Genomic DNA, 72,089 nt, shown 5'->3' with positions numbered 1-72,089 from the left:
CCTAGGCGTTACAACTAAGGCACTCATCACATTCAAGGCATTAGTAGTTAAGGAAAATTGCTTCCAACTAGCAAAATGACCCATAAATAATTTTATTCCTATAAAAAAATACTAACTACACCTGGTTCAAGTAAAACCCTTGAAAAAGAACCGCGGCACAAAGAAACATCAAGAGAAAACTATTACACTATCTAAGAAACAAAAATAGAAATAAAAGATATATTTTTGGATTTTTTAATTTTTTTCTCGTTCGACTTCAAATCCCTCAAGAAGCAAGTCGACGAAATCTATTGTCAAAACTAAATAATTAAAATTACTAACTATTACATGCCAAATGGAATTTAGATTTACAATTACAGACCAAATTGTCCAACAAAGCAAGAAATAAAGCCAAATGAAAAATAAGACAAATAGGAGTACCCCACACTTAAGAGATTGCATTATCCCCAATACAAAAACTGCAGAAACAAGAGTGAAAAAGGTGAGTGCCTAAGGCCCTTGGCCTAATCATCAGCACCCTGGAAGGTATGCAAGTACTCCTCATCATTAGAAGAGACGGAGGTCACGTCCTCATCATGTGAAAATTGTCCTCCCACAGCCAGACACAATCATTGCTGAATAACAGCACAACGGGGATGATCCTGCTGCAACTCAGCCAAGTCCATCTCCCCTCTATCAGAGTGAAGGCGTATATCAGGAAACATTAGCTGCAATGTCTCCTCGACATGCAGCAACCTCTGGTCCATAGTAACAATAACAGTAGTAGGAGGTTCTATCACAACCGTGACATCAAATGCCTTAATAGGCCGCGAGATCGGGATTGTCCGATCATAATGAAACTCCTCTTTCACGTGATGTGTCTGTAGTAGCCGGGTGATCATACTCGGGTAATATAATCATTGGGGCCCAAATGAGTGCACTCGAGCTATGCTCCGGCATGATCTTGCCAAGATCGAACCTCATCCTAGTTAAGAAGGCATATATCAGACACACCTTCATCCTTGAGATATCAGTGTCACTCTGGGTAGGCATAATTTTGGCATTGATCAGCCACAGAAGAACCCTGGTTGGACGCTATAATGTGCTCTTCTTCATATCCTTGTGGTACTCATTGGCATCTCACGTCCATGTGGCAGAAAATTCAGCTCCATATAGCTATCACCGGATATCAGGATAGCCCTACGATGAAGGAACCAATGAAACAACTTGTGGGAGTGCTCTGTGAACCCCATAATCTGATTGATCACCTGGTAAGAGAAGGGGATAACTTTACCTTTCACCCCCACCTCATATAAACAGACTGACTGGCATTAGGATGCCAGTTAGCATAAAACTTCTTCACTGAGTTCACGTTCATCGTATCACCGGGATGGAACAAACTCTCAAAGCCTAGTGCCTGAATGTTATAGATCTCATTGTATTTTTTAGACAACTTTCCATCATCTATAGAAACCTCGGACTCCGGGTTCATAGCAGGGACGAACGCCTTGAACCAATGTCTAGCATGAGATGGGACAACCCGAATACCAAACATGCACTCTAGGACCTCGTCAACATCCGGGTCAATGTGCTCTATATTCTTCTCCACTGGGGCAGCGGGTGGTGCTTGCCTACCTCCTCTCCGACTACTATATGCAACCCTAGAGGAATAAGTGTTAGCACATTTACTGAGATGGCGAGACATTGTATCAGCACAAGACAAAAAAATGACAGTCTTTCTTATTTCTCCGGCCTTTTTTCCCTTATTCTCGTACACTTTCTTTTTCCATTCTTTTCTAACTCCTCTCAAAACTCACCCAAAATCCTCTCTTCTTCTTTAACTTCTTCCCCACTAAATTCCCATTGCCCCCATCCCCCCTCAAGGTAAGTTATTCTTCTTCTCTTTCTCTTTCTGTTATTAGTTAGTGGTAATATGTAGGTTGTTTGTAGTATAATTTCCCTTAACCCTAGGTAATTTTGTTTATGACCATCCTATAGTTATATTTTTCATACGTTGGCCGAATTGATACTTGTTTATGGTGGGATTTAGTTAGCCCTTGTGAATTTGGATAATTTTACTAGGTATTGGTACTTATTGCATAATATTGTGATGAACTATAGTGGGTATTACATTATGGCCAAAGATTTATGGCCGTTTTGGGTGAAATTGGAACACTTTATGCTAGTGTTAAGATTTGGTGATGTTTTGATTGGTATTGGTGTTTGGTTGGTATATTTGTGTAGTGGTTTTAGGCCAAAACTTCTTGCTTTTCTTTTCTTAGTTACTAGGTTAGCTTCTTGGTTTTGTGATTTACAATAGTGTAATGTAACATTTGGTTGTATTATTGTAATGTTATGATGGTGGTTGGGCAGGTTGGTGATGACTTGTGAAGTGCTTTTAGTGGGGTAGTATGAATCCCCGGTATATATTGTACGTTTGAACATGCCAATGACATAAGTGTGGGGTGGTCATCCAATTTGGTCTTACTTGTCGTTTTCCATGTTGTGGCTAATTGTGTTCGTCTTGTGCAGGTGCAATGTCTCATCGTCTCAGTAAATATGCTAACACTCGTTCCTCTAGGGTTCCATATAGTAGTCAGAGAGGAGGTAGGCGGGTACCACCCGCTGCCCCAGTAGAGGAGAAGATAGAGCACATTGACCCGAATGTTGACGAGGTCCTAGAGTGCAGGTTTGGTATTCAGCATGTCCCAGCTCACGCTAGACACGTTTGTCCCTTCTATGAACCTGGATCCCAAGTTGCTATAGATTATGGAACGTTTTCAAGGAAATAGAATGAGATTTACAACATTCGGGCGCTGGGCTTTGAGAGTTTGTTCCGTCCCGGTGATGCATTGAACGTGAACTTAGTGAAGGAGTTTTATGCTAACTGGCAGCCTGAGCCAGTCTGGATGTTGTATACGAGTTGCGGGTGCGAGGTAAAGTGATTCATTTCTCCTCCCAAGTGATCAATTAGATTATGGGATTCATGGAGCACTCTCACAAGATGTTTCAGAGGTTCCTTCATCGCCCGTACTATCCTGATATCCGACGACAACTATATGGAGCTGACTCTTCTGACACATGGACGCAGGATGCTAATGAGTACCACAAAGATATGAAGAAGAGCACATTCCAGCGTCCAGCCAGGGTTCTTCTGTGGCTGATCAATGCCAAAATAATGCCTACCCAGAGTGACACTAATGTCTCAAGGATGAAGGTGTGTCTTATCTATGCCTTCTTGACCAGGATGAGGTTCGATCTTGGCAAGATCATGCTGTAGAACATGACTCGAGTGCACTCATTTGGGGCTCGCCGCTTATATTACCCGAGTATGATCACTCGGATGCTATGGATGCACCACGTGGACGTCCTTTCATCATGATTGGATGATTCTGATGCCATGTCCTATTAAGGCATTTGATGTCACGACTGTAATAGACCCTCATGTTGTTGTTGTTGTTACTACGGACTAGAGATTGCTTTATATCAAGGAGACACTGCAGCTAATGTTTGCTGATATACGTCTTCGTGCTGATAGAGGGGAGACAGACTTGGCTGAGCTGCAGTAGAATCATCCCCTCTCTACTTTTACTCAACAATGATTGGGTCTAGCTGCGGGAGGATAGTTTTCACATGATAAGGACATAAACTTCGTCCCTTCTGAAGATGAGGAGTACTTATGCACTATGTGGCACGCCGGTGGGAATTATTAGAAAGCTCACTTTTCTGTCAGAGCAGGCACATTGCATGACGCGTCGTGCCTCGCATTGCCCCACGTGGAGCGGTGGTGCAAATTTCTCAAAGTAATTATTTTCGTGCACCTTTTGATATCCAAACTTGGTCCTCGACACCCGAATGTGATCCTAGTTTAATTCCTTAGGCTTTTACTCAGACTTCAAAGCTCGAATTTGTCTTTTTAACCCGGAATCACTTCCTTCAAGGTATAAAACACATAATAAGTGCAATTCACCATCATTTAAGCCCAAACACAAGTTAAATACAGTAATTAGAATGCAAACTACGACTAAAATATGAGTTTCTAGCCTATTATAACACACTCCAGTTGTCTCATGTCACATCATAAAATAAGTTTCTACAACACTTGAAAATACTGTAGTTTTATTATCAATACCATGTCATGTCCAAATAATTTATGTAGCACTTGCAAATACTGTAGATCTATTATCGCATATCAACAATGCAAATGTCTGAGAAAGCATTACCATGTCAAAGTGTTCAAACACCATATGACAGAACATACAAGCATACCGTTGCCTCAGAAACTGTAGCATCAAAAAATGAGGCATCGATCTTAAGGTCTTGCATTAAAGCCTTTACATATTCAACTTGTAACTCCAAAGCATTCCCTCTTCTATTCAATAACTCAATTGTTTGCTTGGCTGCCCTTTGAGCATAATAACTCTCTCCTAGAAGAACATGCATGTAAGACAGAAGTGGAAAACTATATTCAAAAAGTTGTAACTGGAAAAGGATTTTAAGAACAAAATTTCAGGGACATGTCAGTAAAAGGGGGGGAAAGGATGAAGCTTATATTCATAATTAACCAAACATCACTTGCAAATTAGACAGACAAATAGCAAATTAAATAGTAGGTTTTTAACTTGGAAATGACCATGTAAACAACACAGACTTAAAGCAAAGCTCCCTAAGCATTCCTATATTCTTGTCCTAAAGCAAGGACTTATCAGATAGATTTAAAAAAAACTATTGTGGAATTCAGGAAAGAGAAAATGAGGCATATTCCATGATTTGGCAAAGAAGATTTTACCACCGTCAGATTCCTCATTGGAGAACAATAACCTATTCAGTCTTAAGAGTTCAACACAAGGAATGGTTCATTTTGATCTAGGAAAAGAGTCGACTAATCGATCAACAACATGTCAATCCCAAAGTAGTTGGGGTCGACTATATGAATATGCTCCATCCATTCTCCTCTAGTCATTCATCATAGTTGTATACTATTTTTATAGACTATCAACATACCACAATCCTCCTTCTTTATGCCCCAGAGAGCTAATGGCGCATAGTACAAAACTTGGTGGATAATGTGTCCACCTCTCTACCCTTCTCCACTTAAATACCAGACTGTTGTAAGGTTCCAACCCGTAGAGTGCACCTAACCCACTCTATGCGTTGCGTTCTTATCACTAGGCCAAAAATCTGGGGCTAATACTCCTTTATTTGGGCTAAGAACAAGAAATACTTTGCACATAACAAGAGTTCGATCAAAGAAGAGTTTCTTAACACAACAAAATAAAAAATGCCTTTTAATCCAGAAAGAAAGGTGAAAACTTTATGCATTAAGCATCATGTACAATCAAAAGATAAGTCCTGCACTTATAGCTCAATCAAACTAATATTTCCAAGTAACTGAAAGGAGCATAAGCAAAAGGCGCAAACTAATTGAAATCGCGTAGTGAATAAATTATCAAAAATTCATTAGTGTGAATTAAACGACCAGGAAAAAATACAACTTTACCAAGTGGAACCTGAAAAAGGAAAAGCACATTAATCTCTTAGACAAAAAAGCATAACACTCTATTATCCAGTCAAAAGTAAAACGTTCAGTAAATAAAAATTAACCATGATATCGTGGTGTAGCTGGTCGGGAAGCTAGTGAACAAGGTTAACAAGGCTATTGTTGTCGACCACAAAATCTCGGAGCTGGTCCAATTGCTTCTGCTGCTCCGAGATAGTTTCCTCCATGCGCTTTGATGCTTTATGTGCTTCTTGCACCGGAAACAGTGAGGATAGTGACGTCACTGTGCCCTTTACAAGTTCTTCCACAACTTCACTTTCGACAATTTCCTCTTTTTGTTCTCTGTTTCTAACGGGAAAACAAAACACTAGGGTACCTTTAAAATATAGTTATGGACTAATGGCTTAGGTTTGAGAAAAATAATTTAACTTATATGTACTAACCGATAAAATTTAGGAATTTCGACAAAAATATGTATTTTTTGGCTTCAAAATTCTACGGATGTGTAGTTTTTATTTCTTAGGATTATATTTGCAAAAACTTGATCACAATATTGTTTTACCAAAAATGGGAATCTCAGTTCAAATAATTAAATTTCTATAAATAAAGGTTAATCCTAGTTAATAATAATATCCTTAGATCTTGATATTAGAAAAAGCAATTAATAAGCGTTCATGCAGGCAGTAAAGGCACTCCGTGATAAATGCTCCGAAAAAAAATAAGAATAGTGGTGTAGCATATAATATTCGATAGGCAATAATAAATGGCATGTAAGTAGTTAAAGGGAATGATTCAATCAATAAAATATGGAATAAATGAACCTTCCGTCTGACAGTGATTGAAAGATAAATCCTTGAATAATCGAGGATTTCTCATATCTGATGGTCAAGTGTAGATAAGAATTTCAGTGAAAAGTAGATCATTGTATCGAGTGAAGACCGAATCTATTTGTTATTCTTACAAATGAATTTCATATGTCCCTATCATTGTCTTTTCTTCTATTTATATGGGACATGCTTCTAAGAAATCCTAAAAGTGCAAGTACAGAGAATATCTAATAGAATATTCTTCCTAGTGCCCTATCTTGAAAACTAGTCATTACAGCTCTACCGAACGTATTCGACCTCGACCTCGTCTCTTGTTGACACATTGACTACAAGCTTGTTGACTCTTCGACCACAGACTTCGCTGCTTCTTTGGGCCATTTCGACGAACGACAACTTGGGAACTCTTTACTTAGTATTATCTTGACGTGGATATTCTAACGTCAGTTTTGACCCATACAGTTAGTCCCTTCACTTATTAAGGCCAGTCTCAGGCGGGCTGCATGAGCGGATTCTTTTCATTGTGGTCGAAACGGTTGGGCGAGTTGAGCTGGTCGTGATGATTGTGCGAACTGGCAATATGGCCCTTCGTGAGCCGCAAACCTCGAACGCTTCATTTCACAGTCGATTTGTTAGAGTTTGTGATGTCCACGAATCAGGTTGATGTCACAATGGCATGCATCATCGTGACACGTATTCCTGATGTGCTGCTTCATTTTGCGTGCGACTCCTGATTGGACTTGACGCTTCGGTTCTGGTGCCAGGTAATAATGAGCCAATTTCTCAATTTTGAAACATGAATCCTTATAAATAGGGATGTGAGGGTGTAATTTCAAAGTTTACAGATTTCCTGTATCGAAACCATATATCTTCTTCCTCTTCTTCCATTGTTGTGCATCTTTCCCCTCTGTTCCAGCGATTGTTGTGCATCTCTCTCTTTCGTTGAAACATGTCTAACGTACCCTCTGAGTCCATCGAGGGAAGTGATGCGGTCCCTCTAGCGATAGTGTTTCCCCCTCATACGGAGAATATTCCCGCTGTCGTCGAGGACGGAAGCTTCCCCACAGTGGAGGAGATAGTTCCTCGTAACCCCGATACCAGGTCTGATTTCTCGAAATTGCCTGAAGCCGAGCCTGGAACCTTTAAATCGGTGATGAAAGAGGTTGATTTATTGGAGCTTAAGGCTAAATACGGCCTTCCCAATCACGTCAAATTGATCCTTGCCAGGTGGGATACGGTGCAGGTCCACCATCATGGGTACTGCACCTTCTACGCCTACCTCTTTCACGTCGGCTACACTCTTTCTCTCCTTCCGCTGGCGGAGGAATTTCGTCGCTTCTATGGCGTTTTCCTGGCTCAGATTGCATTGTATGTCTACAAACTTATAAGGATGCTCACCAAATTTGCGGAGTTGGCCGGGGTCAAGCTCACACTTCGACACTTGACGCACCTATTCGCCCCCAGCTTTTATAGGGGGACGATGCTGAATCTTCGCCATCAAGGAGGTAAATACTTGGTGGTGAAGATGGACGAAAAAGCTAACCGCCAATTCTGGCTCAACTTTTTCTTTGTTAGAACTGAGAATGTGGTGGCCAACGTTGATGGTTTCCCTGAGGTTTGGAATTGTACTCGTAAGTACACGCCTCTTTGTTTGTAGGTATCCAATTTTTCCTTCGTGTTTGGTCGTGGTTCTAATCTCCTATCCCTTCTTGTGCAGCTACGTGTTCGCCTCCGTCTTTGGTCGACAATATTTTCGACTGGGTGGGTCGGCTCCTTCCTCACATCATGGGGATACACGAGTGGTTGGGCTTCTTCAAAAAGTTTGGGCCACATCTCCCTTCGACTGGTAAGTTGTTCTCGTCTTTGGCCTCTTAGTTGTTTCTCTTTTGTGGTTTACTTTGGTTGACTTTTTTTTCCCTTTATACTTCCCTTAACTTCACCTAGGGGGTCCTCGAAGAGGTCGAGATCTCCCGCACTTACGTTCTGAAAGAGGAAAAAAGCTATCGTTTTTGGGATATAATTGAACAGGGTCGAGATCTTCTATGGTCGATCTTGCAACTTCGACTATGTCGGGGTCTCTTATGCCTTCCCCGATCTCGTCATGCACCGACCTCGACCCTGCTGATTGCTACGTCTCTTTTTCTTTGTCCTTCCTTTGTTGGGTGGTCGTGCTGTCTAAAAGAATGCGATAGCATTCCCAGGACATACGTTGCTCTCCTCGTATGCTGAATATTCCCCATGGAGTTGGGAATTTGACGACTTGGTATAAGCTGGAGGGGACAGCCTTCATGGGGTGTATCCATGGTCGTCCCACTATGGCGTTGTATGCAGTGTCTTGGTCCATGATGTGGAATGTTGTTTCCATAGTCACGTCGCCTGCCAAAATAGGGAGTGTAATTTCCCCAGACATTCGTTCAACTGCATTGTTAAAACCAGTTAGTGTGACACAGCGCGGTACTATCTTCTCCTCGAGTTTTATTTGGGTAAGTACTCGGGGATGGATAATGCACGTGTCGCTCTGTCACGACCCGAAATTTCGCACCAACGGGACCATGATGGCACTTAACATTTCACTTGCTAGGCAAGCCAACGTTAGAGAATCATTAAACCAATTTCTTATTTCCATTCAGTAAATAATAATAATTAACTAAGATGAAATATAATAAGTGCGGAATATTATAAAACAGTATTAATTACTACCACCCGGATCTGGAGTCATAATTCACGAGCATTCTAGAATTTACTACAAGTAATAGTCTGAAAGAAATACAATTGTCTGAATAAAAGAAAACAGTAGGACATAAAAGGTAGACGGGGACTTCAAGGTCTGTGAACGCCGACAGATCTACCTTGAGTCTCCGGATAGCGGACCAATAGCAAAATCTCGATCAACCTGAGCCGGTACCAAAATCTGCACATAAAGTGCAGAGTGCAGCATCAGTACAACCGGCCCCATGTACTGGTAAGTGTCGAGCCTAACCTCAGCGAAGTAGTGACGAGGCTAGGACAAGACACCCACATATAACCTGAACAGTATAATCATGCTAGTGGCAACAACAGTGAAAAAAGAAATAACGTAGAAATAATGGGAAGGAGACATACAGTGGGGGAATACAATATAAAGAGTGAGAATAATGAAAAGATAGAATTAAACCGAAAATCCTTAAACGAATTGAGCAAATAAAATAGCAAAGGAAAACTGCACGGCATCACCCTTCGTTCTTTTACTCTCAGCCTCACCAAATAAATAAATAGAACGGCACGGCATTACCCTTCGTGCTTTTACACTCAACCTTGCCAAATAAATAAATAAATAAAATAGCACGGCATCACCCTTCGTACTTTTGAACCTCTCATAATATACACGGCATCACCCTTCGTGCATTACACTCTTCCTCATAATATAAATAATGCATGCACGGTATCACCCTTCGTGCTTTACACTCCTCCTCACAAATCAGTGAATCAATAACAACGGATAGATAGGAGTATCACAAAGAAACCAGTATTTTACCCATAATCAATAGCACAATGTAACCTCAGCCTTGAATCAATATTCGAAAGTTACCAAATCTCAGTGAAACTAGATATAAGTCACCCTACATTTCAAATAACCCGCTAAGAATGGATAGTAGAATTTAAGGCTACAAAATAGACAAGAATAGAATTTCACTCGCATGCTATGACTCGACAACGACGCATAGATGCTCGTCGCCTCACCTATACATTGTATTTAACAACCAAACACGTACAAATGAATACATAATACTTATTCCCTCAAGCCAAAGTTAGACACGACATTTACCTCGCTCTGAAGGCCACTTAATTCTCAATCACAGCTTTTTCTTTGGAATTCACCTCCCAACCACTCGTATCTATTCAAAAATAACTCAATAATATCAAATATTGCTAAAGGAATCAACTTTAATGAATAATTACAGATTTCCCAAATTTTTCTCCAAAAAGTCGAAAAATCGACCCCGGGCCCGCTTGGTCAAAACTCGAGGTTCGGACCAAAATCCATTACCCATTCATCCCCGAGCCTGAATATATAATTGGTTTTGGAATCCGACCTCAAATTGAGGTCTAAATCCACAAATTTCTGAAATCTCTAGTTTCTACCCTAACCCCTAATTCTACCATGAAAACTCTAAATTTTAGGTTGATAATTCAAGAAATGTAATGGGTAATTGAAAGAAAATGGTTTAGAATCTCTTACCAATGCTTTGGGGAAGAAAATGACTCTTGAAAATCGCCTCACACCGTTTGGTTTTTGAGAAAAATGAATTTTTGGCTAAATCCCGTGTTTGGATTCTGTTAAGTGTTGGGCGACAGTGTTCATCGCGTTCGCGAGAGCACTGTCGCGTTCGCAAAGAGTATAGGCTGCCAAGCCTTCGCGTTCACGAGACAGTGATCGCGTTCGCGTAGGCTACCATTCTCTGGTCTTCGCGTTCGCGATGAAGAACAGGCTGACTCCCCCCTCCCCAGTGCCTAACACTACACGTTCGCGAAGGGTAACGCCCTCATCGCTTCACATTCGCGACCAAGCCTTCGCGTTCGCAAAGAAGAAATCCCGGCCTCATCAGTTTACTCTTCGTGCTCGCGATAGGACCTTCGCGAACGCGAAGAAGGATATGCCAGACACCAGAATCTGCAGAAAACCAAATTGTTTCCAAGTCCAAAACATCCTGTGGCCTATCCGAAACTCACCTGAGCCCTCGGGGCTCCAAACCAAACATGCACACAAGTTTAACAACATCATACGGACCTGCTCGCGCGATCAAATCGCCAAAATAACACCTAGAACTCTAAATTTAGTACCAAATCAAATGAAATTCTCAAGAATACTTTAAAGTTACTATTTTCTCAACCGAAGGTCCGAATCACGACAAATCAACTCCGTTCCTCACCAAATTTCACAGACAAGTCTTAAATATCATAATGAACCTGTACCAGGCTCCGGAACCAAAATACGGACCCGGTACTCACAAGGCCAAACATCAATCGATTCTTAAAAATAATTAATTTTCAGACTTCTAATTTTCATCAAAAATTCATAACTCAAGCTAGGGACCTCCGAATTTGATTGCGGGCATACGTCTAGGTCCCATAATTCAATACGGACCCACCAGGACTGTCAAAACATGGATACGTGCCCGTTTACCAAAAATGTTAACCGAAGTCAACTAAAATCAATTTTTAATGCAAGAATTCTTATTTTTGTTAGTTTTCAACATAAAAGCTTTCCGAAAATATGCCCGGACTGCGGACGTAAATCGAGGAGGGTAAAAATGAGATTTTTAAGGCTTAAGAGCGCAGATTCGAGTTCTAAAACATAAGATAACCTTTTGGATCATCACATTCTCCACCTCTAAAACAACCGTTCGTCCTCGAACGGACATAGAAAAGTACCTGGGATGGTGAAAAGGTGGGGATATCTACTCCGCATATCAGACTCGGACTCCCAAGTAGCTGCCTCAATAGGCTGACCTCTCCACTGTACTCGAACTGAAGGGTAACTCTTTGATCTCAACTAGCGAACTTGCCGGGCTAGAAGTGCCAACGGCTCCTCCTCGTAAGTCATTGTCCAATTGGACAGAGATGAAATCTAACACATGGGACGGATCACCGTGATACTTTCGAAGCATGGACACATGGAATACCAGATGAATAGCTGCTAAACTAGGTGGCAATGCAAGCCTGTAAGCCACATCTCCCACTCTCTCCAAAATCTCAAAAGGTCTGATATACCTAGGGCTCAACTTGCCCTTCTTTCCGAACCTCATTACACCCTTCATGGGTGATACCCGAAGTAACACTCTCTCTCCAACCATGAATGCAACATCACGAACTCTACGGTCGGCATAACTCTTCTGCCTGGACTGAGCTGTGCGAAGTCGATCCTAAATAATCTTGACCTTATCAAAGGTATCCTGTACTAAGTCTGTGCCCAATAACTAAGCCTCTCCCGGTTCGAACCACTCAACTGGCGACCGGCACCGCCTACCATATAATGCCTCAGAGGTAGCCATCTGAATGCTCAACTGGTAGCTGTTATTATAGGCAAACTCTGCAAGGGCCAAGAACTGATCCCACGATCCCCCGAAGTCTATAACACAAGCGCAGAGCATATCCTCCAAGATCTGAATAGTACGCTCGGATTGCCTGTCCGTCTGAGGATGAAATATTGTGCTCAACTCAAACCGCGTACCCAACTCACGCTGAACTGCCCTCCAAAAGTGCGAGGTAAACTGCGTACCTCGATCAGAAATAATAGACATGGGAACACCATGAAGACGGACGATCTCCCGGATGTAAATCTCTGCCAACCGCTCCGAGGAATAGGTAACTGCCATAGGAATGAAATGCGCTGACTTAGTCAGCCTGTCCACAATGACCCAAACTGCATCGAACTTGATCTGAGTCCATGGGAGTCCAACAACAAAATCCATTGTGATACGCTCCCACTTCCACTTAGGATTCTCTAACCTCTGAAGTAAACCAACAGGTCTTTGATGCTCACACTTTACCTGCTGGCAATTTAGGCACCGAGCTACATAGGCAACTATGTCCTTCTTCATTCGCCTCCACCAATAATGCTGCCTCAAGTCCTGATACATCTTGGCAGCACCCGAATGAATAGAATACCGGGAACTATGGGACTTCTCAAGAATCAACTCACGAAACCCATCCATATTAGGCACATAAATACGACCCTGCATCCTCAAAACTCCGTCATATCCAACAGTAACGTGCCTGGCACCACCGTACCGCACTGTGTCTCTAAGGACAAGTAAATAAGGATCGTCATCCTGCCAATCTCTGATGCGCTCAAACAAAGAAGACCAAGCAACTGTACAAGCTAGGACATGGCTGGGCTCAGAAACATCTAACCTCAGGAACTAGTTGGCCAGGCCTGAACATCCAATGCTAGTGGTCTCTCACCAACTGGAATATAAGCAAGGTTGTCCATACTCACTGCTTTTCTACTCAATGCATCAGCCACCACATTGGCCTTTCCCGGATGGTACAATATAGTGATATCATAGTCTTTCAATAGCTCCAGCCACCTCCTCTACCTCAAATTGAGTTCCTTTTGCTTGAAAAAATACTGCAAGCTCCAATGATCAGTGAATACCTCACATGGCACGCCGTAAAGATAGTGCCTCCAAATCTTCAGCGCGTTAACAATGGCTGCCAGCTCTAGATCATGAACAGGGTAATTTTTCTCGTGAACCTTCAACTGCCGCGAAGCATATGCAATAAACTTTCCACCCTGCATCAACACCATACCCAGACCAATACGAGATGCGTCACAATATACTGTTTAAGATCCTGAACCTGTGGGTAACACCAATACCGATGTCGTAGTCAAAGCTGTCTTGAGCTTCTGAAAGCTCGCTTCACACTCGTCTGACCACCTGAACGGGGCACCCTTCTGGGTCAATCTGGTCAATAGGGCTACTATAGATGAAAACCCCTCCACAAATCGACGGTAATAGCCCGCCAAACCTAGGAAACTATGGATCTCTGTAGCTGATGTGGGTCTAGGCCAGTTCTGAACTGCCTCAATCTTCTTAGGATCCACCTGAATATCCTCTGCTGATACAAAGTGACCCAAGAAAGTAACTAAACTCTACCAAAACTCGCATTTTGAGAACTTAGCATATAACTGGCTGTCTCTCAGAGTCTGAAGAATGATCCGAAGGTTCAGCTCGTGCTCCTCTCGACTGTGAGAGTAGATCAAGATATCATCAATAAACACAACCACAAAGGAATCCAAGTAGGGCTTGAACACATGGTTCATCAGATCCATGAATGCTGTTGGGGCATTTGTCAGCCCAAATGACATCACTAGAAACTCGAAATGCCCGTACCGAGTCCGAAAAGCTGTCTTAGGGACATCGGATGCCTTAATCCACAATTGATGGTAGCCAGATCTCAAATCAATCTTTGAAAACACCTGGGCACCCTGAAGCTGATCAAATAAATCATCAATCCTCGGCAATGGATACATGTTTTTGGTGGTGACTTTCTTCAACTACCGATAATCTATACACATCCTCATCGATCCATCTTTCTTCTTCACAAACAACACAGGTGCACCCCAGGGCGAGACACTAGGTCTAATGAAGCCCTTATCAAGCAAATCTTGCAACTGCTCCTTCAATTCTTTCAACTCTGGCGGGGCCATGCGGTATGGTGGAATGGAAATGGGCTGAGTGCCCGGAGCCAAATCAATAGAAATCAATATCTCTGTCAGGTGGCATACCCGGCAGGTCTGCAGGAAACACCTCTGGAAACTCACGAACAATCGGCACCGAATCCATGGAAGGAACCTCCGCACTAGAATTGCGGACATAAGACAAATAAGCTAGACACCCCTTCTCGACCATATGCCTAGCCTTCACATAAGAGATAACCCTGCTGGAAGAATGGCCAAGATTCCCTCTCCACTCTAATCGAGGCAACCCCTGCAAGGCTAAGGTCACCGTCTTGGCATGACAATTTAATATAGCATGATAAGGTGACAGCCAATCCATACCCAGTATGACATCAAAATCAACCATGTCGAGAAGTAGAAGATCTACACGAGTCTCAAGACTCCCAATGGTGACCACACACGAATGATAAACACGATCTACAATAATAGCATCTCCCACCGGTATGGACACATACACAGGAGCACTCAAAGAATCATGGGGCACAACCAAATAGGAAGAAAAATAAGATGACACATAGGAGTAAGTAGATCCTGGATCAAATAGAACTGAAGCATCTCTACTGCAAACTGAAAAAGTACCTGTGATAACAGTGTCAGATGACTCAACCTCAGGCCTGGCTGGGAAAGCATAACACCGGGACTGGGCCCCACCACCCTAAACTACGTCCCTGGGACGGACTCTAATTGGTTGGTCTCCACCTCTAAAGGCCTAACCTCCACCTCTAGTAGTTTGGCCTCTACCTCTGGTTGCCTGACCCTTGCCTCTGGTTGGCTGAGCAGGTGGTGCAGCAACTGGTACCGGAACCATGGCACGAGAACCCTGATACTGTGAGCTGCCCGTTACCCGAGGGCAAAATCTAGCAACGTGCCTCGGATCACCACAAGTATAACATAACCTCGACTGCTGTGATTGTTGACCCTAAAACTGACCCTGTCAACCTGAATAACCACCCTGATGACTCTAGAGTGAAGGTGCACTAATAGGGCTGGTGGTGCATTGTAGGCTAGCTGGTCGAAATAATGCATCTGAGGGCCACGACCACCTGAGGCACCATGGGATGCCTGGAGCACTGAATGAAACGGCCTAGGAGGATGGCCTCTACCAAAAGTACTCCTGCCTCTAGATGAGGCACCGCTGAACTCACCGGAATGACGAGGTCTCTTGTCAGACCCCTGACCTCACGGAGTAAGAACCATTTCGACTCGTCTGGCGACATTAGAAGCCGCCTGAAAAGAAATCTCACTCCCAGTCTCTTTAGCCATCTGCAATCTGATAGGCTGAGCAAGTCCATCAATAAACCTCCTCACCCTCTCACTCTCTCTCTCTCTCGATGGGAAGCAGAAGAATAACATGACGGGCCAAATCTATAAAATGGGTCTCATATTGAGTAACAGTCATACTGCCCTTCTAGAGACGCTCAAACTGACGCCGACACTCCTCTCTCAATGTGATAGGCAGAAACTTCTCTATGAAGAGCTAAGAGAACTGGTCCCAAGTAAGAGCAGGCGACCCAGCTGGTCTGGTCAACAAGTAATCTCTCCACCATTTCTTGGCGGAACCAGTCATCTGAAATGCAGCAAAATCGACCCCATTAGTCTCCACTATATCCATGTTCCGTAAAACCTCGTGACAACTGTCAAGATACTCCTGGGGATCCTCTGAAGGAGCACCACTGAAGTGAACAGGAAAGAGTTTGATAAACCTGTCCAATCTCAATAAAGCCTCAGAAGACATAGCTGGCCCATCTCTGACCTGTGCTGCAATAACCGGCTAAACTAGTCCTACTGGCTAAGCAGCTGGAGCCTAATACCGGGGAGCTATCTGCTCCAGAGCGGGAGTGGTAGGAGTCTGGGCTCCTCCTCCAGCCTGAGAGACTGCTGGTGCCATGGGAAATGCGCCAGCCTGGGCCACACTCTCCCTAAGGCCCACCAAACAGACCAAAGCGTCCTGAAGTACTGGGGTAGCAATGAACCCCTCCGGAACCTGAGCTGGTCATGCAGGAACAGTCTGGCCTGGAACCTCCTCGTCAAGCTCTATCTGAGGCTCCACTGCTGGGGCTGTTGCTCGGACTCTAGGCTGAGCCCTGCCCCTGCCCCTGCCTCGGCCTCTGGCACGGCCTCGGCCTCGACCTCTGCCCCGCGTAGGAGCTGCCACTGGAGGCTCTGGCTGCTGCTCAGTTGAGGAAGCGGTATGTGTTCTCGCCATCAGCGAGAGAATAAAAGTAGAAGAGTTCAATCAACATTGAGAAAGCAAAATCGCACGACAGAGAAGAATAGAAGTGAAACTTGTTCCTAAACTTCATAGGCTCTAAAAGATAAGCACAGACATCTCCGTACCAATCCTCCAGACTCTACTAAGCTTGCTCGTGAATCGTGAGACCTAGGCAACCTAGTGCTCTGATACCAACTTGTCACGACCCGAAATTTCCTACCAACGGGACTATGATGGCGCCTAACATTTCACTTGCTAGTCAAGCCAATGTTAGAGAATCATTAAACCAATTCCTTATTTCCATTCAGTAAATAACAATAATTAACTAAGATAAAATATAATAAGTGCGAAATATTATAAAACTGTATTAATTACTACCACCCAGATCTGGAGTCACAATTCATGAGCATTCTAGAATTTACAACAAGTAATAGTCTGAAAGAAATACAACTGTCTGAATGAAAGAAAATGGTAAGACATAAAAGGTAGATGGGGACTTCAAGGTCTGTGAACGCCGACAGATCTACCTTGAGTCTCCGGACAGCGGACCAATAGCAAAATCTCGATCAACCTGAGCCGGTACCAAAATCTGCACAGAAAGTGCAGAGTGCAGCATCAGTACAACTGACCCCATGTACTGGTAAGTGTCGAGCCTAACCTCAGCGAAGTAGTGACGAGGCTAGGACAAGACACCCACATATAACCTGAACAGTATAATCATGCTAGTGGCAACAACAGTGAATAAAGAAATAACGTAGAAATCATAGGAAGGGAACATACAGTGGGAGAATACAATATAAAGAGTGAGAATAATGAAAAGACAGAATCAAATCGAAAATCCTTAAACGAATTGAGCAAATAAAACTGCAAAGGAAAACTGCACGGCATCATCGTTCGTACTTTTACTCTCAACCTCACCAAATAAATAAATAGAACGGCACGACACCATCCTTCGTGCTTTTACTCTCAACCTCACCAAATAAATAAATAGAACGGCACGGCATCACCCATCGTGCTTTTACTCTAAACCTCACCAAATAAATAAATAAAACAGCACGGCATCTCTCTTCGTGCTTTTAAACGTCTCATAATATACACGGCATCACCCTTTGTGCATTACACTCTTTCTCACAATATAAATAATGCATGCACGACATCACCCTTCGTGCTTTACACTCATCCTCACAAATCATTGAATCAATAACAACGGATAGATAGGAGTATCACAAAGAAACTAGTATTTTACCTATAATCAATAGCACAATGTAATCTCAACCTTGAATCAATATTCGAAAGTTACCAAATCTCAGTGAAACCAGATATAAATCACCCAACATTTCAAATAACCCGCTAAGCATGGATAGTAGAATTTAAGGCTACAAAATAGACAAGAATAGAATTTCACTCGCATGCTATGACTCGACAATGATGCATAGATGCTCGTCGCCTCACCTATACATCGTATTTAACAACCAAACACGTAGCAAATGAACACATAATACCTATTCCCTCAAGCCAAAGTTAGACACAACATTTACCTCGCTCTGAAGGCCACTTAATTCTCAATCACAGCTTTTCCTTTGGAATTCACCTCCCAACCACTCGTATCTATTCAAAAATGACTCAATAATATCATATATTGCTAAAGGAATCAACTTTAATGAATAATTATAGATTTCCCAAATTTTCCTCCAAAAAGTCAAAAAATCGACCCCGGGCTCGCTTGGTCAAAACCCGAGGTTCGGACCAAAATCCATTACACATTCTTCCCCGAGCCCGAATATATAATTGGTTTTGGAATCCGACCTCAAATTGAGATCTAGATCCACAAATTTCCGAAATCCCTAGTTTCTACCCTAACCCCTAATTCTACCATGAAAACTCTAAATTTTAGGTTGATAATTCAAGAAATGTAATGGGTAATTGAAAGAAAATGGTTTAGAATCACTTACCAACGCTTTGGGGAAGAAAATGACTCTTGAAAATCGCCTCACACCGTTTGGTTTTTGAGAAAAATAAATTTTTGGCTAAATCCCGTGTTTGGATTCTATTAAGTGTTGGGCGACAGTGTTCATCGCGTTCGCAAGAGCACTGTCGCGTTCGCGAAGAGTATAGGCTGCCAAGCCTTCGCGTTCGCGAGACAGTGATCGCGTTCGTGTAGGCTACCCTTCCCTGGTCTTCGCGTTCGCGAGACAGTGTTCGCGTTCACGATGAAGAAAAGGCTGACTCCCCCCTCCCCAGTGCCTTACAATACGCGTTCACGATGAGCTCGTTGCGTTCACGAAGGGTAACGCACCCATCGCTTCGCGTTAGCGACCAAGCCTTCGCGTTCGCGAAGAAGGAATCCCGAACTCATCAGTTTACTCTTCGCATTCACAATAGGACCTTCGCGAACGCAAAGAAGGATATGCCAGACACCAGAATCTGCAGAAAACCAGATTTTTCCCAAGTCCAAAACATCCCGTGGCCTATCCGAAACTCACCCGATTCCTCGGGGCTCCAAACCAAACATGCACACAAGTCTAACAACATCATACGGACCTGCTCGCACGATCAAATCTCCAAAATAACACCTAGAACTCTAAATTTAGCACCAAATCAAATAAAATTCTCGAGAACACTTTAAAGTTACTATTTTCTCAACCGAAGGTCCGAATCACGTCAAATCAACTCCGTTCCTCACCAAATATCACAGACAAGTCTTAAATATGATAATGAACCTGTACCGGACTCCGGAACCAAAATACGGACCCGGTACTCACAAGGCCAAACATTAATCAATTCTTAAAAATAATTAATTTTCAGACTTTTAATTTTCATCAAAAATTCATAACTCAAGCTAGGGACCTCCGAATTCGATTCCGGGCATACGCCCAGGTCCCATAATTCGATACGGACCCACCGAGACCATCAAAACACAGATCCAGAACCGTTTACCAAAAATGTTGACCGAAGTCATCTAAAATTAACTTTTAAGGCAAAAATTCTTATTTTCATTAGTTTTCAACATAAAAACTTTTCGAAAATATGCCCGGATTGCTCACGTAAATCAAGGAGGGTAAAAATAAGATTTTTAAGGCTTAAAAGCGCAGATTCGAGTTCTAAAACATAAGATGACCTTTTGGGTCATCACACGCTCCCATCATCTATCATAATGCATTTAACATCAGTATCTAAAATTCACAGAGTAATAACGAGGGCGTCATTATTAGGAAAATCCAATTGTCGATGTCCAACTTATCGAAGATGATACTTTCTTCGAGTTCATCATATCGTTCGCGAGTGATAGATCGCTTGAGTTTGTGGGTAGTGGTGAACCTTACACTGTTGATAGAGGCATCATCGCTGCCACCGATGATCATGTTGATGGTACGAGTTGGTGAGGGTGGCTTAAGCGGCCCTTGATGTTCGTGTCCTGTAGCCAAATTGGTTCTTTCCCTATTGCTTATCAGCTCTTTAAGGTGTCCTTGTCGTAACATGTTCACGAATTCCTGCCTTATGGCGATGCAATCTGTCCTCGTTTCTGGTGGAACTCATAGAGGGCATCGGATGTTCTGGTGTTAGGGTTCGATCTCATCTTTGGCGGCTATTTCACTTTTGGCTCGAGCTTCTCCAGGGCATAGACTATCTTTGTAGGTGACACACAAAAATTGTGAGCAGATAATAGGGGGCATAGCTTTGTTGCTCCGATGAGTTCCCGCCCTTGGTCTGGATGGACCTTCTTCGTAGCGAGGGAGGGCGTGGTGGCCGCTCTGATATATAGTTGATGTCGTTCCCTGTTAGGTCACGGAATTGGATGATCTCTTCGATCCCTTCTTAATTCGGCTTGTACCGAGGTTAGTCTATGGGTTGGCCCGTTGAGGTCATCCTCATCTGCACGGCTCGGCACAATATGCATTGTGGATTTCATCCGAAGTGGTTGGGGGGGTACTTCATCAGCCAAATCAACAGTTTCCTCATTGCTCTTGAACCATCCCTACTCAGCCCGTTCTGAAAAGCTGCGACCGACATCCCTTCAGATACGTTTGGCAAAGTCATCCTTACTCGGTTGAACCGGAGAAAGTCCCTCTCCCAGAGACTATTTATAAGCAAATATCTCGTTCACTCTCGTATCGGCCTTCTTGGCTCCAGCATGGGCCGTTACGAATTTATCGGCAATTTCTTCAAAGGTTTCTATGGAGCATGTTGGTAGCTGCGAATACCATATTTTGAGGGTTTCGCCAAACTTCTTCAGCAAAATGGAAGATACTTGTTCTTTGATGAGATCATTGCCTTTTACGGCGTGACATAATGAGTCACGTGATCTTCAGGGTCAGTTGTGTTGTCATATATCCTGAGGTAGGGACGGCATTTTAAAGGTTTTTGGTATAGCATGTGGGGTTGCGTCATCACTGTACGGTTGTTCGACGAACCAGCTGGCGTCCCTCTTCGACAATAGCATAGGAGCGCCCGGTATTTTATCAACCCTTTCTTGGTGTTCTTTCATTTGATCTCGGAGCGCCTTGTTTTCATTCTTCATTTCTTCCATCCTTTTTAAAATGGCTGCGAGGGCGTTGTCACATGCACCATCAATGACATTGTGAGTAATACCTGTCGTTAGAGGGAGGAGTTTATTGCATTGCTCGTCCGCTTGTTGTATCGTACAAGTCCTTGTGTTTTCTGTAATCATGTACCAAGTGGTCTTGTTAAGGACGCTAGTTAGCGTGTAAGGTAGCCACGCTTCAAGGAGCTTTTTTTTCAGCTGGGGGCATCTCTTCTTCCACAGACGTGGAGGCTCCCTTACCACGAGATTTTGTTATGCTGCAGTGAGGGGTGGTGACCCATCTCGTCTAGGGATTGGGCGTCACGCCCTCGTCTGTTGTTTCACAGTTTTCGTTGATGGCGTTCATGAGACTGGTTCGGAGGCCACTTGTTATTCTTGTCCTTTCTTCTCGGTTATTAGCCATGTTGGGGTTTGTGTACACAAAGAAATAAGATCTTATTTATTTATTTATTTTTACGTTAGTGACCCGTTCTAGTTATAGATATAGAAGAAACTAAAAGTTTAACTAAGATATCCCCACAAACGACGCCAAATTATTTTATCAAAAATGCGAATCTCGGTTCAAATAATTAAATTTATATAAATAAAGGTTAATCCTAGTTAATAATAATATCCTTAGATCTTAATATTAGAAAAAGCAATTAACAAGTGTTCATGGGGCAGTAAAGGCACCACGTGATAAATGCTCTGAAAAAACCAAGAACAGTGGTGTAGAATATAATATTCGATAGGTAATAATAAATGGCATTTAAGTAGTTAAAGGGGATGATTCAATCAATAAAAGATGGAATAAATGAACCTTCCGTCTGACAATGATTGAAAGACAAATCCTTGAATAATCGAGGATTTTTAGGATCTGATGGTCAAGTGTAGACAAGAATTTCAATGAAAAGTAAATCTTTGTATCGAGTGAAGACCGAATCTTTTTGTTAAAGTGCTTTTCTTACAAATGAATCTCACGTGCCCCTATCATTGTCTTTTCTTCTATTTATATGGGACATGCTTCTAAGAAACCCTAAAAGTAAAGTATAGAGAATATCCTATAGAATAGTCTCTCTAGTATCCTATCTTGAAAACTAGTCGTTATAGCTCTGCCGAACGTATTTGACCTCGACCTCGTCTCTTGTTGACGCATTGACTACGGCCCTTGTTGACTCTTCGATCACGAACTTTACTGCTTCTTTGGGCCAATTCGACGAACGACGACCTGAGAACTATTTCCTTAATATTATCTTGGCGTGGATATTCTAACGCCAAATTTTCACCCATACAAATCTGTCGGTTTTCCATCTTCGCCGTCGACTATGGGGAACTCCGTCAGAAGGGAATGGTTTCAATCGGGAAGAGAAGGGTAGCCAAAGAGGGGGGAATGTTTTTCTGTAGCGAAGCACCTCGCACAAAATTTATGCGACTTGTTTTGTCCATCTATTTTAACGTTCTTAAAAATAAAAAACATTTGGTAAGAAGTAGTTATATTTAGCTAATCTATATTATTATAAAATCATGAATACAATGTCGGTTTACAAAAATAATCTTACAATATTAAGCATAATAACTCATAATAAAAGGACATAACCGAAATTCTAAATATTAGCTTTATAATCCTATTAGTTTTAGGACATAATACTACACGTTAGGAATCATTCATGATTACCTTTAAGAATCCTATTAGTATAATTACTTTCGGTCATAGACATAATACTACAAGTTAGCAATCACGGTAGTGTTAGAATTCAATCTCATTATCTCCAAATTACTTATGTCGATACTATAAACATGTCAAAAAATGATGTGTCTAATTAAAGCAAAAAAACTAAGTGAATATGTATTAATAATTTCATGAATAGTTAGGAAACCAATTTTTAGAAGAAAAGACATACGTTAATAAATAACTCAATACATTATCACTCTATAATATTGCATACCAAGAGAAAATAAAAGTATTAATGTTAAATGGACTGCATAAAGTATTGAAATTGAAAAAAAATTCCTACGATACTATATTATTATATTATATTTGAACTGTTTTCCTACTCAAATAATATTTTTTATTATTAATTTTAGCCCTAAAATATTTTTTAGAAAATAATTCTGTGTTGGATAAAAGTGTAATATTTTAGTTCAACTTAAAATTAGAATCCTTAAACTAACGTACTTGGTTGATATTTTGTAAAATAAATTTTACATGGTCAAGGACTCTGTCTCCTTCTTACTTATTATCGATCAAGTAAGATAAAAAGAATTTCTCTTAGTGCTTTAACCACTCAATTTGATTACAATGAGAATTCAGAATTCAATTGGAGAAGCTTTAATTCGTCTAGCTTTAATGGAGGTCCACAGTGATTTACAATATCAGTATTTTAGGGATTATTGGATTCTTCCAAATATAACTTGCAATGGAACTGGTACTTTCCTTCCATAACTTTGAATCCATTTGGGGAAAAACCAATATCCACTTTGACTCTTGACATGTCGGTGCCTATCTAACCGTTTATGAAATCAAAAAGAGTATTAATATTTTGCAAATTGACTTCTAAAAACTCTTTTTTTTAAGTGAAGCGTAATTATAATACATAATTTTCTTTCCTGATATATTAATTATTTAGAAATTTTAAAGGCCGATAAAGATGATAATAATGACTTATATGGTTGTTGCATATTTTCAGCCAAGAAAAAATAATGTTATCTTATATTTAAGAATTTTAAATCAACTAAGATTATACTGGCAACTTTTAGAAAAGAATGTAGCTGAAGAATTTATGTTGATAATGGAAACGTTTTGTTAAATGAGCTTTAGTTTGAATAGAAATGTAAAATACAATTTATAAAAACGAAGAAACCCCACCACGTGTGAAAGATATGGATAATTGAGAAAAACTAGGCAGAAGAAACGTATGTGAAAAGAATTGATTGATACATAGTTTATTTTGAGGCATAAAACATTTGATACATTGAAGCTTACACTATGTCCTTAAGGTAAATTATGATTAAAGACGTTAAATTTAATATTTGTTAGTTTTTTGTTTGCTTTTTTTTGTTTTTATAATTTCTATTATTTTAATCATATAGTTGTATCAATTATACTTATATGTTCATTTATGAGTTTAGAATCGATAGTTTATTGAAGATCCTTTGCATTTTGACATTTTAGTATCCCAATTTCCAAAAAACAAATCCCAACTATAACGTTGTCCTATGAAACATTATATCCCTTTTTTTTTTTGTTAGTGACTTTTACTTTGCTCCGAAAGGAATTTAAAAAAAAAAAAATAGACAGTATGTGACATTTTTCAAAATACTATTGAAAAGATAATTTTTACAATATTGATTGATGCAGTAAGTTAGAGTATTCAAGAAGAGATTTTGCAATATTTATTCACATATTGGGTTGGATATGGTTTATGAAGATAAACTCACTCAAAGCCACACACTTACATTCTCACAGATATATTGATGAACTTTATACGTAACAAAATATTTTCACAAGGATTCATGTCCTAATTGCGAGTTGTACATTAATAGTCATCCAAGTCACTAATTCTGAGGTTTTACATTCAGTTAAAATTGCGATTATGTATTCTCTCTTGCCGTTACCATGTTTGAATCTTAAGATAAAATCTATAATTTATTTGTGTTAATATTATCCTTTGACAAATTTATTGGTCTTGGAAATACGATTTTAAATGATTTAAACGGGATACTACATGTAAATGCCCTTATATAGAAAAAAATTAGATCACAAAGTAAAAAAGATTAGTATAATATTAAGAAGGTCATACAAGTACTTGACGAAGCACAATCAAAGCTAAATCCTAAACAAGAATGAACTTTCAAGACTATATTATAAAAAGTCAACTCTAGTATAACAGGATTATCCTTTGTAGATGCCTTCAGCGGAATCGAAATAATATTCTTATATCATGTATTACTTGCAAATGTAAGATCAACATGCATGATATTGTTAGCAATAAGAACAAGTGGTGTACCAACAATAATTTTATTATAAGGTCATACAACTCACTTTAGATTTGATATACCTCTTCAAATAACTAAAATAACTATCACAAATATATCAAAGTAGAATAATAGTACAAAATTTATAAGGAAAGCAAAAGTGATAATAAGGGATGAAGCGCTTTTGGCTAAGCGTCAAACGATCGAAACAATCGCCCAGAGTTATAGAGATATATTGGATATTAATGAACTGGTTGGTGGAAAAGTAATAGTTTGGGAGGTGATTTCTGTCAAGTACTATCAGTAGTTCCAAAATCAACGAAAGCAGAAACTGTAAAAACTAGCTTACCAAAATTATATTTATGGCCTCAAATGAAAAGGATTCTGATGACAAGAAATATAAAAGTAAGAACAGATCCAACATTCAGTGATTTCTTGCTTCATATCGGAAACGAAGAAGAGCATCCAATAAAAGATAATTTGATTCTTCTAGAACACTTGGCTATCAACACCAATGGTAATAGTAGTGCATTTAATAAGAAAAATATTTACATCATAATATTAAAATATAATTTGTACAAATTACATGATAGAAATTAAAAAGTTATATTAGCTAGCAGAAATGAATATGTTGATCAACTAAATAAAACGTTGATTGCTAAGTTTTATGGTAAAAACAAAATATTTTTCAGTTTAAACTCAGCAAAAGATGATACTAACAATTACTACCAAGAAGAATGCTTAAATACTTTAATACCAAATAGCCTTCTACCGTACATGTGTCACGACCCCAAATTCCCTCCGTAGGATGTCGTGATGGCACCTAGTCTCTAAGACTAGGTAAGCCTATCAATGCGGAATAATAATAAATATCTGAAATAAATAAACTACAATTCAAATAATTTCAACTCCCAAAACCCGGTAGAAATAAGTTACAAGTTTCTAAGAATTTATTTTCAATGTCTGTATATGTCAAGGTCTAAATAAAATATAAGGAAGCAACATAAAATGATAGAAGGGGACTCCGGAGTCTGCGGATGCTGGCAGATATACCTCGAAGTCTCCGTGCGCAAGTAACTCACTGACGTCTAGGCTGGTAAAATGTACCTGGATCTGCACAAAAAGATGTACAGAAGCGTAGTATGAGTACACCACAGCGGTACCCAGTAAGTGCCAAGCCTAACCTCGGTAGAGTAGTGACGAGATCAGGTGAGGCCCTACTGGAATATAATAATGGCATGGTAAAATATTTATCAATGTTGTAAAATAAAATGACATTGAAAATGAATCAAATAGTATGTCACATTTAATGACACCAAATAATTGCAAATAATATCTCGTGGAAATCAAAACAGAATTTCCTTAAAATTTATGAAAATCGCAATAATAATCAAAGGCAACTACGGCCATAAATCAATATCAACAAGGGCACTCCCGAGATACCGCCTCGTAGTCCCAAATCATAAATACATTTACAATATCTCATTTTCTTATATCACCGCGGGAGCCTTCACAATTTATTTAAAGAAAATATTTTTCCCGAAATAGCATCCCGCGTTTTAGCCACCCTTATCACACCGCATGACTTCTATTAGTTCCCCTACTAGACACGCGTATCAAGCCACCCTTATCTCACCGCATGCGTTTCAACACCCAGACCTTATACCACCGCATGCGTATCAATATCACAATATATCACAATTTGCACCTCAAGTGCTCAAATAATTTAACTTGCCAAAATAATTCAACAACAATATTTTTTCACAATAAAGAGCTCACGGCTCATGCCAAAATAAATCATCAATAATAGTTTGCTACAATAAAGAGCTCACGGCTCATGCCAAAATAAATCATCAATAATAGTTTTCCACAATAAAAAGCTCAAAGCTCATGTCAAAATAATTCATCAATAATATTCTTCCACAATAAAAAGCTCACGGCTCCCTCACAATGAGTATAAAAATATTCAGGAGTAAATAATTTAGGAAAATAATATTTCAAAATCTTTACTACGTTGCTTCAATATCAAGTTTAAAAATGTCAAATACTTCATATTAATAATATTTAATTTAAAGAAAATCAACCTTCAAATAATGTACAGAATAAAAGAAACCAAGTTTCAACTAAACAGGTAAAATAATTAGTAAAAAAAGATCAAACAAATTTGAAGTATATATCTCACATCAATGATGAAGAATATAACAAGATAAAATAATTTAATAAATGCGCAACAGTGATCTACACAATTTAAAAATATAATTTTTCGAAAATTAACCCGTGTACACACTCGTCACCTCGTGCACACGACTTTCAACATATTTTAATAATCACATCAATACCAATCCTAGGGGAAATTTCTCCCACACAAGGTTAGACAAGTCACTTACCTCGACTTGCTCCAATTTAACCAAGTATTATGCTTTTTCCTCGAATTTCTGACTCCGATCGACTCGTATCTAGTCATAATTAATTCGATACAGTCAACAAAAATTATAGTAATCACTTTCATAAGAAAATATTACATTTTCATTAAAATCCGAAATTAGCTCAAAATTTGCCTCGGAATCCGGTGAAACTTATAAAATCCGACAACCCATTCAATTACGAGTTCACCCATACCAATTTTACCAAAATCCGATAACAACTCGACCTCCAAATCTTAAATTTTCGTTTTTGGAAGATTTTGCAAAAATCTTAATTTTTCTTCCATAAATTCACGGATTCATGATGTAAATGAGTATGGAATCATGAAATATAATCAATATAGGATAAGGAACACTAACCCCAATGTTTTCCCGTAAAAATCACCCAAAAATCGCCCAAGAACCGTGCTCCAAAAAATCCAAAACGAAATGAATGAAAAAACCATTTTTGGTCCTTAAGTTTCTGCCAATCCGTCACTAAAAGTCCATTTTTCGTCACTAAAAGTACACCAGAAACAGCTCTACCAGTTTTACTTCAATTGATTATAAGTTTATGTACAAATGTCCAAATGATAAATAGTTTAACTTTCTGGAAACTAGAATCCACCGACTACAACTTTTATGTTTTGCAATTATTCTGATTCCTTATGCATTGCGAGATATATGCTCCCAAAGTCGGCTGTATGCATCAGAATTTCTGGCGAAATTTCTGGCGAAACTGCTCTACCAGCCTTCATTCAATCCATCATAACTTTCTGTACAAATGTCCAAATAATGCATAGTTTAACTTTCTGGAACCTATAATCCAATGACTACAACTTTCATGTTTTGCACATTTTCTGATTCCTTATGCATTGCAAGATATAAGCTTCCAAACTTGGCTCCACGCATTGAATTTCTGCAACAGAAATTTCTGCAAACAGAAATTTCCAGCACTTTGTCCGAAATCCATTCCGTTTACCTTCCGAAATCCACCCGAGACACTCGGGACCTTAACAAATTATTCCAACATGTCCCAAAATACCATACGAACTTAGTCTAGGCTTCAAACTACATCAAACAACATCAAAACGACGAATCGCACCTCAAATCAAAATCAATAAACTTTGAACTTTCACATTCTATATCTTGTGTCGAAACACATCAAATCAATTCGGAATGACTTTAAATTTTGCACACAATTCATAAATGACATAACTGAGCTATAAAAAATTTCAGAATCGGATTTCGACCCCGATATCAAAAAGTCAACCTCTCGGTCAAACTTCCCAAAAATTCAACTTTCGGCATTTCAAGCCTAATTCTACTACGGACTTCCAAATAAAATTTTGATCACGCTCCTAAGTCCAAAATTACCATACGGAGCTGATATAATCTTCAAAATTCTATTCCGGGGTCGTTTGCACATAATTTGACATCCGGTCACTATTTGAACTTAAACTTTTAATTTTTCATCAAAATTCCATATCTCGGGCTAGGGATCTCGGAATTTGATTCCGGGCATACGCCTAAGTCCCAAATCACGATACGGACCTACCAAAATTATCAAAACACTGATCCGAGTCTGTTTGCTCAAAATGTTGACCAAAGTCAACTCAGTTGAGTTTTAAAGCTTTAATTCACATTTTAATTCCTTTTTCACCTAAAAACTTTCCGAAAAATTTTTTACGAACTGCACACGCAAGTCGAGTAATGATAAATAGTGCTTTTCGAGGTCTTAGAACATAGAATTAATCATTAAATTTAAAGATGACATTTTGGGTCATCACATTCTCCACCTCTAAAACAAACGTTCGTCCTCAAACGGAGTTAGAAAAAGTACCTGAGCTGGTGAATAAGTGTGGATAACAGCTGCGTAAATCATTCTCGACCTCCCAAGTCGCCTCCTCGACTGGATGACCCCTCCACTGAACCTTTACGGAAGCAATATTCTTTGACCTCAGCTTTCGAACCTGCCTATCTAAAATAGCCACTGGTTCCTCAACATAAGATAGATCCTTGTCCAACTGAACCGAACTGAAGTCTAACACATGAGACGGATCGCCGTGATATTTCCGGAGCATAGAAACATGAAATACCGGATGAACTGCAGAAAGACTAGGTGGTAGTGCAAGTCTGTAAGCCACCTCTCCAACTCTCTCAAGAATCTCAAAAGGCCCAATATACCTAGGGCTCAACTTGCCCTTCTTCCCGAACCTCATCACACCCTTCATAGGCGAAACCCGTAGGAATACCCGCTCACCAACCATGAATGCAACATCACGAACCTTCCGATCCGCATAACTCTTCTGTCTAGATTGGGCTGTACGAAATCGATCCTGAATCAACTTAACCTTTTCCAAGGCATCCTGAACCAAGTCTGTACCCAAAAGTCTAGCCTCGCCTGGTTCGAACCAACCCACTAGAGACCGGCACCGCCTACCATACAAGGCCTCATACGGAGCCATCTGGATGCTTGACTGGTAACTGTTGTTGTAAGCAAACTCCGCAAGTGGTAAGAACTGATCCCAAGCACCCCCAAAATCTATCACACACCCACGAAGCATATCCTCCAGTATCTGAATAGTGCGTTCGGACTGCCCGTCCGTCTGAGGGTGAAATGTTGTACTCATCTCTACCCAAGTACCCAACTCACGTTGAACTGCCCTCCAAAACCGTGAGGTAAACTGTGTACCCCGGTCAGAGATGATAGATACCGGTTCACCGTGAAGTCTGACAATCTCGTGAATATATACCTGAGCCAGTTGCTCTGAAGAGTAAGTAGTAATCACAGGAATGAAATGAGCTGACTTGGTCAATCTATCCACAATCACCCAACTACATCAAACTTCCTCCGAGTCCGTGGGAGCCCAACAACGAAATCTATAGTGATTTGCTCCCATTTCCATTCTGGAATTTCCAACTTCTGAAGCAATCCACCCGGTCATTGATGCTCATATTTCACCTGCTGACAATATAGGCACCGAGCTACATATTTCATTATGTCTTTCTTCATCTTCCTCTACCAATAATGTTGCCTCAAGTCCTGCTACATCTTCACAGCACCCGGATATATGGAGTACCGCAAATTATGAGCCTCATGGAGAATCAATTCACGAAAACCATCTACATTAGGCACACATAGCCTGCCCTGCATCCGTAATACATCGTCATCTCCAATTGCGACTTCTTTGGCATCACCGTACTAAACTGTATCCTTAAGGACAAGCAAATGGGGGTCATCATACTGACATTCCCTGATACGATCATAAAGAGAAGACTGAGAAACCACACAAGCCAAAACTCGACTCGGCTCAGAAACATCCAAACTGACAAACTGGTTGGCCAAGGCCTGAACATCCAAGGCGAAAGGCCTCTCTGCTACCGGTAAATATGCTAAGCTGCCCAAACTCTCTGCCTTACGACTCAAGGCATCGGCCACTACATTGGCCTTCCCAAGATGATAGAGAATGGTGATATCATAATCCTTAAGCAACTCCAACCATCTCCGCTACCGCAAATTAAGATCCTTCTGTTTAAACAGATGTTGTAGACTTCGGTGATCAATGTAGACCTCACAATGGACACCGTACAAATAATGCCGCCAAATTCTTCAAGGCACGAACAATAACTGCTAACTCAAGGTCGTGGACCAAAATTTTTTTTTTTTTCTTCTTATGTACCTTTAACTGTCCAGACGCGTAGGCAATCACCCTACCGTCTTGCATCAACATCGCGCCGAGACCAATACGTGACACGTCACAATACACAGTATAAGACCTTGAATATGTAAGTAATACCAACGCTTGTGTCGGAGTCAAAGTGATCTTGAGCTTCTGAAAGCTTAACTCACACTCGTCTGACCCTGTAAATGGGGCACCCTCTTGGATCAATTTGGTCTTAATAGTTGTTCATAATCAATTATAGAATCGTCATTTAACCTCATGTTAACAAAAATCTCATTGCAAACCTTCACAATACTGATAACTAGATGTGAGGCATGAAGACTTCATAATTATTTATCCGAATTAATGAGTCACATTTAATGCCACCTAGGCGAGCACCTACCTCGTAGGTTAAAAATTAATAATGATAACACGAATTTGACAACTATGCACAGAGAATTTCATATAAGAATTTTCAAATAAGCCTAACAGGCATGACTCCCTATTAGTACTATAGTACAATTTTAATTTCACAAGGGAGAACTTAAACACAAGAATTTTCCTCACAAGGATCTCGTCCTTATATAACTTCCACCGCAGCTCGTTGCCCGGTTTAAATATATCAATTTATATAAAAATGTGAGGATCTCATCCTCAGTTCCGAATCACAAGTAATATGCACATCGTGCTAATTGAAAATTTTCATTTTCTCCTTTTAAATAATTTCGGTTACACCAAATTACAACACATAATGAACCCCACACCGGTAGGGCATATAATTCACAATTTGCAATTATATATTCGGAATTTGCATCAAAATTTACCGAAATGAGTAACAGAAAGCCACATTTAGCCTCGCAGCTCTTATTAGTGACCAACACGAAATGATAGGCGTAGTTATCTCCATAAAATCTCCCAACAGGGGTAAACACATAAGTAGATTATAGAATTATGAAGCTCACTCATAAGTGAAGCACAATAGGAAGACTCGTTTCGATATTGAGAACCGAATCAACTTAAGGAAATTATTCCTTTATATTAAATCGAGGTCGTACCTGTAACGACACCATCTGATGTAGCGACCTTCGCCATACCGTAAAACAAATATAACAACGGCTGGGTCTCCACCTCTAGGACGCTTTTTACCTGTCTGTCCTTCACCCCTAACTGGTCGTGTGGGTGGTGTAGTAACTGCAATGGGGCTCGTAGCCTGAGTGCTTTGATGAAATAAGTCTCTCCCAAGTTTTTGATAATTTTTCTCATGATGTGCCTAGTATCACCGTATTCATAACGATTCCTTTGCGGGTTAGGCTGCTCATATTGAGTCTGTGCCAGATAACTGGAATAACCATTGTAAGAACTCATGTCGGTGGTGCATTAAAAGAACTTACTGGAGCACCCCGAGTAATTCGATATGCAGACTGGGCTGGATGACTGCCTGAGCCCCCGCCATAATGATTTATACTTGTAGAGTAGAATCTACTGAATCCCCTAGAACCTCGAAACGTCTTGGTCTCCTCAGTTTCCTTTTTCCTTACCCCGAACACGTTCTAATATCTTGGCAATTTGTATAACTAGCAGAAATGAAGTATTAACTTGTAGCTCCCGAGTCGTACAAAATTTTACGATCATAATTGAGTTCTTTAATGAGTTTGTGGACTCGCCCTCTGGCTGTAGGAAGCGAAGTAAGAGTATGACGGGCTAACTTGTTGAACTTGATGGCATATTCTGACACCGTCAATGATGACCTGACGCAACCGTTCATACCCTATGCGCCAAGTATTACGGAGAGTCCAGGAAACAAACTCTTTCAAAAGCGTTTCTGAGAACTGAGCCAAGTGGGCGGTGTTGCATTGGCTGGTCTGCCCTCTTCATAGGCTTTCCACGAACACCGGTGGAGAATTATATCTCCCAAGGCAAATTTCTTCTTTTGTTATGCTGACTCAACACTGTTGAGCGGGCCAATTTCCTTACATACTCTTAGATTCTTCTTTGGGGTAACCCTTACCCCTATTTATACACAACGATCACAAAAGTAGAGCTCCATACAGACAAATCTTATCACGAACCACATAGTCCAGACTCTCGTCAACAAGTGTACTTACTCCGAAGCACCCCAAAATCCGCAACAATGACGTCCACGCTGAGTAGACCTTCTATAAATTTAGAGTTGTTTCTATAACTCCTTTGGTATTAAAGTACATGATTATTAAGGAGGCGGACATACCGCAAGTCCCAACCTTATCCTCTACAAAATCTCAGGTTTTAAACATGTGTAAATTTTAGGGAACCTTTTAGTAACACATATATATATTTCAGGCCAAAACTGATATAATACATGACCCCGCAATCCACCCATTGGTAGTGGACGGCGTGAAGTCATAGGTCACAACGTCCGATGATCCACAATAATAACCTTCACAGCTCGTATAAATCAACCAGACGCCAATGTCCGTTGCACCCCGCACATGATTCACTAGGTGATCTCTCAATACGCCCACATCTTCAGTCGGAACCACACGTTAAGGCAATGTTTGAGCATCTCTGGCTCCCTCGTAGTCCATCTGCGGCATCACGAACCGTCGACGCACAACTGATATTGAGTGCGCAATGTCATACACGAGTGGATACAAAGGAATATAAGATATATGTTTCAAGCTAAATCAATGCCGCACGATAAGGAGTCAAAGAAGTGAATATTTCCTAACAGTTCCATAGCCTCTCGAAGATAAGTACAGACGTCTCCGTACCGATCTGCAAGACTCTACTAAACCTGCTTGTGACTCATGACACCTATGAACCTAGTGCTCTGATACCAACTTGTCACGACCCCAAATTCCCTCCGTAGGATATCGTGATGGCACCTAGTCTCTAAGACTAGGTAAGCCTATTAATGCGGAATAATAATAAATATCTGAAATAAATAAACTACAATTCAAACAATTTCAACTCCCAAAACCCGGTAGAAATAAGTCACAAGCTTCTAAGAATTTATTCTCAATGTCTCTATATGTCAAGGTCTAAATAAAATATAAGGAAGCAACATAAAATGATAGAAGGGGACTCCGGAGTCTGCGGACGCTGGCAGATATACCTCGAAGTCTCCGTGCGCAAGTAAATCACTGACGTCTAGGCTAGTAAAATGTACCTGGATCTGCACAAAAAGATGTGCAGAAGCGTAGTATGAGTACACCACAGCGGTACCCAGTAAGTGTCAAGCCTAACCTCGGTAGAGTAGTGACGAGGTCAGGTGAGGCCCTACTGGAATATAATAATGGCATGGTAAAATATTTATCAATGTAGTAAAATGAAATGACATTGAAAATGAATCAAATAGTATGTCACATTTAATGACACCAAATAATTACAAATAATATCTCGTGAAAATCAAAACAGAATTTTCTTCAACTTTATGAAAATCACAATAATAATCAAAGGCAACTACGGCCATAAATCAATATCAACAAGGGCACTCCCGAGGTACCGTCTCGTAGTCCCAAATCATAAATACATTCACAATATCTCATTTCCTTATATCACCGCGGGAGCCTTCACAATTTATTTAAAGAAAATATTTTTTCCGAAATAGCATCCCGCGTTTTAGCCACCCTTATCACACCGCATGACTTCTAGTAGTTTTTCTACTAGCCACGCGTATCAAGCCACCCTTATCTCACCGCATGCATTTCAACACCCAGACCTTATACCACTGCATGCGTATCAATATCACAATATATCACAATTTGCACCTCAAGTGCTCAAATAATTTAACTTGCCAAAATAATTTAACAACAATATTTTTCCACAATAAAGAGCTCACGGCTCATGCCAAAATAAATCATCAATAATAGTTTGCCACAATAAAGAACTCACGGCTCATGCCAAAATAAATCATCAATAATAGTTTTTCACAATAAAGAGCTCACAGCTCATGTCAAAATAATTCATCAATAATATTCTTCCACAATAAAAAGCTCACGGCTCCCTCACAATGAGTATAAAAATATTCAGGAGTAAATAATTTAGGAAAATAATATTTTAAAATCTTTACTACGTTGCTTCAATATCAAGTTTAAAAATGTCAAATACTTCATATTAATAATATTTAATTTAAAGAAAACCAACCTTCAAATAATGCACAGAATAAAAGAAACCGAGTTTTAACTAAACAGGTAAAACAATTAGTAAGAAAAGATTAAACAAATTTGAAGTATATATCTCACATCAATGATGAAGAATATAACAAGATAAAATAATTTAATAAATGCGCAACAGTGATCTACACAATTTAAAAATATAATTTTTCGCAAATTAACCCGTGTACACACTCGTCACCTCATGCACACGACTTTCAACACATTTCAATAATCACATCAATACCAATCATAGGGAAAATTTCTCCCACACAAGGTTAGACAAGTCACTTACCTCGACTTGCTCCAATTTAACCAAGTATTATGCTTTTTCCTCGAATTTTCGACTCCGATCGACTCATATCTAGTCATAATTAATTCGATACAGTCAACAAAAATTATAGTAATCACTTTCATAAGAAAATATTACATTTTCATTAAAATCCGAAATTAGCTCAAAATTTGCCCGTGGGGCCCACATCTCGGAATTCGGCGAAACTTATAAAATCCGACAACCCATTCAATTACGAGTCCACCCATACCAATTTTACCAAAATCCGATAACAACTCGACCTCCAAATCTTAAAATTTCGTTTTTGGAAGATTTTGCAAAAATCTTGATTTTTCTTCCATAAATTCACGGATTCATGATGTAAATGAGTATGGAATCATGAAATATAATCAATATAGGATAAGGAACACTAATCCCAATGTTTTCCAGTGAAAATCGCCCAAAAATCGCCCAAGAACCGTGCTCCAAAAATCCAAAACGAAATGAATGAAATAACCATTTTTGGTCCTTAAGTTTCTGCCAATCCGTCACTAAAAGTCCATTTTTCGTCACTAAAAGTCCACCAGAAATAGCTCTACCAGTCTTACTTCAATTGATCATAACTTTATGTACAAATATCCAAATGATAAATAGTTTAACTTTCTGGAAACTAGAATCCACCGACTACAACTTTCATGTTTTGCAATTATTCTGATTCCTTATGCATTGCGAGATATAGGATCCCAAAATCGGCTGCATGCATCAGAATTTCTGGCGAAATTTCTGGCGAAACTGCTCTACTAGCCTTCATTCAATCCATCATAACTTTCTGTACAAATGTTCAAATAATGCATAGTTTAACTTTCTGGAACCTATAATCCAACGACTACAACTTTCATGTTTTGCACATTTTCTGATTCCTTATGCATTGCGAGATATAAGCTTCCAAACTTGGCTCCACGCACGGAATTTCTGTAACAGAAATTTCTGCAAACAGAAATGTCCAGCACTTTGTCCGAAATCCATTCCGTTTACCTTCTGAAATTCACCCGAGACCCTCGGGACCTTAACCAATTATTCCAACATGTCCCAAAATACCATACGAACTTAGTCGAGGCTTCAAACTACATCAAACAACATCAAAACGACGAATCACACCTCAAATCAAAATCAATGAACTTTGAACTTTCACATTCTATATCTTGTGTCGAAACACATCAAATCAATTCGGAATGACTTCAAATTTTGCACACAATTCATAAATGACATAACTGAGCTATAAAAATTTTCAGAATCGGATTTCGACCCCGATATCAAAAAGTCAACCTCTCGGTCAAACTTCCCAAAAATTCAACTTTCGGCATTTCAAGCCTAATTCTACTACGGACCTCCAAATAAAATTCCGATCACGCTCCTAAGTCCAAAATCACCATACGGAGCTGTTATAATCTTCAAAATTCTATTTCGGGGTCGTTTGCACATAATTTGACATCCGGTCACTATTTGAACTTAAACTTTTAATTTTTCATCAAAATTCCATATCTCGGGCTAGAGACATCGGAATTTGATTCCGGGCATACGCCTAAGTCCCAAATCACGATACGGACCTACCAAAATTATTAAAATACTGATCCGAGTCCGTTTGCTCAAAATGTTGACCAAAGTCAACTCAGTTGAGTTTTAAAGCTCTAATTTACATTTTAATTTATTTTTCACCTAAAAACTTTCCGAAAATTTTTTTACGGACTGCACACGCAAGTCGAGTAATGATAAATAGTGCTTTTCGAGGTCTTAGAACACAGAATTAATCATTAAATTTAAAGATGATATTTTGGGTCATCACAACATGTTTGTTGTCAAGTTCTTTATTTCTTACGTATGTTAGCGTCACCATATATATAATAGACTAAGTTAAAATTGATCTTCCATTGCATATAAATTGATTTTGAAGAAAAATATGTCAGTCATACTACTGAAAACTTAGATCCGTTGAATAGCTTATGTAATAGTACACAGATGTTATATAGAAATTTTAACGTCATACATGCAGAACTTATGATACTGGTCAATGTGCTTCTAAGTATGTGTTTATTCCCGAATTCAACTTTCGTCTTCCGAAACTAAAGAATATTATTTTAAATTTATGCAAAAATAATTTTCAGTATGTTTATGTTTTGTAATTATAATAAATAAAGCACAAGGACAAACATCTTAAATATTGGACTATATGTTGCACTTTCAAGAGCGATATCAATATCGACAACAAAAGTTCTAGTTATATATAACGACCCGACTTGTCATTTTAAGAATTTACGCCCCGTTTAGTGACTTAAAGTCTCGAGTAGTTTCGCAATATGGACTATGACCCGCGGGTGTGGTCGAGTTTGATTTACTGAAGATTCGAAAATAAATTAAAAGAAACAATCCAAATTTAGAAGCTTAAATGGAAAGAGTTGACCGGAGAGTTGACTTTTGAGTAAACGACTCCGGAATAAAATTTTGATATTGTCAATAGCTCCGTATGGTGATTATAGACTTAGGAGTGTGTCCGAAAAATTATTTGGAGGTCTGTAGTGGAATTAGGCTTGAAATGGCGAAAGATGAATTTTTGAGAAGTTTGACCGGGGGGTTGACTTTTTAATATCGGGGACGGAATCCGATTCTGGAAATTAGAATAGGTCTGCTATGTCATTTATGACTTGTGTGCAAAATTTGAAGTCATTCCGAATTGATTTGTCGTGTTTCGGCACAAGATATAGCATTTGAAAGTTCAAAGTTCATGGATGTTGATTTGAAGTGCATTTCGTCATTTTGATATTGTTCGATATGATTTGAGGCCTCGAGCAAGTTCGTAATGTGTTATGGAACTGGTTGGTATGATTGGTTGAGGTCCCGGTGGCCTCGGGTGTGTTTCGGGGTGGTTTCGGATCATTTGGAGTTGTTCTGGAACTGCTGATTCTGGTGTCTGATTTCCTTCGTCCCGCATTCGCGAAGAAGAAATTTTGGGGGTGCTAGATTTGACCTTCGTGAACGCGAAGGAGAGGACGCGAACGCGAGGTAAGGTCTGGTCAAGCTTACGCGAACGCGACGTAGTGGTCGCGAACGCGAAGAAGGAAGAGGAGTCGGGACCCTGAGCCATTAACCCTTCGCGAACGTAAAGCATGGACTGCGAACACGAAGAAGGAGGGCAGTTGGCTACCGCGAACGCAAGAGAATGAACGCGAACGCGATGATGTGCATGGTCAGGCCTTCGCGAACGCGACACTGGTCACGCGAACGCGAAGAAGAAAAGTCCGGGCAGTGAGTTTAAGTTCAGAAAATGGGACTTCCATTTTTGACGGATTGGAGCTCGAGATGAGACGATTTTTGGGAGATTTTCAGAGGAAACAATGGGGTAAGTATTTTTAACTCAATATTGGTTAAATTACATGAAACTATGGTTGTTTTTAATATTTAATCGGTGAATTAAGTTGGAAAATTTGTGAAAACCCTCTTGATTCAATTTAAGATTTGGAGGTCGAGTTGTTATCGGAATTGAATAATATTGGTATGGTTGAACTCGTATCGGGATGGATGTTCATATTTTATAACTTTTGTCGAGTTCCGAGACGTGGGCCCCACATGCGATTTTAAGGTTAAATTTAGGATTTTTGTAGAAAATTTGTATTTTCATATGGAATTTATTCCTACAATTTGTATTGATTGAATCTAATTATTTATGACTAGATTCGAGCCGATCAAATTCGAAAAATCGAGGAAAGGGCATACTACTTGACTGATTGAGCGCAGTTTGAGGTAAGTGTCTTGCTTAACCTCAAGTGGGGGAATTACCCCTTAGGCATTGAGTCTTATGTGTCATTTGTGAAATGTAAAAAGCCGTGTACGCGAGGTGACAAGTACGTACTCAGGCTTATATGTGTAAATTTTTATTGAATTAAAGTCTTAGGCATTATTGTGTAGTAAATTGGGTAATCGTGGATAAGTATTAAATCATCTGTTTGCTATGCCTAAATCTTTGTTGTTGTTGAATCTGTTGTTATATGACAATTTGATGTGATTGTTACTTGATTATTTATGTAATTCAGTGAATTTGTTGGTTTGATAATTATTGTAATTTAATTTCATTATGGATTTTTCCTCTGCAAATAATTAATTAAATGAGCTTCACAAGAGGTGTTTATATAATTATTGAAAATTTAAATTTAATGAAGACTTTGCTTTATGTTGAGTAATTTCTATCTCTATTTATTATTTTTGGGTGTTGTGCACATTATGGTCGAGCCATGAGCTCTTTATTGTGAAAAATATTGTATTGTTGATTTCTGTGACAAGTTGTAATATTTGGGCGCTTGATGTGCAATTTGTGATATGTTGTAAGATTTGAGCACTTGATGTGCAATCTGTGATATATTGTAAGATTTGAGCACTTGATGTGCAATTTGTGATATGTTGTAAGATTTGAGCACTTGAGGTGCAAGTTGTATTATGCTATAATATTTGGGCACTTGAGATGCGATTTGTGAAATATTGTGATATTGAAACGCATGCGGTGAGATAAGGGTGGCTTGAAACGCGTGGCTAGTAGGGAAACTACTAGAAGTCATGCGGTGATATAAGGTCAGGGTGTTGAAACGCATGCGGTGAGATAAGGGTGGCTTGAAATGCGTGGCTAGTAAAGGAACTACTAGAAGTCATGCGGTGTGATAAGGATGGCTAAAAACGCGGGATGCTATTTTGGAAAAAATAATTTCTTTAAAATTAAATGTGAAGGCTCCCGCGGTGATATAAGAAAATGAGATATTGTGAATTTATTTATGATTTGGGACTACGAGGCGGTACCTCGGGAGTGCCCTTTTGTTGATATTTCTCTATGGCTGCACTTGCCTTTGGTTATTTTATTTTTCTGAAATTTATAAATTCTTGTGTTTTCCGTGATGTATTATTTCACTTAATATTAAGTATTTTGTATTTCTTGATGTATTGTGTTGACCTCGACTTTTTCGTACGAGACTTTGAGGATTTGTATTTTGGGGTTGTACTTGTTTTTTATGATTGAGTTGTTTTAAATAGAAAGAAAATTCTAGTATGCTTTAATTTAATAAATTTTATATCCAAATCAGTAGTTTATCTGATGTTTCATTTTAATTGAAATGTTATTTCTCCATCCAAATGATTCTAAAATAAATTTATTCATTTATTGATTTCTTACTTGATTTAAAGACTTTAACCTTACTTTATTGAAAAATAAATTGATCATGTGGATCTTATATACATTGAGGATATTGGCACGTGAATTGTCCGTGCAGTTGAGATATGAAATGAGGGCACGAGGTGCCAAAAAAATATGATAATTTAATTATGGGAACGAAGTGTCGTAGAGATATGAAAAATGGGCTGAGACTCGTGTTTATGAAAAATATGAAAATAGGCTGAGACCCATATTTTTATGATTATGAAACGAGGTGTCACATGGTGACGTTTTAATTGAAAGAATTATATTCAAAGTATTATATGAAAGAATTGTATTTGAAAGATATTTATTCGAGGAAATTATATTTGAAAAGATTTATTGAAGGAATTATATTTGAAAAATAATTATTTCAGAAAATTATATTTAAAAGAGAGTTATCTGGAAGAATTATATGTGAAAGACATTTATTTAAAAGACTTGATTTAATTGGGTGTAATTGTGTTTATTAATTGTTGAGTGATATTAATGGTATTCTTGTTATTTGTTGTGCATATAACTGGTTGATTTATCCTGCCATTATTTTTTTTTCCTATTATTTTATATATTATATTGCACAGATTATTAGGCTAGTGAGTGTCTTGACTGTACCTCGTCTCTACTCCATTGAGGTTAGTCTTGATACTTACGGGGTACCGACCGTGGTGTACTCATACTACACTTCTGCACATTTTTGTGCAGAGGTATTGGAGATATCAGACTTGAGCAGAGTTAAAGTGAGACCGTAAGGATTCAAGGTAGAGCTGCTTTGTCGTCGCAGTCCCTTGGACTCTTTGCATTTCATTGTACTGTTAAATTTTAATCAAACAGTATTGTATATTCGGTCCTCGTGATCATTCCATGTATTCAGTTAGAGTTTGTGACTCAGTACTACCAGTCTTGGGAGGTTGTATATTGTAATTATTTTTGTTGTTAGTTTCAAAAAAAAAATGGCTTCAAAATGTATTAGAATTCGGCTTACGTAGTCTTAGAGATTAGGTGCCATCATGACACTTGTAGTGGGATTTTGGGTCGTGACATTATGGCAGAGCAACCAAAGCATTAGAAGGAAACATACACAAAAAAACATCGTCTACAAAGAAGTGTTCAGTAAAATACCATCACATTAGATACATTTAAACTAAAATACATAATTATCTAATTAACATAACTAAATTGATCATTTGTGTAAGTTCTAATAATGTCCTTTCATTTTGAATTCTGGTATTATGCTAATGTAATAATATTTTTCGGCATTTAGATGATTGTTGTATTATTATATATAAACTTTCTCTCATTAATTAAATTTTGTTGTTCCTTCGTATAAATAAATGTTTAAATCATCATGTGTTATTATTAACGTGCAACGCACGTTTATAGATACTAGCTATTTTGAAAAGTATTTCTAAACATCAATTAATATTTAGCCAAACTTTTAAAAAGTATTCTAAATTTATTTTTTCAAAAGTAGTTTTCAAAAACGGTTTCTACTTCATCTCAAAATATATATATTTTTTCTTTTAAAACTTGGCCAAACGCCTTATTTTTAGGGAGAAACACTTTTAGTCAAAAAAATATTATTTTTTTTGGCAAAAAAATAAGTTATAATCAAACAATCTATTATTCTGCTCTGCACGTTCTGCTCCCACAGAAAGGTTCTCATATCATACTGCCTTTTTATAAATAAATAAACAGGTCACAGGGGAAAATGAGGTCAATTAATTTTTTGGTTCTTTACAAACTTGTTTTTAGTTTTATGACCTTACCTCTCTTTTTTTTACAAATGGAAGATTTATTTTTATACGTAAGAGATCTGTCTTTTACACATAAGAGATCTAAAAAGATTATTTTTTAAATTCAAAATTATAAAAGGGACATGATGTACAAATAGCACGAGAGGAAAATGTCAGAAGGAAAAATAAAAAATAATTTATGACCATCGACGTGGCTTATTAGCAGTAGTAGTTTGAGGCAGTCCAAATAAAAGGCCTAAATATACAACTAGGTTCATTCGAAAGGTAGAACTGTCAACCTGTCCAGAAGTACAAAAAGAGATATAGAGACAGACTTTAATCATATTCCTTATACGACAGCTCAATTATAATTCATCTAAAGTCAACGTTATCTATTGTCAATGGCAAATTAAATTTAATTACACCAATGTTTGCATCTTACTAGATTAAAACTTAGGTGTTTGGGTAATATTTGATTTACGTTGGAAAAAAATTTTTTAAAAAAAAGACAGCCGGTGCACCAAGTATCATATATTCATGCGTCGGAAAAGTACCGCACCACAAGGAGTACGATATAGATAACTTATTCAAACGCAAGCATTAGTGATTGTATTTACTGTTCGAACTCGTATCTATAGGTCACACGGAGACAACTTTACAAGTTTAAAAATGTTAAAGTTGAAAAAATAATATTTATATTTAAGTAAAAAGAGAGTATTTGCAAGTTTAAGTTGTATTGTACATGAACTTTATTTGAACAAAAAGAAAATTTAAATTTTGTGGATAAAATTCATCGTCTTATTTGAAATATTTTGAAAATTTTTCAATATTTCACCAGTATTTACATGTATTGAAGTTTACAACTACTAAATATTATGGCTAACTGAGATTAATATAATCTACAGCTATATAGGCATAGGAGTAGATAAATTTAGTAGCAAAGTCCATTGCCATGTTATTTTCTTGAATGCCCTCCTAATAAGACTTCCATTTTACCTAGAAAAGTAAGACAAACACTATTTTCAAATAAGGCAAACACTATTTTCAAATAGTATTTTTTTTGTTCCATTTTAGCGTGATGTATTTTTTTCTTTAATCAATTCTTAAAAAATGTAACCTTTTTATGTAAAAGAAATTTAATTTTAGGATTTTTATTTATTTTTATTAAATAAATTTATAATCATACAAATATTTATTATTTATTTTAAACTTCAAATTTCAAAAATAATTTTTTTTTTTAAAATTCTATTTCAAAATAATTGAGTTTGAAGCAAAACTTGTTAGCTAATAGAGAAAAACACTCACCCCACCTCTTCATCACTCTTCAATATATTCTGTATATGTTGTATCTGTATAGGCTATAGCTGTTTAGAACCTACTTAACAAACAGAATATTATAATTAATGTTGTACCTATAACTGTTAGTTGATTTTTTTTAATTGAAGAAAACACAGTACTATGTTGGGGTATTCTATTTTCTTGTTCGTGAATTGACCAGTGAAGGTCCTTTTTGTTGTAACCAAAATAATCAACAAACAAATGATTCTATTTAGGCTGTAGATTAGCCGTTGAGCTCTCCTTTTCTTCTGAAAAATTGCTCGGTATCTTGGTGCTTGTTGTTGGGTCGTTAGTTTTCTTGATTGTTTTGACTTCACTTGAAGCAATCCACCTCTTCTTACATATCTCTTCTTTCAAACTGTAATGGGCTTCATTTTTTCATCTGGGTTTATCAAGAATTGCTTAAAGGACAATAATTGTAATTGATCTTGAAATGGGTGCCACAAAAAAATTGATCTTTTTAAGAATTCTGTTCTATTTATGGTTCTTCTTTGGAGGGTTTTGCTCAGTAAAGGGACTCAGGCCTCTTAGAGAAAGGTCTCGTTCGTGGAGTGATGAGGTTAGTAACTTGCAGTTGTTTCATATCTGTTGTTTTTTTTTGTTCCCTGTTAAGGCAACTTCAATAAAAATGGAAACTTTTCTCAATTAAGTGGTGCTTAAGTTATGAAGTCAAAAGCTTGGTGTTTGCTTAAAAATGAAAGAATTTTTAACCCCATTATTGTACTATGAAATTCTTAAGTTATATGATTGTTCCTCTTTCCCCATGTATGTATTTTATCAGATTCCTCCTTCAAATATGTATATAACTGTGGAAATTGATGTTCTCAGCTCTGTTGTATAAAAGGAAAAAAAAGGGATTTTAGCTTTCATGTGTATTTGCCTGAAATGAGAGCATTCTTGTGGTGTTTGATGCATTTACTTTTGCAATTAGGAAATTTCAATTGAATTTGAGAAAAAAGTTTTAATTTTTGGTGATAGCAGTCGGTTTATGATAAATGTGATCTAGTCACATGTTTAGATCCTAGCTTAGCTTGAAGTCAAAAGGGTTCCTGGAGAGCTGATTGATAGGGAAAGAAAGAATAAGAGACTCTGGTCAAGTTTTACCGGCATGCAGTGAAAGAATAAGAGACTCTGATCAAGTTTTACCGGCATGCAGTGTTTGTTTTTGTTTGCATAGTATCACAATGGTCTGCATATACCCGGGATCTAACTGATATAATCTGGTTGAAGCTCAAAGTTTCCATTTATTGGGGTAACTAATGAAAGTAAAGGATATTTACAGTTGATCTGCTTTTATCCAAGCTCAGCAGGCATCACGGGTCATGGCATTTCTGCAGCCACGATATGGATTGAAAATGATGGGAAAATTAAGTATAAAAGTATGATGAAAATTAAAAAGGAAAGAGAAGGTGGTGCTACATCTTGTCATCTTAATAGAAGTTCATTTCGGTTTATTGGAGGTCAAAATAAATATTGTCATGGGTTATCTATCTTTTAAATGATCATTTGGAGCTAATTTTACTCTTTTTTTACGGACAAGTCTAATTTTACCAGACTTTTGGACTTATAAGTTATAGGGTGGCACCATTTGCAGAAATCCATGATCTATAGGTGGAAAGTTAAGACTCTTGAATCTGTATCACAGTATTAGACCCAGGAGTAATATAGCAATAGGAGTTGGACTCGAACATTCTTGGAAACCACATAATAAAGATCTCCTGTCTGATAGTTACTTTAGTTTAGTTGAGAAACATCTGATAATAGCACCAATGCATATATTTAAGGGTTGTTAATTTTCAAAGAATATAACAGTTGTCACTTCTTTAGTGCGTGTCACAAAGAAGGGGCTATGGACCTAAGGATATAACATGTCTAGATGCAGCGAAGGTGCCTCAAAAATTGGCTGGTGAGAGGAACACAATCTGGAAAACTTGCACCATGTTAGGTTAATGTTTGAAGAATTTCACAAGTACAGATTTACTTTGAAGCCGTAGTGATTTTCCTGCATTGAATACCATGAATTTTTGCCAAGGCCCTTTTTTAAGCTATACCTAGCAGATTAGTGGGAAGAGTTACCCAGTATCTGTGCTAGTGGGAGGTAGCAGGTACCTAGTGGAATAGTTGATGTTGGCCCGGACACCACTTTCATAAGAAAAGGCTCTCCTAGAAGCAACAACTGCTTGTTGGAGATCTTCCTAGGACTCTTGCCATTTACTTGTCAAATGTCCAAAACACCCGTTACTATTTACTGTCAACTTTAAAGCTCTTGCAAATAATAGTTGGAGATGTTTGTGTTGATTTATGTACCATATACCCTCCACTAAGCCCAGTTTGTCCAACCCTTGTCGAAACCAAGTAATCGACATGGTATCCATGTTAAGACTATGACGAGATTCGAGGAGACAAGTTGTGCGAGCTAAACAATAAACACACTCTGCTCTTAGTATATATTTAAGAGTGAATCACCCCTACTAGCTAAAATAAAGGAATGTCTAGGCCTCTCACTGTAGGATGGAATGACCTGATCTCTTTTGTTAACGAGTTATAAAGTAAGTAACTCTTTTGATAAGATAGGATGTCAAATATAGTGGAAAAGTACAAATTGACATTTTTAACGGGGTATATTTAGCTTCCTTTACGATACAGGATCAATGTGAAAATTCTGTTCTCAATATAGGATCATTGGAGCTCATTTACAAATTATGCATATCGAATCCTGGAGAGTGGAGAGAATGTCTACTCATGCATAGGTAACATGAGAGTTCATGACATTACTACTAAAACTGACTAGGACCGTAGTGCTCCAGGTTTTCTATTCAACGACAAAGATTGTATAACACAGGATGTGTATAGGTGCACGCCACTAGTTCAAAACCTGGATGCTGAACCAAATTTAGTTTTTAAATGGAGAAGGGTAAAGGGGTGGGCCTATTATCCATTGAGTTCTGAAGCTGAATCAACGGATTTCTCGGTCATCAAAATAATAAACAAAGAAAAAACAAGTGACTATGGCCATAGTATGGCTGCTTGTTTTTCCTGCTTAGTCTTTCTGCTTGTTTTTCCTGCCTAGTCTTTAATCAAATTCTTCTTGTTTTTGGTAGCAGTGGCTATTTGCAAAGAAGGATGACAATGAATTGGGGCCATTTTCTGCTTGGAATATAACAGGAACATACAGAGGTTTGTAAAATGTAAACTTGCTTTCTGGTGCATGCTCATGTTGCATTTGTTGGGAGAATATTCTCCCTATGTTCTTCCTTTACATATCCTGATGAGTAGTGTCTTGTGAAGATAGTGAAAGTACCTAATTTGTCTTGTCAAACAGACTAGGCTAAGTAGTTAAAAGTGATGTTATCAATTGAGCAGAACTCATTTCAAAGAAAATGAAGGAAGATAACCATTCTTCCTTCAGTAAATGAACTTCCCTTGCTACTACTGTTTTGAATCTAACGATATTTTCTTCTGAAATTTGAGCTTCAGGATCTTGGAGGTTCCTAGATTCAACGAATAGCTCTTCTCGTTTTCCTGATTTTCAGAAGTCCAATGGAAACTCTGTCCTGGAATTGATTAGTGCTCCAACAAAAATAACTGGTGTACATTATGTTCAGGTAGTCCTGCCATCTTAAATACCAGTCTCTTTACAAAATATTGTGTTAACTTGGTGTCATTTTTCACAAAATTGCTTGTCTCCTGTATCAAAAAGAAAGAAAAATGAAAATTATGTTTTATCTCTGTAGTTACAATCAGATGATGGTTACTGGACTATAACTTGTCACTGAAAGGGAAAAAAAGGTTACTTGACTGAATTGGATGAAGTACAGCACCTTCATTTGTCTTTTTATCTCAGAAAAGAAAGTCTTGTATGTACGAAGAATTGCATGACATGATTGTTTATGTTGCATATTTTCTTGTCTGACAAAGAATGGGGCATCCAAGCATAATCTGTCATTGATGCTGTAAGCCTGTAACTTTTGAAGTGTCTACTCCATGTATGGGTTTTGGAAATAACTGAAAATTCCCTTTATAGAAGATTGCTTATGTTGTAAGCTCGACAATCAGAACCTGATAGTGAATAGTCTGATGTGCTTATGTCTCGTTGCTATTTTTTGGGATGTATTATGTTTCCTTTGACGAGCCTTCAAGAATCTTTGTTATAGTGCTTGAAAAATCAGGCCTGAGCTGAATATACTTTTTATGATGACATTACTTATTTCAATGACATTATCTTCCTACTATTTAATGTTGCCGACGACAGGGTGTAATAATTTTCCATGATGTTTTTGACAATGAACATGGGGGTGCTCAAATTAGAGTAGAAGGTGTATATGTATGGCCATTCAGACAACTTCGGATGGTAGCTTACAGGTACTGATTTTTGTTGCTTGGCGCAAGGAAACTCTCTAAATATGTTCAACCACCTATCTTAGTCCATGGAACAAATTTACGTAGGAAGGTCCTAATATTTATAGTAGAAAACCCAGAGATAGCAGTATAAATTTTTTTTCTTTGTTCAAAGAGATAGCTGTATAAATTGGCGTTGCACTTAACTAATATAATTAACTTAAAGCTATAGTCACTTTCTTATTGAAAGATAACAATCTGAAAAATGTATTTATACTCATGACAGTTTATCTCACATAGGACAATAGATGATTAGTGATTACAACTTGGATTTGTCATGGTTGAGTTTGGTATATGCGGTTACGGATATGCATAAAAGATAAAAGGTCCTCTTAGTAGGTTTTAAGCAAGGTGAAGGATTTATGCCTCAAGTAAGCTTTATGAAGTATTGTCAAGAAAGATGCTATAAATTGTATCTCTTAGGAAAATTGCTATTAAGAGAAGTAAAGGAAAAAGGAATATAATTTTTCTCTTATTTTCTTTATAATTGTTTCTTTACAAAGTAAACCTAATTGCTTCAGTCTTCTTAATTCGCATAACAAGCGTGGAGATACTATTTAGAATGCTTCATTAACTGACATTTATGTTTCTTTTGTAGCAGCAAAGAGGGTGAGCTTGGGCAGGAAGACGATTATCTGTTATCAAATCCATATCATTTGGTATTAATCATGACCATATTTTATGTCTTTGAGATGTAATTTTAAATAGTAGCTTTGACAGACAACTTATGACATCTGCACTTGTGAGTTTTATCCATGCTAATCAATTATTTTACTTTAAATTTCTCCATTATCATTATGTATTTTCCTTTATATTTGAAGCTTGTAAGTTGTAATGCTTTGGCACCTGACAATTTGATGGTTAGCAGCCATGAATGACATGCTTTGCTTGAATATAATATTGAGGCAATGCGATGCAAATTCAAAAAATTTATGGTGTGTACTTGTTTATGAAACCTTTTCTCATTTATTTATTTTTTAAAAATGAAACTACTCATTTTATGAAAATTTTCCTTCTCAAAGTGGTGGTTCATAGAGGGAGCTTCTTGTATTATTCACATATCCCCTCCCAAATAGGTTACCTTTACCCCTCTATATGTTGTTCTTTTTTCGCTCAGGAATTATATAAAAAAATTGATTACATCCATCCAAGTGAATTCTAATCAAATATTAAGTGTCAGCAAAAATATATGAAATGACAATTTCTTTCTCTGTCTTACCTTTCCTGGACAGCTTGGACTTTTCTCATCTCAGGTCTTCCAGGAGTCTCCACGAGATAAGATTTGGAAAAGGAAACATTGTAATAATGCTTACTCCTCCTTGATCCAATTTAATTTTTTATATTCCTGTCTATAACTATTTATATCTCTGTTTGTGCAGCACCTATTTATGAAATGGAGAAACATTGTAATGTTGAAATTGCAGCACAAGTTTCTCGTGTCACATCTTCCACTACTGGTACTTGATTTATCTTATTTACCTTCCTCTTTACCCAATTTCTCCCTGTAGTTTGACCAAGTACCAGGAAGCAAGTGATTTATCTCGAGTTACTTGTCATTTCCAGATGTAGATCGTGATCATTATCATCTAGAAGGATTGATGGAAAGCCCTTCAGTGGATGACGATGGAAACTGTTTCTCACCCATGCTATTAAATGCTACTTCTGTCAATATAGAGGTTTACTACAACAAAGCAGTTAACTATACGTTGATGGTCACCTTTGTATCCTACAAGAGTTGTTATTTCATTGATATTATTTTTTCTGTAAACTGCATTTTTGTGGATTCCTTAACTTATGAAAACCCTAGGTATCTTTTCTTCAAGTGCTCCTTCTCATTCGGCAAATGGAATATAGCAACACCCAATCAGTAAGACTACCACTTTGTGTTACATTCAATGATACAAGTCTTCACATATTTTTTTTGCTATTTCAATGTATTAAATCAAGTGAATAATGTCTAATTTTCCTTTTCTAGGGAGCTTCCAAAGTTTCAATTCTGATGATCGGACAACAGGGAATAATTGATTCTTATCTTTGTCTTCTGCATCTGACTGCAGGCATACTTGTTGGTAAGTTAGATGGGTAGCTGATATCTAGGTCACTGTAACCAGCACGTTTATCTGGTTTTATTATCTAAAAATTGCAGAGTGGTGGTAACAATGACGTAACCCTCTTAAGATAAACACTTCCTAGTTAGTAACTTGTTAACAAGTCATTACTATGTCATGCTTTTGCCTTCCTGTTACCTACTCTTAGAAGTTTGTATGGCTACTTAAAGTGAATTTTACGTTCCTAATGTGTTCATTACTTCTTATAGACTCTTGTTGAAGATTTTCTCTGAGAAACTCATGTTGTTTTAGCTGCAATTCTGCACTCTGCTAATCTTTCGCTCTTTAACAGAATCCCTGTTCAATGCTTTTGCAACTGCTGCATTTTTCAAGTTTGTTGTGTTCTCAATATTTGAGATGAGATATCTTCTCGCTATATGGAAGGCAAATAGACCTATGAGTAGTGGAGAGGGCTGGGAAGCAATGAGGCGCGAGCTATCAATTCTGTACAGCCGTTTCTGTAAGTATCCCTTGCTGAAATGTGGACATGTGCATAAATAATAAACTGAGTCACCAACTATATATGCCTGTATCTTTAATTTGTCAAGCTGCAAGGTATGAATTCTACTGATAGGGGAAATTAGATGTTGAAGAGTAAATAACACATTTGGGTTTATCTGGGAAATCTTTCTTTCACATAATCCTACCTGCTTTCGTATAGCTCAATTCAGGAACTATTCCCGGTTCTATTCCATTTCTCTACCTAATGAAGAAGGATTTATCCTCTGATTTGCAATAATTTATCCAATACACACTAGGCTTCAAAATTTGGTGACTTGTGAATCTGACATAACGTTTTAAGAAAATGAATCAGTGTCTAGGGTGAAAATATAAGCAATGAATGAACTTCACCGTTCAACATGGTTCATGGTTTGCTTCAGATGTGTGCCATGGGCCTAACGAATTGAGATTTTGTCCAGCAAAAAAATTGAAATCTCTCTTAGGCAGAAGCTTTATGTCGTTTTGTCATCCAAAAATCTCAAAAGAAAGTAGTCATGCAAATTTGGTAGAGAAACACTAAAGCAATTTCATTAGGCCTTTTCTCCACCCCGCCCCCCGTCTCTCAGCTTGATATGCTTCAACTGTCATGGACAACACACTCATTTCTCTATGTTTACAACAACAACAACAACAAACCCAGTGATTTCCCATAAGTGGGGTCTGGGGAGGGTAAGATGTACGCAACCTTACCCCTACCCTGGAAGGGCAGAGAGGTTGTTTCCAATAGACCCTCGGCCAGAGAACGGATGAAAAAAGTAATGGCAACAAGTAGGAATAACAACAAGATAAAAATAAGACCGAAGCCAAGAAAGAAGTTAAACTCTAGGTAGTAATAGCAATTTATGAATAAAAGGATATCATTTCTCTATCTTTATTTTCCAAAATTGTTTTGCAGATGGGATCCTTTTAGGTGGCATTTTGGTCATGTACGAGTTCCATAAGTTTCTGCGGCCTCTTCTTCTCCTTTTACACTCTTTTTGGATACCTCAAGTTGTAACTAATGTTATTCGTGACTCGAGAAAACCATTGCATCCTCATTACATCTTGGGAATGACTATAACTCGGTTAGCAATCCCACTATATGTCTTTGGTTGTCCTCACAATTTTATGCGGATAGAGCCCGACGAAAATTGGTGCATCTGCTTGGGAATTTTCATGGCATTCCAAGCATCAGTTCTTCTTTTGCAGCACTATCTTGGATCTCGGTGGTTCATTCCTCGTCAGGTATTATGCTGCTCTACTTGTTGATTTTCGATGAAACGATTATGCTATTAGAAGTAAGAAAACAACTGAGAAGAATAAGTTTTGCAATAACCGATCTTTTTTGATGAAGTATACAAAAGTAGATGCTCTAGACAAAAAAATGATTCTTAGGATAAAGCATCAATCATCTATTGAGTTTTGCAGTGACCTATCTTACGTAAGCTTTGTTGAGGTCTTGCAGATTTTACCGGAGAAGTATAGCTATTATAGAAGGTTTAACCAGGATGCAGCTCGTGTCTCTGACTGTGTCATTTGCATGACTGCTATTGATCTTACTCAACGTGCAAATCATTGGATGGTAATGCAACTTGTATTGAACTTTTCTCGCTATAATTTAGGATTCCTGTCAAATATGGTAAAGAAAATCCATATGGTTATAATGCGCCAATTGATTTGCAGGTGACGCCTTGTGATCATTTCTTTCATTCCGGTTGTTTACAAAGATGGATGGACATAAAGATGGAGTGCCCAACATGCCGACGTCCTCTTCCTCCTGCCTGAATAGATTTATTTTTGAATTCCTATTGATTTGGAACAACTGATATCACCAACCTGTCAAATGAGGTAAAATGGCTATGCATGTATATATGTTTAAACCGTCGGTAACATTCTTTCCTCTGGAACTCTTCAGGCGATATTACCTTACAAAATGTGCGGAAATTCAGTGTGGCAATGAGTTCTAAAAAAATTAAAATAAATTGTCTGCCTTAACGCATGATGTTGTGATTATTTCCCTCAAAAGATAGAAACGTTCCTTCTTCCCCGTGATCCTGAAGGAAATGTGTAATGTGACTGAGCTTTTGTGCTTTCTTTCAGGTTGGTGGAGGATTGCATCGGAGCATTCTTGAGAAGTCTTCAGTAGGTTTTAAAAATTTAACACAGATTCACCAGATTGCCTTGTGCAGTTCTTGTAATGTATATTATGGTCAATGTAGTTCTTGTTCAAGGTGATAACATTTCTAGATTCTTTTCTTGTATCCCATTACACCAGCTTTTGTTTGAGATATAGGTTGGGAAAACAAGTTGTAAATTCCAAGTTGGGAAATGTAGTCTTTGATCAGCACCTTTCAATAGGTGAATTACAGGTAGATAGGAATCATGATTTTTATAGGAACTAGATGTGTATAGTCTGCAGATTTTGTTGTACTCAATACTATGGTTTCTCGTACAGAATTTGATTTAATTGTCTAATAAGAGATGGAATTGGAAGCATTGTTATACCGGTTTTCAAATTTTGACTTGTCTGAGATTATGATCAAGATTTCCAAGTCTGAGAATCATTTTTTGGGACAATACAAATAAGTAGCATCACAGTTAAACTACCAACATATAGGAAACTTCATCACACACCATATTTACAGATATTATTCCTTAAATTAGATCATAACACTTCTTTTCCTTTTTTCACATTAGCTACTAAATTTGAAAATAAAATAAAAGAAAACTCGAAAGCTAATATTAAGTCACATTATCAACAGAAGCAACTCAATAGCAAAAATCAAGTGCCACAATGAAGTGCAAAACAGTCTATGGGATGCTCAGCCACAGGGTCACATTCCTTCTTGCTTCTTTGAAGAGGTTTTTCTGGCAAACAGTTCCGACGATCATCGTACACTATACCCTTTGATGTCAAATTGCTGCAAATTCCCTGCTCCTCACAAAAGTAGTTATAAGAGAAAGTGAAGTTTGATAGTTTAGGCAAGACACATATTCCTTCTGGCACAATTCCATTCATCATGTTATGTGCTAAATTTAGTAGCTCCAAGTGAGCTAATCCAGCAATACTATAAGGTATTGGCCCTACCAACTTATTATTACTCACATCTAGCACTTTTAACTTGTACAAGAATCCCACTTCAGGAGGCAAACACCCTGATAAGCTAGTATTAATAAGGAGCAATTCTTCCAAAGTGTTTGCAAAGTTGGCTATGCTAGGTGGTAAGCATCCTCCAAAATAATTATTGGCAAAAACAACAACAGAAGCTGTGCTTGATCCTAGATTTGAAGGGATCATGGAAGTTAAACGATTATTGTTAACGAAAATAGCATCGAGATCCTTGCTAAAGAGTTGAGAAGGCAAGGGCCCTTCAAACTCATTGAAGCGAAGATCAAGATATTTTAAGGAAGGAAGAGAGAGCACGAGAGTTGGGAAAGGTCCTACGAATCTGTTGTTACTGAGATCAAGCTCATGCAAGAGAGTAAGATGGGATAAAGAGAGAGGGAGGATTCCACAAAAGCGATTGCTGTTTAGGTGCAGCAATGCTAAGTCATTGAGAAGGCCGATTTCATCAGGTAAGAAACTAGCTATATCAGCATGGTTCAGATCAATACCAGCAACAACTTGAATTTTAGTGTCATTTGGGAATGGCGCGCAATAAATGCCAGTGTAGTTGCAGACTGAATGGCCAATCCAATTGGCGGTCATGTTGTTTGGATCAGAATAGATAACGCGTTTCCAAGCTTGGAGGGCGATGTAGGCTTTTTGCAGCCTGGTGTTTGTTATGGCCTTATTAATGGAGGAGGAATAGCTGTTTTCGTGGTGGTAAAGGGCAGTCTTATGACCATGTTTGGCTGCTGAGTTGTTGAACATATTGGAGGTGAGACTTAGAAGAAAGAGAACAAAGGCAGTAGTAGTAATGGGAAAGGAAAATGAAGCCATCTTTTGTTAAGGACTGGCAATGGAAGTAAACAACAGCCTCTCTTGGTTTTTGTAAGGTGTGATATCCTTTCTTTTTCAGTTTTAAGTCCTCTGGTTAATGATATAGTCACTACCTTCTGTTAGGATTACTGCATTTCACCACAACCGAAATAACAGCAACCTAACAACTGTCAGAAATAGCTGCCAACATAATTATGTTTTTATGATGTATCATGTTTTCACACCCTTATCAGATGGTTTATACGAAATTTCTTGGATTCTAGATCCAGCAGACTCTACAATAAGACATGAAGATTCAATGTGTTGAATGATCATGCTATTTGTAGACAAAGTGGAGTTAGAAGATGTGAACGATATAGACTTCCCTCCTTACAGGTAGCTTTCTCAGTTGTTTGAAGTGGGATTCGATAGAAACACAGTAGAGTTAAGGGCAGACAGGATCTTAACTTGAATTTCAAGAGATGAACTTTATGTTTCTAACAAGGTTTTTAGATGAACAAATGAGCTTTTGCCAAGGCATAACCGGGACAACGATGTTTATATTATCTAGTTGAATGATGGTTATAGGCTTATTATTGCTACACACAGAAGTTTAGTAAGGAAATAAGAAAAATATCGTATATAAGATGGATAATGGATAATATCACTCCTAGGATAGCCAAGATCTTATGGCTCAATTCCCGTACAATGCTTATAAAAGTTTTCGACGAAAACAAAAAGATTACCAAGTTGTGATATTTGTGTTGAAACTTGAAACAACACCAGAGAGAAAGAATAGAGAAACAACAATTGTTCTCCTTATCTTGTCAAAACTTGCTAAAGAGATGAAGCTTCATTTGCATGCCAACTACAATCAAACTCGGCAAATCGTCTGCGTTTTCCTTGCTTCGCCCTTGTGATCTCCGTCATAATTTTAATGAATTCAACAAGATTAACGAAACTAATTTCAGTATGCGCTGTCGTTTAACAAGCACGTTTCCATATCTTATTTAGGCTACGTATGCACTTGAGGTGGCGATCGAGTCTTATGACTACAGCTAATAGCAGTAAAATATCCCAATACCTCACTTCCTTCTCTTGGCGAATTTGTTGACAATATGAGCTCTTGCTATGAAGTAGCAGAAAGTAAAACTGTACATCAATTTCTGCATAATAGACAACTATAAGCATACAGCAGTTTCAAGAGTTTCATAGCAACAAGGATAACAACTACAGGGAAATTACAGTTCCTGCATAAACTTTCAAGAGAATCCAAACCAATGTGACACTGTTCGAGGAAATTATTTGAAAGCACAGAGACAACCAAGGAAATATACACAACCAAAGGACAATCATTTCGTCATCATCACCATATTTAATCAACCACCGCCACCAGATCCATATTTCTTTCCGAACATAATCAGCTGCAGCTTATCGTATCCGGCTAGAACACCTGCACCAGCAACAGCACGTAGAATATTTGCTCCAGCACCTTTGAAAAGTGATTTAGTGCCTTCATTCTTAACAATCTGCGTAAACGCATCCATTGAGCCCTTGTACTTCACTGCTTCTCCAGAAGTCATCATCATTCTTCTACGCACTGTATCAATTGGATAAGAAGCCAAACCAGCACCAATAGTGATACCCCACCCCAACAAGAAACTCGCGAAAAAGCTATCCTGTAAACACGAAAAAATGTAGTGTTAATACCGGCCACTTTGTGGAAACAGAAACTAAAGGTAATAGCAATGAGATGGCAAATCCATCCTTCAGTTCTAAATGTTGATGGTGTGACCCAACAGAGGAGGACTGATATCACATAATTCATACACATGCAAGTCAAATGGTTAATTCATGCATAACCCGAGTCCAATCTCCAAAATTTGACAGATATGTAACCATAACTCAAACGATAACTTTTGCATATGGATAATAAATCATTGACAAAATGGAGTGCTGTGTGTGTGTGTGTTGGGGGGGGGGGGGGTGAGGAGAAGAACCAGCGAGTGCATCAAAAGGACAAAAGAATCCAGCATATGGATAAGAGTGCTTAAAAGATGACTTTATAAAATAAAGGGGACGCTGAACCAGAATTCAGATTTCTGATACCTGCAAGTCACCAACTAGAACAACTGGTTTAAGTGAATCATACATCCCAAAGTACAGACCACGGTAAACAATGATTCCCACACATGAGATGGTGAATCCACGATAAAGCCCCCCAATACCATCTGATTTGAGAGTTTTCCTATAAACATCAACCAGACCATTAAACTGCCTCTCACCACCCTTTTTCGCAGCCTTATTATCATTAGCAAGGCGTGTTCTCGCATAATCCAAGGAATACACAAACAAAAGGGATGAGGCACCAGCAGCACCACCAGATGCCAAGTTTCCCGCAAACCACTTCCAATAGCCATCCCTGTCTTTTTTGAAATTAAACAGTCTCTTAAAGTAATCTTTAAAAGCAAAATTCAAGGCCTGCAAAAGACAAAATTAGGAATTAATAATTCTGAAGGACAAAAGGTGCTGCAGTAGTGGCCACAAATTTACTACTTAAATGTACCTATGCCTCTTTCAAGTCCTCTTCTTTTTTCCTTATTTGGTAATGCACTTCACTGGAGAGATTTATGAATTTTTACAGTATTACAATAAAGCAAAATGTACCTATTCAAAAAATTCAGGAATTAGTGATCCTAAGAACACAAACTGATGTAGTGATGGCCACGAAATTGTTTAAACAACTCAAATGTACCAATGATACTCTCAAGTCCTCCTCTTCTTAGCTTTTTTGACAATTTTATAACAGTAAAAAGATTCATAAAGTTTCACAATCATTATAATAAAAAAATCAATGCATTTTAATAATGATGGCAAATGTATTCAAATCCAGGACTTATCCGGGAGGACACATAATGATGTACCAGCGACCACAAAAATAGTTAAGATACACAAATGTACAGACACTACGGCCGAGATAACGCACATCCTTAGAGAGATCATGATGTCTCAAAGTCAACACAACAATAACAGTAAAAACTTCAAAGTAATGACGGCAAAACTAATTCATATGTTCTATATTCTGCTGTAGTATACCTTTGTAACTGTCTCGTAGGTAAGTAACAACAATCTTTGGACTAAAAAGCGATCAAAAAGCAGAAGAGTGCCTCAGCTAAGTGTAATGAAAAAGTTTAAGTAGCTATTGAAATTGTAGACAGAACGAATAGGGATCAACCAACAGAAAGTTAGAACTGCCAACCTGAGTCGGGAAGTATCTGATGACATTTGCAGTATTGCCTCTCCAAAGAGCAATGACGCCTTCATCTTTAATAGTTCTGCCAAAGCAGTCCGTAATGCCTTTGTAAGGTTCAGAAAGTCTACCAGCTTTTATCATCTCATCCTGGTTCTGAATCAAAAGCTTGACTCTCTCTATCGGAGCTGCAGCTGTTTTAGACACTGCAGCAGAAACCCCTCCCATGAGAAAATCCACTATAAAACTGTTAGCCTTCTTCTCTTCAGATGGGGCCTGTATGAGAATAGGATTGCGCAATGACTGGATTTCCAGGATATTGGCATGGCAACTCGTCATGAAAGCACCCCGTAGAACTTCATTGACATACCCACCAGCCATGTTGTATGAACCAGCATGCTTGGAATGTGTGTGGGGAGATATTAGAGAGAAGAGGTGTGAATGCCCATGTATTTTCTGAATTACAGATGGGCGCGGTGACCCGTCCCCCATGTTTGTAAGTCAATACTATGACCTGCACAGAAAGCAATAATAACTGAAGCATTTCCCTAAAGTACAAGCAAGTGGAGAACGGAAGCTTCCAACAAGGATCAAGCACAATAATTAAGCAACAATGTCTAAATTTCAGTTCAAGAGCGAAAATAGTTCAAAAATTGGAACACAGAAATTTAATGACTAAGCAGTCAAACCCTACCAATAAAAGCACATCCGCACGAACATGAGATAAAGTAGGAAATCTAAGCAAACATAATAGAATACTCACCAAACAATTCAATACGAGCAAAGTTAGAAATAACTATTTGACAATTACTCTTTATTGACAGGAAACAACAAATAAATTAGGCAATGAAAGAAAAATGTTTTGGATCAGAAAAGTAAAGCACTATTCCAAGACAAGTAGACGCTAAACATGTAAATTATATATAATTACTACTATATTTATCAATATTATCAAAAGAGAGTAATATTTTTCAAAGTTCAAACTCAAATCAGAAGTATAAAACATCAAAACTAGGCACAGAAAAAGGAAATAAGCAATGATCTCAACTATTCTCGACCAAACTATTATTCAGTGTAATAAGTAACCAATTATACAACACAACCAGTAACACATGGAGTATATCAATATTGAAAATGAAACTAAAGCTCAAATAAACGTTTTATAACACAATTATTAGGTAAGATGAACTTCACAATCAGTGATCTTATGATCCGATGAATATGAAATGAAGCTGACAAGTAAACAAAATTATCCCTAACTAAAAATAAACAAGTGATAACAGTCCATATAGCAATATTACACACAGTATGGGCGTTTCTACGTGAAGAGAGAGTGAAAACACATACCCTGAGATGGTCGACAAGTCTCGTTCCCACCTCTGAGGAAGGCACAAAGTAATATTTTTCAAAGAAGCAGAGCGTCTTAGCAAATCGGGAGCTTCGAGTTTCTAGAAGCTACGGAAGACTAGGGTTTTACAATTATTGACTCATCTGACCCTATTTTTCCGCCAAAATTATCCTCACTGCCATTTTCGCGCTTCATCCAACAGTCCTCCGTGACTCTTTAGTCCCATATGGTCTTTGTTTTTTGAAAGAATTAGAACAAACAAAAAATGGACCATATTTTTAAGTTTTACCAGACTTACTCCATATTGTACATATTTTGAAAGCACTAGTAAATTCAAAATTTGTGTTCTTTAAATATGTGTTCTCACAACCATTGCTTTCACTTTCTCTTCTTCTGACATCTTCTACATATACTTTAAGGGGCCGTTCGCCATAGCTGCTTCTCCCCCATGTATCATCAGAGGCGGATCTAGTGTGAGAGTTACGGATTCAATTGAACACATAACTTTCGACGCGGAGTAGAAATTTATGTGTAAAAATTTATTAAAATTGCAAAAATAATAGATTTGAACTCATAACTTTAAATATATAACGGGTTCAATGTTAGAAATCTTAAAAATTGAACCCATAAAATTTAAATCATGGATCCGCCTCTGTGTATCGCCTAGTTGCAATGTAAGAAAATTGAAGAGTAGAAATTCACCATTGAAGGCCATTCAAAGCTTTGCTTTCGAAAATATGATTTTTTGAGTTTGTTAGTTGTTTGGATTGAGTGTTGTTCCAATTGATTGAAAATATCAAAAGGTAGTTCAAAATTTAAATTTGGAGTAGATTTGAGCAAGATTTGAGTTAAATTTCAGAAAAAACACAAGGAAGAAGACAAGTTAGTTTTTTGTATAATTATGTATAATCTTGTATAATAGTGTATAAGAGCGTATAAACACATCTTATACACTACTATACACTTTTATATACCTTTATACAAGACAAGAGGGGTTGCTCTTATGGTAAACAACCTCCACTTCCAACCATGGTAGGGGTAAGGTCTGTGTACACACTACACTCCCCAGACCCCACTAGTGGGATTATACTGAGTTGTTGTTATTGTTGTTGTTGTTGTTGTATATACCTTTATACAAGCGTCTGTAGACGAACTTCTTCCACGATTTTTAGTTGCAATTCTTGTTCAAAATCAGTCCAAATCTCCATTAAATGACTTCAAATTTTATATACAATCTCCTTATACTATTTTTAACAAGTCTAAATAACACCCACTTCAAATTTCTCACAAAATCAAATTCGAAATTTAAACCCACATATTTAAACTTGTTAAAAATCTAATTTTCACCACCCAAATGGATTTGGTTTGTTGAACTAATATTTGAGTCACAATTACTAATTTGAAAATTAACTTAAAAGCTTGAGCAATCTTTTTTAAAAATTAAATAGTAATTTCGAGAACCTATTGGAGTTGAATGTTGAATCTTAGCCTATTATACATTTTTATATACCTTTATACAAGCGTCTGTAGACGAACTTCTTCCACGTTTTTTAGTTGTAATTCTTGTTCAAAACCAGTCCAAATCTCCATTAAATGACTTCAAATTGTATATACAATCTCCTTATACTATTTTTAACAAGTTTAAATAACACTCACTCCAAATTTCTCACAAAATCAAATTTGAAATTTAAACCCATATATTTAAGCTTGTTAAAAATCTAATTTTCACCACCCAAATGGATTTGGTTTGTTGAACAATATTTGAGTCACAATTACTAATTTGAAAATTAACTTAAAAGGTTGAGCAATCTTTTTTAAAAATTAAATAGTAATTTCGAGAACCTATTGAGTTGAATGTTGAATCTTAGCCTATTATTTTTGGGCTAGTTGGTTGTAAATTGAAATATGGGCTATAAAATTAAAAAGTAGGGAGCCCAGTTGTTCTTACGTGAAATTTTTCCTTGGGAACTTAAAAGTTATGTTAACTAATTATCGTGGCGCTTGGATTGAAGGCCTGTCTCAAGTCTATTTCCACAAAATGGAAAAGGGATAACTATTAATGCTGCTATTATTTTCCTATTTTATATAACCATATCTGACTATTAATGCTACTGTTAATGCTACTAGACACAGCCCAGTGCACTAAACTCCCGCTATGTGCAGAGTCCAGAAAAGGGCCGGACCGCAAGGGTCTATTGTACGCAGCCTTACCCTGTATTTTTGTAAGAGGTTGTTTCTACAACTCAAACCCGTAATCTCTTAGTCACACGACAGCAACTTTAACTGTTACGCAAGACTATCCTTCTAGACACACAATTAAAAATGTTAGTAGTAATTAGATTTATATATTATATTAATGATAGTGGAAGAAGATATTAGCATACTAGTACTAGTTAAAAGATTAATTTTATACCATATACATCCCCAAAAGAGAAAACGTTTTATAAATTGAATTGGAGAAAGTACTTCTGTGAGTATTGGTATTTGATAAAGAATACTACTCCATAGTCGTGATAGAACAACGAAGTAGAAAACATAATAACAAATGTCACAATATTTGACATTGCGACGAATATAGTTACAATACTTGATCTGTATAAGTTGTTTCCCACTCAAATATTTGAGAGAAGTGCAAAGTGGCAAAGGAATTCAAATGTTCAGAACACCGACTATATGCTGTTTTTGGATACGAATTACACATACAAGCCTATCTTTCCTGACAAATAATTTAGGAAAGGACACCAAAGAGTGAAGAAAAAAGCAGCAGTACCTACAGTTCTACAGATACATGCATGTCATTATGCTCTATAGGGCAATTCCCATACTTTCTTGATATATGAACATGAATGTATATAGTTTCGTACATCAAAGAGGATTTGATACATTGAACTGCTTTCGGACTCATTCTTCTATACACCGTCCCTATGAAGAACATAAGGAAGCTTTCTGCTTTATCAGCAACTGCCTAAGCTTTTTGATGAGCTGAGGATTTGAGCACAAATAATCCTGGAATGACTCCCTCAGGCTCTTCAACATGTTCTTGTGATCTTCAGCACGGTCTATGTTTAGTAACTTGGTGAATAGGTTCCTCCAAAGTTCAACTTTCCAGTACCTGAAAGATAACCAAGCAGAGTGGAGATTGAGGAACATATCACATACCAATAATAAACAACTGGAACTCTGCCGTTTGTTACAGACCATAACGACTTCATACTATATGCTAAACCATTGGAAAGATTCAAACTTAAAAAAGATGCAAGTGTTAATAAGATCATTTGCATTTTAAAGAGAATACGGACACAAAATATGCCAGCAAATAAGACGAGGAGCAAAGGCATACCGCTTAAAAGGCAACTTGGGTTGATAACTATAGCCACCACCGGGAGAAGGTCTTCTCTCAATTTCCATATATGAATTGAAAAGCATCATGTGTACAATAACGCAGAGGCCATATGCATCCACCTGGTATCCATTTAGATGTCAAAATTTAGTTTCCACTCAACACCAGTCTAATTATCTGAATTATTAAGTTCTTAAACTTTGGAAGGCTCTTGCCTGAAACTTCCATGGCTTTTTTTCTTGCATTTCGATGCAGCGGAAGCCAGAAGTTCTACTGTCTCCTATAAACTCCGTCTGCTCAGGGAAGAGGCTCAGGTCTATGCCCCTTCCCCAGTCGACAAGGCAAACTCCCTGGAAGATAAAACCGTGATAGTTTGCTAATGTTCATAAACATTACAAATACAGAAGGCCAAGAAATTACCTGATCCCTCCATTGACCAGTACGCTGACGAAAAGTTTCTACATCATCTGTCAGATCGTCCCTGAAAAGTTACACCAGCAAAATCCTTCACTAGAGAGATACCCATAGATACTCTTTTTTCAGTCTAACAGTCCAAATTTTACTTTTTTGTCCTAAAATTGGGTCCAATTTCCTAACGGAAAGTATATATTTCCGTATTTAACAATGTGCTACTATGCCTTTATCCTAAATAATTGGAAGTCTAATGTATATATATTCAATATCTTCTGCACTATTTAAATACAATAAATTTCAATCTCACCTTAAATTCATTCCAAATTAGGACTCTTAAATTGGGTCGGGTGAAATTTTCATCTGAGGTCCACAGAAAGTTTCCAGGGAGCTCATTGGTAATATGTCAAGAATTTTCCCCATTTAACCTTAAGATGCAAGAATAGTTCCCCTGTCACAATATAATTTACATGCTTTCCTTTTTTATACCTATGCTGCTCAAATTCTCCAAATAAGCCACCATGTATGATTCTCAAAAAATTATGATCTGACACAGGTGTGACGGATCTCTGGAGGATCCAAGCAACATAGTATGGTACAGCCCAAAAACAAACTTGTTTCCTTAAATACATAATCCTTGTTCAATAATTGAAACTAACATGAACTGATACACCTTTTGGCCCATCTTATGCGATATTGTTTAACTGAATATAGAGTTTTAGATGTTAATTTGACATTTTCTATGTAATTTTAGTAGTTAGAGAGCACTTGCAATAATTATTGAAATGTTAGTTTTATAAAACAATATCATGTCAAAAAAATTCAAATTTGAATAGTTAAATAAATTTTATTTTCTGAGCTCTGTGAAAGATATATAAAATAATATTACTAGGATGTTCTACAAAAGTAAAATTTAATTTCAAATATTTTATTCTTGATTACTGCATAGTTCCAATTAAGTCAACCTTAATTAGGACAGAGGGAATTATATTCAGACAATGCTTTAACCTGGTGTTTACAAAATTATAAAGAAAAGGTAAGAACTCATGTGGAAGAAAGCATTTGTCGAATTAAAAGCACCGACTCATAGCCACAACTCATTCATAAATTTCATAACATGAAACCAAGAGAAAAACTGAAATTGGAGGGTAACTTCAAAGACAAACCACACTGGATTTATTTTTCTTCCTTTGAGAAAAGGAACCTCGTATATAAGGCTAAAATATTAGAAAGAAATTTTAAAGCAACCTACAAGTACAGATTCTGCAACCTCAAGTTGTCATGTCCAAATGAAATTCGAAAAGTACTAGTCTTTGCCAATTACCTTTATTAAAAGCTAAAGAGAACCAAAAAGAGACACAAAACCGTAGAAGTTGTACAATGCAGACACTCTCTGGCCAACTGTACCCTTTTGATCAACATGTAAGACCTCAGCTTAGAAGTAGATGCATTTCATGTTTGTATTAAGTGAGATAAAGGCTTTAGATACCTCGCATAACGAATCAGAAGATTATCGGGTTTGAAGTCGCCGTGAATAATTTGGGCATGATGCAACGTTTGTAAAATGCAGAGCATCTCAATGGTGTAATAAATACACAATACTTCTTCCATGGACCCACCAATCACAGCATTGGAGTTAATTGCATCCTGCAAGTTACTCAAGTTGCTAGAAAGCATAAACATTCATCATATCATTCAAATTTTGGAAACAAAGAAATAGCAGTTGAAAAATCAACAGGCACCTACCTGAAGTGTGCCATTAGCTAGGAAGTCAGAAACGAGTATGCTGTAGTCAGAATAAAGATGTAACCTGTGGGCATAGCCAAAGCTCAATCTCTGGTGAATAAGAATGAACTAAATCAGCACCATTTTCTAAGCCAGCAAACACCAATATGTAGTGGGTTAATTTCACATCTGATCACTGAATTTCTCATTAAAATCACGAAGTGACAAAACTGCTTTTGTCACATTTGAGTAATTAAACATTTACCAACTATAACAATAAAGTCACAAAATTATCTACCCACCATAACAGTAAAGTCAAAAACTATCTGTTGTCACAATAAGGCAATTGAACGTTATCCGCCATAACAGTAAAGTTACTTTGATGGGTAGGTTTTGTCGTGAAAATCGGTAAAGTTCAGTGACTTTACTGTTAAATTTGATAATCTGACAAAAAATAGTTTTGTGCCTTTACTGTTATTAGAGTAGACAAATTTTAGTTACTTTAATATGTCAAAAGATAGTTTTGTGACTTTATAAAGTTCAACAAATAGTGTAATGACTTAATCTCCATACTGCATACTTCTCTTTCTGGAATCCGCGTGTCCAGTTGACGGTAAACATAGAATTCCCACGGGAAAGCTGGCTTTTGAATCTGCAGATATCAATAACATGAAAAAAAAAACAGTGAGCAGACTTCCAGTGTCAGGTTTTATCAAGAAGGGAAGGAAGGATAAACTACTATTTCACCTTAAGTGCGACAACCTCATCCGGATTACCATCGAGACATGCTTTGAATACCTGAGCAAATCCTCCCTTACCTGCACAGCCCTTGATCTGATAGCTGTATCCACCTGTATAATCATGATTCCATGATCAACAAACATTCCGATGAGAGCACAACAAGTTCATGCACCTGGACACGAGTTCCTAAGTATTTTCTCTATGAGAATATTCATTTCTAAGATTTATGGTAGAAAGTGCAATTAGAATCACCCAAGATAAGGTATGAGAAGACGAAATGCATTTGCAGGAAATTCCTAAGTCCATTGTTGGGATTTAGGCCTCTGCCACCTCCCACAACTAGAATTGCATCATCTACCAAACCACAGCAGATTTGTAAGCCTAACGAATGAATGAGCTACCTTTTGTGATAAGTTTGTCTTTCCTAGGAGACAACAACACTCCTCCAGCTCTCTTTTTATTTACTAGGAGATACTGGAAAGCATCTCACTTAAAAGAGCATAATAATGGTCATACCCTTACTCACACCAAAATTTGTGAAGGAAAAAACAACAGAAGAAAAATATGGAGAAATGTCCAGCACATCCAGTACAAAGTTATGATTTGTCTGATTTAGGTGGCGATGTTTGAAAGTTTGAAATATCCTGGAGCATGTAAGGAAAACAATCCAATGCAGAATGTGAACAAGCTGTTATTAGGGCGTATGGGAAGACAAACCAAGGCATAAAACACTAGTGTGTGCATGGGATGAAAGCCCCACGTATCTAGGTATTAGTCCCATGAGACATTAGCCCCCCATTGTCACTTCAGGACGTTTAGCAGCTGCCTCACCACAAGGCGAGTCCAATTTGAGTGTCAACTTTACCTTGGTCTGAATCTTTTCAATGGTCAATGAAGATCCAATACTCTGCAGCTATTATAGACAAAAAGACAATAAGTTACCTATGTCAATAGTTTTATTCCTGGCAGATTTCTGCAAAGTTGACAATGACACCTTTCCTGGATAAGCCTTTTTGCTTGGGTGGTATCCCTGATGAAAGTACATGTGTAGTGTCATGAATTGCTGCTAACATGTAAAACCAGTTTCATAAAAAATGCTTCTGATCTATCTCACATCATATTTTAATATCTCAGGATTCTTCTTCTGCAACAGATTTTTAATCGTCGAGACCAACCATGGATTGATACAAGCTCCACCATTCTCTGACACAATGTCCATCTACATGATGGTGTGAAAGGAAATCAATAATATAATCCTCACTAACAGCTAAACACGTGGATAAAAAAGTAAGAAAGAACATGATAGACAACACAAACACTAGCTCCATAAATATTCAAAAACAAGAGAAATCGGAAGGGATCATAGAAAGTATGATAGATCCAGATTTTCACTGTTTTAAAGAAAGAGTGAGATAAGCAACAAAGTAGCCTAGAGGCAAGATGGAAATTAGTTGTGCAGGATTATAGAATCAACAAACTGGACAAATGAACATGAAGGCTTACCTGAGGAATGAAGCATAGTGACTATTCTACAAGCTTACCACTTAAAATTCAATTTGAGGGTTTCAAGACAGCTTATCTTGGATGTTACAAACTTGACAGGTCTAAAGAGGGTTTAACTTTTGGTAAAAAATAGACTAAACACGACTAATAGCATATGCTCTGGCACTGAAATTAGGATGTGTAGTATGACTGTAATAGGTTGTCTGATAGCATGTATAGAAATGCTTTGTCAAATAAACTTATCATTTAAGAGAACAAGAATCATAAAATGGATGCTAAATGTTCCTCGCCTCAAAACTCGACATGCTTGACTTGCTTCACCAGCACTTGTTGCCTCTGTAGTAATGATCTTATTCTAACATATGTTAACATTGCAGATGAAAAAGTAAGCACATACATAAAGTAATCAGAAATCACATTACATGGTTAATAATAAACAGACTTTAACTATCAAATTTATTCCGAACAAATAACTCAATTTATCTTTACCAGTAAGATTCCAACAAGATGACCTTATATCTAAATTCTTTGAAAATAACTTTAGGGTGTCCAATCACACAATCATAAGCCTTAAAACTTTCTAAATTTCTAGATGCTGAGTTTTCAATTTATCAAATGGTCCAGAAGCTGCCTTCTTAATCAGATGGCTTAGTGCTGATGCACTTTATTGAGACTACATGATATTGATAGGTCAACAAAGAAAGTCATACCCTATGTTATTCTAGCTCAAAGCTATGACATGTTACTTGTATCGCATTCATAGATCAGTTGATCTATCAAGTAAATGGAACACGCCATGACCAGCCAGATCTACTTGCCAGAAATATTCAGATTTATCATCATTTTTAGCAGAAAGAAAAACATGAGATTCACGTCACTCCCTAAGTTCCATATGTACAGTATGGATTGAACAAGAACTTTAAAAGCAGAAAAATGCTGATCAGCAAGTAGATGTCAGCGATTTGGCCCTTAATCTGCGCAACAATGAAGTCCAAGCATGAAGCTAGAAAATATCCTCTAGTCATTTGTAGGCCAAGATGGATGACAGAATGTGTAGACAATGTAGCCTTTTCTGTTTTATCCAGATATATACCATTTCATCTCATTAAAGTTTAGCAGTTCCCTGCTGGTCAAAGTTTAATTATTGAATCCAGCATTGCTACTTCCAAAGACCTGACGCTATGCTAATAACATCGTTATACTTGCCCCAGTTGGTGCAGATTATGAAAGCAGAACCAAAAATACCTTCTGTAATGAACCAGCTGTTACTTTCTCAGACATTCTCTCGAGAAACAACACTTGCGCCTTCTTCAACCTACCAAGTGGCTCAGCATTCCTGAAAGCATAGTCCTAAGTTCATGAACATAATGTCATAAAATACAACTGGAAGCATGTGCTTAAAGAACTATGAGCCTATAAAATAGCATCTGTCCTCTGAGAAAGAGAGCAACCTTGAAATTCCCAAATGGTAAATGCGAAATGCATCTGTTAACATCCCTTTCGCCTCTAGGAACAACGCATATGTCTCGTAGAGCATAGAATTGAACAAGCAAATCTTATTCTGCTCAATTTCTCTATATACACTTTCGTGGTCCAAACTGCTATCCATCTGAAATACAAGCAACCGATATATCAGATAATGCAATAACGCCCACACACAGGAGTAGATCAACCTCTTCAACATGGTGGAGCTAGCTTGTAACATATGGGTTCACGTGAACCTAATAGCTTTTGTCCAGACCCTATACATGTATTAAGAAGTCTACTAAATATCTATAAATACTTGACTGTGAACCAGTCATTATTGTATATTAACATGAGGTAATCGTAGGAACCCATAAACTTTAAATCATTGATCCGCCTATGATTAGAGAGTGCCAATCGATTTGTACACATTATATGTGTGTGTGTGTGTATACTAAGTGCATCCATTATAACAAAGTAGTGTATACCTTGCACCTATTAAGGGGCGGAATCAAGGAGGCGCAAGGGGGTTCAATTGAATCCCCGTAATTGGGAAATTATACAATGTAAATAGGGCAAAAATAATTTTTTTTCTTTTTCTTATAAATAATGAATTGAATGAATTCCCTTGTTTGAATTCATGGCTCCGTCGCTACACCTATTCACTTAAAATCCCAAATCCTCCTTTGCCCAAACATTTCGTATCATTTATATATAATAAACTAGTAGATATCAAACAGGAAGAACAAAAAGGGAATGATGGTTTATTACATATAGAAACCAAATCTTGAGAAATCTGACGTCGTTTTGGTACCGAGGGTTGTCCTTGAAAGTACTGATGCAGTTCGAGCAAAGCTCGTGCAGATCTCTACCATCGTTCGAGTCAGTCAAAGTTCGCTCTTTCAACAATTTCTCAATTGACCTACAAATTAGGGCATAGAATAAACAATTTGAACATGTGATGTGAGTTGCAAATGCATATTTCGGAGAAAAAGTTACCGGAGCCAAGGCAATAGAGAGTCGTCGACGGAGGAGGAGGAACTGGTTGTGTTGTTTGGGTTTTTGGAAATGACTGCCATCCTCTTCTGGTTCGATCGCACTCGACTCTGTACTCTGTAGTGTCGTCGGAAAATGAATAATTGACACTAGTAGGAAACGGGCGCGAAAATAGATATTGAATTTTGTTGCCACGTGACTATTATTAATAGTAGAGGATTTGTTCAGAACAAATAAAAATCCATGACGTCCTATTCTTTTTGAATTAATTTTTTCTATATTTTCTTAGTTGGTACGAGTGACAATTAGGGGTGTCAAGTGGGCCGGGCCCGATCCTAAATGGGCTGGTCTTATGCGGTCCGGTCCTAAACGGTCTCGGGGTCCCGGGTTAAGTGGGCCGATCCCGAGCCTAAGTGGGCCTAAACGGGCAAAACGGGCCTAAGCGGGCCCAACAGAAACTTTCTATTTTTAATTTTTTTTATAGAAGTTAGAGAAAAAAATAGTAATAAAGATATATAAGCTATATTCGATTTATATACTATATATACATCTTAAAATATATATATATATATATATACTATATTATATATACATAGTATACATCTTAAAATATACTATATATACATCTTAAGATATACTATATATATATAGTATAGTATAGTAGATCTTAAGATATATATACATCTTAAGATATATAAGCTCTATATATATATATAGTAAGATGTATATATAGTATATCTTAAGATGTATACTATCGAATATGACTTATAAACTATGTATATATATTATAGTATATATATATATAATATATTATAGTATATATATACATCTTAAGATATATATATATATATATATACACACACACACTATACTATATATACATAGTATATTCGATATACTCGATATACATATATATATAAGCTTATATATATATACTATACTATACTATATATACATCTTAAGATATATAAGCTATATTCGATTTATATACTATATATACATCTTAAGATATATATATATATATATATATACACACACACACACACTATAATATATATACATAGTATATAAGTCATATTCGATAGTATACATCTTAAGATATATATATATATACACACACTATACTATATATACATCTTATATATACACACACTATACTATATATACATAGTATATAAGTCATATTCGATAGTATACATCTTAAGATATATATAATATATATAGTAAGATGTATATATATTATAGTATAGTATAGTATATACTATATATACAACTTACTATATATAAGCTATATTCGATTTATATACTATATATACATCTTAAGATATATCTAGATATACTAGATATATATATAGTAGATATACATGTATATATAGTATATCTTAAGATGTATATATAGTATATCTTAAGATGTATATATAGTATAGTATATATAGTATATCTTAAGATGTATATATAGTATAGTATATATAGTATATCTTAAGATGTATATATAGTATATCGAATATAGTTTATATATCTTATGAGATGTATATATAGTATAGATATACTATACTATACTATACTATAGTATATAAGCCGTATTCGATAGTATATATATAGGCTTATATATATATGTATATCGAATATAGCTTATATATCTTATGAGATGTATATATAGTATAGACTATAGTATAGTATAAATATAAGCTTATATATATATGTATGTATATGTATATCGAATATAGCTTATATATCTTAAGTTGTATATATAGTATATTATATACTATACTATACTATATTATACTATATGTATAGCTTAAGATATATAAAAAGACAAAAATATTGTAAAGAGATATTCAAATCAATGCGTTATATTTTTATTATAGCATTAAAAATCATGGCAATATCTTTCTTAGTCTTCCTCCCCCCTATGGAATGAGCACAACAAGGTGCTAATACCACCATTGAGAAGAAAAAGAAACTAATCAAGATGTGCCAAAATACAAGTTACATATTAATTTACATGGTATCTCTTACAAATTTCATAAATCCTTCAAGGTCCGGAGGAATTTTTGTTAGTGGTGGCGAAAATGAAGTTTGGTCATCACCGCTTCCAGGCGAAGCATCATCCTCCACAAATTCATCGCATCTTTTAAAATATTCTCTAAGTCTACTTCTACGTTTTGAATAAAAAAGCCAATTAAGAGCCATTTTAACCTTTTCAATTTCAACATTTAAAATTCGCATACCATCACCCACAATTAAATGGTAAATATGACAAATACATCTAACATGAAAAATGTTACTAGATACAGGACTTAGTATAGCAGTAAGCAAGGCTACAGCATTTGTGTTACTAGTAGCATTATCCATTGAAACTGACATTATTTTATCACTAATGCAAAAATATCTACAA

At 37.4% G+C, this 72,089-nt stretch overlaps 5 protein-coding genes and 1 pseudogene across 8 annotated transcripts; 1 reads left to right on the top strand and 5 right to left on the bottom strand.

Annotated features, from left to right (window-relative positions):
* Positions 1 to 4,171: 4,171 nt before the first annotated feature.
* On the bottom strand, positions 4,172 to 5,862 carry LOC107811289 (uncharacterized; annotated as a pseudogene).
* A 23,596-nt stretch (positions 5,863 to 29,458) lies between these two features.
* Positions 29,459 to 32,756, bottom strand: LOC142167801 (uncharacterized). Its single transcript, XM_075227765.1, has 2 exons — positions 32,726 to 32,756; positions 29,459 to 29,961 (listed from the first exon to the last, which is right to left on the bottom strand). Exons 1-2 carry the CDS (start codon positions 32,754 to 32,756, stop codon positions 29,459 to 29,461), a joined length of 534 nt encoding a protein of 177 aa, XP_075083866.1.
* Positions 32,757 to 43,983: 11,227 nt separating this feature from the next.
* LOC107794498 (transmembrane E3 ubiquitin-protein ligase FLY1-like) lies at positions 43,984 to 53,491 on the top strand. 4 transcript variants are annotated; one of them, XM_075237056.1, is made up of 15 exons: positions 43,984 to 44,564; positions 47,110 to 47,182; positions 47,483 to 47,610; positions 48,258 to 48,367; positions 49,005 to 49,062; positions 49,636 to 49,702; positions 49,783 to 49,860; positions 49,967 to 50,124; positions 50,211 to 50,270; positions 50,379 to 50,472; positions 50,804 to 50,971; positions 51,908 to 52,236; positions 52,457 to 52,573; positions 52,675 to 52,839; positions 53,092 to 53,491. In XM_075237056.1, the coding sequence occupies exons 1-14, from the start codon at positions 44,439 to 44,441 to the stop codon at positions 52,774 to 52,776; spliced, it is 1,668 nt and encodes a 555-aa protein (XP_075093157.1). In that variant the 5' UTR covers positions 43,984 to 44,438; the 3' UTR covers positions 52,777 to 52,839; positions 53,092 to 53,491. The 4 variants fall into 4 exon arrangements, with proteins under 4 accessions (XP_075093157.1, XP_016472481.2, XP_016472482.2 ...); XM_016616995.2 differs by having other exon boundaries at positions 49,002 to 49,062; XM_016616996.2 differs by having other exon boundaries at positions 43,990 to 44,564; positions 47,107 to 47,182.
* Positions 53,492 to 53,597: 106 nt separating this feature from the next.
* Positions 53,598 to 55,028, bottom strand: LOC107794503 (leucine-rich repeat extensin-like protein 4). Its single transcript, XM_016617000.2, has one exon. The coding sequence runs from the start codon at positions 54,932 to 54,934 to the stop codon at positions 53,774 to 53,776; it is 1,161 nt and encodes a 386-aa protein (XP_016472486.2). The 5' UTR covers positions 54,935 to 55,028; the 3' UTR covers positions 53,598 to 53,773.
* Positions 55,029 to 56,050: 1,022 nt separating this feature from the next.
* Positions 56,051 to 59,708, bottom strand: LOC107794499 (ADP,ATP carrier protein 1, mitochondrial). Its single transcript, XM_016616997.2, has 4 exons — positions 59,511 to 59,708; positions 58,173 to 58,677; positions 57,023 to 57,394; positions 56,051 to 56,592 (listed from the first exon to the last, which is right to left on the bottom strand). The coding sequence occupies exons 2-4, from the start codon at positions 58,653 to 58,655 to the stop codon at positions 56,293 to 56,295; spliced, it is 1,155 nt and encodes a 384-aa protein (XP_016472483.1). The 5' UTR covers positions 58,656 to 58,677; positions 59,511 to 59,708; the 3' UTR covers positions 56,051 to 56,292.
* A 2,342-nt stretch (positions 59,709 to 62,050) lies between these two features.
* Positions 62,051 to 69,880, bottom strand: LOC107794500 (mitotic checkpoint serine/threonine-protein kinase BUB1-like). Its single transcript, XM_016616998.2, has 14 exons — positions 69,695 to 69,880; positions 69,467 to 69,617; positions 68,683 to 68,840; positions 68,477 to 68,567; positions 66,843 to 66,947; positions 66,671 to 66,758; positions 65,735 to 65,838; positions 65,568 to 65,639; positions 65,009 to 65,098; positions 64,752 to 64,909; positions 63,272 to 63,332; positions 63,067 to 63,201; positions 62,852 to 62,973; positions 62,051 to 62,623 (listed from the first exon to the last, which is right to left on the bottom strand). Exons 1-14 carry the CDS (start codon positions 69,772 to 69,774, stop codon positions 62,434 to 62,436), a joined length of 1,605 nt encoding a protein of 534 aa, XP_016472484.2. The 5' UTR covers positions 69,775 to 69,880; the 3' UTR covers positions 62,051 to 62,433.
* Positions 69,881 to 72,089: the final 2,209 nt, after the last annotated feature.

This window comes from Nicotiana tabacum, chromosome 2 (assembly GCF_000715075.1).
Source record: "Nicotiana tabacum cultivar K326 chromosome 2, ASM71507v2, whole genome shotgun sequence".
Lineage (NCBI taxonomy): Eukaryota > Viridiplantae > Streptophyta > Magnoliopsida > Solanales > Solanaceae > Nicotiana > Nicotiana tabacum.
The sequence above is the reverse complement of the archived record's forward strand: the minus strand, read 5'-3'. Positions and strand labels throughout refer to the sequence as shown.

Excerpts from the sequence above, each read along its gene's own strand:
- LOC107794498 (XM_016616994.2), top strand. The coding sequence starts at position 44,439 with ATGGGTGCCACAAAAAAATTGATCTTTTTAAGAATTCTGTTCTATTTA. Across the intron at positions 48,368-49,001 it reads CTTCGGATGGTAGCTTACAG|CAGCAAAGAGGGTGAGCTTG; the intron begins GTACTGATTTTT and ends TTTCTTTTGTAG. Across the intron at positions 50,125-50,210 it reads ATACGTTGATGGTCACCTTT|GTATCTTTTCTTCAAGTGCT; the intron begins GTATCCTACAAG and ends TGAAAACCCTAG.
- LOC142167801 (XM_075227765.1), bottom strand. The coding sequence starts at position 32,756 with ATGGCGGGGGCTCAGGCAGTCATCCAGCCCA. Across the intron at positions 29,962-32,725 it reads TCAGGCAGTCATCCAGCCCA|CCCAATCTAGACAGAAGAGT; the intron begins GTCTGCATATCG and ends GATTTCGTACAG.
- LOC107794499 (XM_016616997.2), bottom strand. The coding sequence starts at position 58,655 with ATGGGGGACGGGTCACCGCGCCCATCTGTAATTCAGAAAATACATGGG. Across the intron at positions 57,395-58,172 it reads TCAGATACTTCCCGACTCAG|GCCTTGAATTTTGCTTTTAA; the intron begins GTTGGCAGTTCT and ends TGTCTTTTGCAG. Across the intron at positions 56,593-57,022 it reads TTCTAGTTGGTGACTTGCAG|GATAGCTTTTTCGCGAGTTT; the intron begins GTATCAGAAATC and ends TCGTGTTTACAG.
- LOC107794500 (XM_016616998.2), bottom strand. The coding sequence starts at position 69,774 with ATGGCAGTCATTTCCAAAAACCCAAACAACACAACCAGTTCCTCCTCC. Across the intron at positions 66,948-68,476 it reads CAGCTGGTTCATTACAGAAG|ATGGACATTGTGTCAGAGAA; the intron begins GTATTTTTGGTT and ends ACCATCATGTAG. Across the intron at positions 62,624-62,851 it reads CCCAAGTTGCCTTTTAAGCG|GTACTGGAAAGTTGAACTTT; the intron begins GTATGCCTTTGC and ends GTTATCTTTCAG.
- LOC107794503 (XM_016617000.2), bottom strand. The coding sequence starts at position 54,934 with ATGGCTTCATTTTCCTTTCCCATTACTACTACTGCCTTTGTTCTCTTT.